Source organism: Engraulis encrasicolus, chromosome 7, assembly GCF_034702125.1.
Source record: "Engraulis encrasicolus isolate BLACKSEA-1 chromosome 7, IST_EnEncr_1.0, whole genome shotgun sequence".
In the NCBI taxonomy this organism is placed as follows: domain Eukaryota; kingdom Metazoa; phylum Chordata; class Actinopteri; order Clupeiformes; family Engraulidae; genus Engraulis; species Engraulis encrasicolus.
Window position 1 is genome coordinate 39,172,290 of NC_085863.1, and position 71,809 is coordinate 39,244,098.

The following is a 71,809-nucleotide window of genomic DNA, read 5'->3' on the forward strand; positions in this document are numbered from 1 at the left end:
GCACTAGGGCTGCAATGCTCTGCAGACCATGTGCATTTGTATGGCAGTCTGGCTTACAGAAGACCTCTCCTGCAGATAGACAACAAAGCAAGACATGGTTATTTGACACACGCCGTCATAAGACGCTGGAAGTCAATGAGGGGCACACGCACACGCAAATACACGCAAGCACCCTAATACTACTACTGCTGCTACTACTACTACTATTACTATTACTACCAGAAAAGGGCAGAACCTAGAAAATATTTGCTAGTATTACTACTACTATAGGCCCTACACACATGTAGTAGTACATGTACAGGAACAAAAAATAAAACACACAAGGCAGAAAAGACACACAAAGGTAATGTGACCATAAAGACCAGTTATTGTTATACTTTGCCTCTCCATTGTTCCATGTCTTTTCAGAAAGGACACAGAGTACTGACATGGGTGTCCCGGGAGAATCTGGAGTTGAGGTAACCAGGTCAAAAACATGCTGACCAGCTCTGGAATGAGTCCTTTTTCAGAAAGGAGCTCTCAACTCCTGTTTTTACAAGGTCTTCAGGGGCAAGTGAACAGATTTGTACATTTTTTGTGGAAAAGCCGCCTTATCGAGTGTAGTTCTTGTATTTTATTTTAGTGGATTAGCATGACAGACAGATGTTTCGGCCTTAGACTTCAGCATCTGAAGAAGGCTTAGGTTGAAAAATCGATCTGTCATGCTGACCTACATATATACAGTAAGAACTACACAGGAGAGTGCTTTTTTTCTACAAAAAATAGCTCTGGAATGAAACACATCTGGATCGAGACAGAGGCGTACCCCCTCTGCTCCACTATGTACCCCTCTGTCTGCTCCAGTATTGCATAACTGGCAACATGCTGCGCCTGCTTTGAGAGACACCCAAACTGCCACAATACCAGGAGCACAGAACACTTCATTTATATAATTTACTGTATTTACAGTATAAACACTTTCGTTTTGACTGCTCTGAATAGCACTGCAGCCAGGAACATAGCAGCTGATACAATGTTTCACTGCTGGCCACAGCCTCAACATGTTTTTTTAGCAGCACATGTGGAGCATGAGATTGAACTGACTCTGCAGCCTTCAGTAGATAGTGCACCCCCACAGGCACCCACAGTACTGAAAGACATGGGAAGGAACTGACAGCCAGGCTCGATTACACAGTGTGCATAGGCAGAGTACATAATGTGCCAAGAGAGAGACGTGTAGAATGGGACTTACCTGTCTGGGTCGTTATGCAGGACATGGTGCAGTAGAAAAACAGACTGGTTCTCTTTTTGGAGTGAGCAGCTGTCGTGTTGCCTCTTTGTGCTGGTGAAGCCCCTTGTATTCCTTTTTATCCCTGCGTCACTAATTCCCCGGATCGTGCTGCTCTGTGGCCCTTTAAGAGGAGGGGCCAGAGAGGAGGTGTGTGCCATGACACTGCCGTGGAAACCTTAAAGACACAGCGTCCCTGAAACCAAAGTAGGTTTTGTGTTAATCCTGTGTGTTGTTGTATGCGTCCAAAGGATGTTAAAAACTTGCTTGATACCATCTTTGTGTCTCCAGACAGCAATGGACCATCAACAGTCCAGCCGTCTCTCGGTTTAATCCATCCAGTCATGGGTAAGCTGATTGGGTGTCAGGCTTGTACTGGTTCCATTTTCAATTCCTGATGGGGGGACTAATTAATCAGTGTTCTCCCCCATCCTAATTGTAGAGTAGAGAACCTTTTATTAATCCAGAAGGAAATCAAGGTGTCCCCCACACACACACAAACACACACACACACACACACACACACACACACACACACACACACACACACACACACACACACACACACACACACACACACACACACACACACACACACACACACACATATGATGTAAGGCTTTTTGCTATACTCAAGCTATATGTTTACTGCAATGTGCAATGTGCAGGAATGTGTATTAGGTCTTTGTCTAGGTCTTGTATCTATGTAAGCTGTCGGACACCTTAATTTCTCTCTGGATTAATAAAAGTACTCTACTCTACTCTACTCTACTCTACACACACACACACACACACACACACACACACAGACACACACACGATACAATACAATACGCTACGATATGATTAGACTTTGTCAGTATCCACTGAAATAAAATAAAAAACTCGCTTGGCTTAACCCATTTTAGCCTGGAGACACATATACGCTGCATTCAGGCTCTTGAGATTTGAGGGCTTTTTATTAAACATGTGGGTATGTTAGGGCTGAATGAACACATTCTAATGCAAACTGAGGGTCCTAGATTTTAAATGCAACTTATATCATGTTTTAATATGTTTCGAAGGCTGAGATATTTACGATTTATGGGCAGAGGGCGCACCCTTTCCCAAAAAGGGCTTAGGCTAAAATGGGTTAAGACAGGACATACACATAACATCACATCACAAGATTATTGCACAACTGGCAAAAAAACAGAGGACACAGGTCTATATAGGCTACAGACATACATGCATACAAACATTACATACAACCCACATAACTTGAAGACCAACATGGAGTGATAACTCTAATGCAGTCTTATGACTGAAAACACACACGCACACGCGCACAAGCACACGCACGCACGCACGCGCACACGCGCACACACACACACACACACAGGAGCCCCCGATATTAATGAAAGACATGAGAAGGAACTGACAGCCGGGTTAGATTACAGTATGCATAGGCGGAGTACGGAATGTGCCAAAAGAGAGAAATGTGCAGAATGGGCCTCAGCCGAACTCTGGGTCTTTACTGTATGTAGGTCATGGTACAGTAGGAAAACAAACTGGTTGTGGTTTTGGAGTGAGCAGCCTGGGTGTTGTCTTTACTGTATGTAGGTCATGGTATAGTAGGAAAACTAACTGGTTGTGGTTTTGGAGTGAGCAGCCTGGTTGTGGTTTTGGAGTGAGTAGCCTGGGTGTTGTTTGGAGTGAGCAGCCTGGGTGTGGTCTTAGGGGTTTTCAGGTCTGGGCCAACTCCGGCGTCTCACAGGCCAAAAACACAGGGGTTGGGTAAGGTAATGGTATCCAGGTAATGGCCTAGGGCAATGCACAATGTATATGGGCACACGCACACATTTACATTACATTACACCGACTTGAAGTACAAGGTTAGGCTCCTCGCTCAAGGGCAACTCAGCCATGGAGTGGGTTAGAGAGTGGAAGGGTGGGCTTCAAAACTGCAACCATTTGATCTAAAGCCCATCTCCTTAACCCTTAGGCCACGGCTGCCCAAGCAGACACACACATGCCCCATCTGGGCCATCTCAGTCATTTCACAGTCTTTAAATGACCTTAAATAAGGAGAGGGATCAGGGACGCATAGATTTCAGTAGTCTGATAACAGTGGGGTAGAAACTGTTCTTGTAGTGTGGAAAACGCATAAACAGTAAAGGGTCTATGTATTATTTGGCCCATTCTACTAAATCAGTGCCGTTTATGTCCCAGTGTTTAACCATGATGAAAAATAGCTTTAAAATAGGTGTAAATTTTATGTCCTAATAAATCAACATTTCTTGGATAAATGTTGTAGAAAAAACCCTGAATACTGATAAACATGCATTTCATACCTGTCCCAATGCTAAAACACTAAACTTATCAATTAAATATAATTCTGCCAGAACCACTCTCGTAAAAAATGAGACGGGAAACAGAGATACATTTCGGAAGCTTAATATCCGAATGCAGACATTTGTGTTTGGCGGTATGGCTCTGTTCGGAGGAAGTTCCCCAGCATCTCCATGAGCTCCATGGAAGCCAAGACAGGGAACGGCACCATCCTCAGGTGGAGTGCCTTCCACAAGCAGTGCAAAACAAGCAACAAAAGCAATGACAGGAAAACAAATTTGGTAGTTTAAGTAGGCCTAAAGCGCGCCAAAGCTCAGCATCCAATTGCGAGCAGCAGCTGATTAACCAAAGCGCAGCTGATTCATGGAGAGCTATATGGGTTAGGTCGGCATCAGCCAATAGGTAATATTGCACGTTGACTACAAGGTTTGCCAGAACTATCGCAGGTTGCTCGATGGACTAAAATCCTTAGTTTTACACTTTTTGTGTAATTCCATATCCCATATTTACTTCACATGCAGTGCATTCAAACATAAAGAATTATATGGTATTTCAACATAAGCATTTTAGTCATGTCATGATCTGGTCAATATTTTAATTTCTATATTTTATTTTATACGAGGGGTCACTCTTGATGCTAGTAAGTCCTGATTTACGTAAATTATGTCTCCGATTTTTTGTTGAAGGGGACAACGCCCCCTTAAGAGACCGAACTTGAGCACACTCCGTTGGATTGCGAAGGCGATGGGCACTGGGCACTGTCTCTCACACACACAAATAAATAGTAATAATAAAAAATCAGGGATGGGTAACAAGGAAAAAGGAGGGTCAGCATTTTTCATCACCACCATCAAAGTGTCACAAGACCACACACTTGAGAGAAGCTACAAAATGATCATTAACATTTTTTTCTATATTTATACCTGAATGATTATTGGTTCAGTGAGTTTTTTTAACGTCTTTTTTTCCTCAAATATATGTTAATCTATAGGACACAGTGAGTGAGGAGGTTGGCTGCAGTGGTCCACAGGGCTTCATTCCATGATCCTAACTCCTGTGCTCCAGTGTTAATTTTGTCAGCTTTTTTTATTTAGTCGTAGTCTTAGTCACAATGACGAAAATCAATTTTAGTCTTAGTCATATTTTAGTCATTGCCTTCCCAATTTAGTCTTAGTCTTAGTCACAATGACGAAAATCAATTTTAATCTTAGTAAATGTTTAGTCATTTTAGTCAACACAACATAATAGAACTTGTCCACACACTGCCTCTCTTTTTCACATATATCATTGACTGTACAGAATAAAACTTCTCCGCACACTGCTTCTCTTTTTAACATATATCACACTGTGCTGAATGAAACTTCTTCACACACTGGTTCTCTTTTTCTCTATTTTATTTAATGTTAATTTAGTCAGCTTTTTAAAATTTAGTCTTAGTTTTAGTCACAATGACGAAAATCAATTTTAGTCATATTTTAGTCATTGCCTTTCCAATTTAATCTTAGTCTTAGTCTAAATGATGAAAATCAAAAAAATATTTTAGTCATAGTCATGGTTGACGAAATTAACACGGCTGTGCTCGACCCCTGCTTGTGGACTCACACGTTGCTGACGCCCCACCTCCGTAGAGAAAACAGTAACGTTTCCCTGCTGACAGCATAGCCACCAGGCTTGTACGAAATTCCTAATTTAATGAATTTCAATTCAAAGTAATGCCATAATACGAACACTAGGTGGTGTCATTACCTTGAATTTCTTTGAATTTAATCTACACCACCCATTGAAAGTACATAGAACACCACCACCTAGTGTTCGTATTATGGCATTACTTTGAATTTAAATTATTTCAATTCGGAATTTCGTACAAGCCTGATAGCCACAATAACTTTTAGGGGACTTTTCCCCATTCAACATCCAAACAAAATTGCAAATGAGAAGATGACCTTTGAATTGCACTTATGCGAGATATTGAATTAAACTTCTGTTGCCAATGATGTCATGTGACGTCATCACAAGGCCACAAGCACAAGAGAGGACGGGAGTAAGGATAATGGAAAGAAGCCCTGGTCTCCCAACTTCCATGTCATTACCTGGATAGCATTACCTTAGTTGACCCCTGTTTTGCTAGCCTGGTAGTGAGACGCCTGAGTTGGCCCAGACTAGAAAACCTGTAAGGCGATGTGTGTGTGTGTGTGTCAACTTCAACTTTTCAACTTCATTGTCCCCAGAAGGGGCGATTAGAAAAGCCCAGACTAGAAAACCTGTAAGGCGATGTGTGTCTGTGTGTCTGTGTGTGTCAACTTCAACTTTTCAACTTTATTGTCCCCAAAAGGGGCGATTAGGTGTGCAGCAAGTCATAAGCACATAAAGTGCAGTGGTCAATAAAAGGTTACAATTACCATAAATAGGGTTATAGAAAGATAAAACACATCATAAATAAATAAAATAAATAAAATAAGAACATCATCATACAATAAAATACCATAAACAACGCCAGGGATCAGGTCAAGAAATCAATCAGTGGGGATATGAATTTAAAAGGGAGATGGCACAAGGGACAAATGAAAGCCTAAATCTGTTGGTCTTGACTGGTGGGACCCTAAAGCGTGAACCAGATGGAAGTAGCTGAAATTCAGAGTGGAGGGGGTGGCAGTAAAATAATAAAATGGACTCAGCCTTCCTCAAAGTGGCTTTTTTATACAGGTCAGTGAGGCTACTTTGCTGGGCACCTATAATTTTGCCACTGACCTTCACGATTTTGGCAAGGGAGTTTTTCGCTTTCACCCTGAGGTTATTGAACCAACAACATATAGGGAAAAAAAAAGACTCAATGTAGGACCTATAAAAGAGTGTCATCATGGTCTTGTCCACATTGAATTTGGCCAGCTTGCGTAAACAAAACAGACGTTGTTGGCTCTTTTTGCAAATATTTTCAGTGTTGATGTTAAAATTTAATTTATTATCCAACTACCCAGGTACTTATAGGAATCTACCACATCCACAGCCTGCCCTTTGATGGTAGTAGTCAGAGCAGGGAGGGGAGTAGTCAGAGCAGTTACGTCTGAAGTCAATTATCATAACTTTGGTTTTTGAGACATTCAGGTGCAGGTGAGAGCTGTCACACCAGGCAATAAAATTATCTAAGATGGGACCATGATCTGTTTCGTTCCCATGGAGAAGGCTGAGGATGATGGAGCATGTTGGCTACGACAGTCATTAGTATACAGAATCTACACGTAGAGCAGAGGAGACAAAACGCATTCCTGGGCCAATCCTGTGGAGGATGTAATTTTGTCAGAAAGTACGCCATTTACCCTCACCTGCTGGGTTCTGTTACTTAAAAGGTCCAGGATCCACCCCACTAAACTATTATCCAACTTAAAATTGCTCACTAACTTATCAACTAAAATATGTGGAAGTATAGTATTAAAAGCTGATGAGAAGTCTACAAATAAAATCTTTGCATGTGTGTTGCTGCCCTCAAAATGTGGAAATAACATACGTAGTAAAGTGGCAGTGGCATGTTCTACATCACGTTGAGCCCTATCAGCAAACTGTAGAGGGTCCAGTAATCTCTCTGTGGCAAGTAAAATACATCATTTCATAAGTCTTTCATAACATTTCATAACCAAGGAGGTCAGGGCGGCCTTAGGACCTTAGGACGGTTGTGTTTAGCCACAGGGACGATGGTAGCTTGTTTCCAGATTTGGGGGACTTTCTGTTGACTGAGAGAGAGATGAAAAATATGGTGCAAGCTGCTCAGCACAGGACATGAGCAATCTTCCCCCTATGTTATCTGACCCAGGACTCCTCTTAGGGTTAGTGTGCTTAAGGCCTTCATCAAAGAATGTATACTGAAAGGCGGGAGGACACTGTCAGTAAGATGATGTTTCACTTCTAGGATGGTGTTGTTAAACATTGGTGGGTCAAACCTCAAGTAAAATGAATTTAGTTCCTGTGCAAGCAGTTTATCACAGTTAAAACCATCCAACAACACTTTAGAGTCTCTTGTTTCTTTAGTCCCAGTTATGGTCTTCATATTTCATGCAGACCCTAAATTATTTTCCCCAAACTCCCCTTCAAGATTATCTTTATAATCCCGTTTTGCCCTCCATATTTCGAATTTCACCTCTGTATTCAGTTGTCTCACAGGCCAAAAACACAGGGGTCGGGTAAGGTAATGGTATCCAGGTAATGACCTAGGGCAGTGGTTCCCAACCTATGGGTCGGGACCCAAACGGTGGGTCGCCAAAGATCCACAAAGGGTCACGAAGCCTTGTTGATTTTTTTTTTTTNTATTATTGTTTATTTATTAAGATGTTCTAATTAATACAACAGAAACTGGAGACAAAGAGACAAAAACAGAAACAAAAGACAAAAAAAAAAAAAAAAAAGTAGGCTATAAGTGCATTCATTGTACATACATAGGACAGGAAAGATTGTTATTTCAAATGTCCAGACCGGACAAAGAGTCCACGTATCTTATGAAAGGGTCCCATGTTTTCTGAAATGACTGGAGGGAGCAATTTAGTGTACCTCTTATTTTTTCCAGTTTAAGGCTCTGCATCATGTCCCTTATCCAGTGGTTGTGTATTGGAGGAGTTGTGTCCTTCCACTTGAAAAGAATGAGCCTTCTAGCCAGCAAAGAGGAGAAGGCAAACGCCCTCTGCAGGTAGGCTGGGAAACTACCCTGGTCAGATTCTGGTATTATGCCAAGGATTGCAATTAAAGGAGAAGGCTGAATATCAACACCATATATTTGAGACATGGTATCAAAAAAGGATGACCAAAAATTAGCAAGTTTTGAACAAGACCAGAACATATGGTACAATGATGCTGTTGTTTGTTTACATTTATCACATATGGGGCTTTTATTAGGGAATATTCTTGCTAGCTTAGCTTTAGAGAAATGCTATCGATGTAAAAACTTTAAACTGTATCAGGGCATGTCTGGAACATATAGATGAAGAATGAACCCTCGTGAGGGCCATTTCCCATTCCTCATCAGAAAGTGAGACCCCCATATCGTTTTCCCATTGTTCTCGAATATGTGACACAGAGAAGCCTTGTTGATTTTAAGGGGTTTAATTTTAAATACCATATATAGCCCATGTTGAATAAATGACAAAGCATTTATTTAACTAATACCTGTATATGCATAGAAGCAGCAAAATGTAAGTGATACATTAAACATGTATTCTATATTTGACCAAAGACGAATTGAGAAATAAAATAACTAAAATGAGTTTTCACAGGAAACAAAGGGTATCATGTGACTCCCTCTCGTGCAGACGCTTGCGCAGTTGGGTCACCAAAGCTTACAATAGTAAAAATATGGGTCCCGAAAAAAAAGGTTGGGGACCACTGACCTAGGGCAATACACAATGAATATGGGCACACACACACATTTACATTACATTACACCGACTTGAAGTAGCCTGGGTGTTGTCTTAGGGGTTTTCAGGTCTGGGCCAACTCCGGCGTCTCACAGGCCAAAAACACAGGGGTCGGGTAAGGTAATGGTATCCAGGTAATGACCTAGGGCAATGCACAACGTATATGGGCACACGCACACATTTACATTACATTACACCGACTTGAAGTACAAGGTTAGGTTCCTCGCTCAAGGGCAACTCAGCCATGGAGTGGGTTAGAGAGTGGAAGGGTGGGCTTCAAAACTGCAACCATTTGATCTAAAGCCCATTGCCTTAACCCTTAGGCCACGGCTGCCCAAGCAGACACACACATGCCCCATCTGGGCCACCTCAGTCATCTCACAGTCTTTAAATGACCTTAAATAAGGAGAGGGATCAGGGACGCATAGATTTCAGTAGTCTGATAACAGTGGGGTAGAAACTGTTCTTGTAGTGTGGAAAACGCATAAACAGTAAAGGGTCTATGTATTATTTGGCCCATTCTACGAAATCGGTGCCTGTTATGTCCCAGCATTTAACGATGATGAAAAATAGCTTTAAGATAGCTATAAATTGTATGTCCTAATAAATCAACATTTCTTAGATAAATCTTGTTGTAAAAAGCTACCCTGAATACTGATAAACATGCATTTCATACCTGTCCCAGTGCTAAAATGCCAAACTTATCAATTAAATATAATTCTGTCAGAACCACTCTCGTAAAAAATGAGACGGGAAACAGAGATATATTTCGGAAGCTTAATATCTGAATGCAGACATTTGTGTTTGGCGGTATGGCTCTGTTCGGAGGAAGTTCCCCGGCTTCTCCATGAGCTCCATGGAAGCCAAGACAGAGAACGGCACCATCCTCAGGTGGAGTGCCTTCCACAAGCAGTGCAAAACAAGCAGCTAAAGCAATGACAGGAAAACAAATTTGGTAGTTTAAGTAGGCCTAAAGCGCGCCAAAGCTCAGCATCCAATTGCAAGCAGCAGCTGATTAACCAAAGCGCAGCTGATTCATGGAGAGCTGTATGGGTTAGGTCGGCATCAGCCAATATGTAATAGGGCGCGTTGACTACAAGGTTTGCCAGAACTATCGCAGGTTGCTCGATGGACTAAAATCCTTAGTTTTACACTTTTTGTGTAATTCCATATCCCATATTTACTTCACATGCAGTGCATTCAAACATAAGGAATTATATGGTATTTCAACATAAGCATTTTATTCATGTCATGATCTGGTCAATATTTTAATTTCTATATTTTATACGAGGGGTCACTCTTGATGGTAGTAAGTCCTGTTTTACGTAAATTATGTCTCCGATTTTTTGTTGAAGGGGACAATACCCCCTTAAGAGACCGCACTTGAGCACCCCCCGTTGCTTTGCAAAGGCGATGGGCACTGGGCACTGTCTCTCACACACACAAATAAATAGTAATAATAAAAAATCAGGGATGGGTAACAAGGAAAAAGGAGGGTCAGCATTTTTCATCACCACCATCAAAGTGTCACAAGACCACACACTTGAGAGAAGCTACAAAATGATAATCAACATTTTTTTTTCTATATTTATACCTGAATGATTATTGGTTCAGTGAGTTTTCTAACTTCTTTTTTCTCAAATATATGTTAATCTATAGGACACAGTGAGTGAGGAGGTTGGCTGCAGTGGTCCACAGGGCTTCATTCCATGATCCTAACTCCTGTGCTCCAGTGTTAATTTTGTCAGCTTTTTTTATTTAGTCGTAGTCTTAGTCACAATGACAAAAAACAATTTTAGTCTTAGTCATATTTTAGTCATTGCCTTCCCAATTTAGTCTAAGTCTTTGTCTAAATGACGAAAATCAATTTTAATCTTAGTAAATTTTTCGTCATTTTTGTCATTTTAGTCAACACAACATAGGCTAATAGAACTTGTCCACACACTGCTTCTCTTTTTAACATATATCATTGACTGTACAGAATAAACCTTCTCCGCACACTGCTTCTCTTTTTAACATATATCACACTGTGCAGAATGAAACTTCTTCACACACTGGTTCTCTTTTTCTCTATTTTATTTAACACCAGTGTTAATTTAGTCAGCTTTTTAAAATTTAGTCTTAGTTTTAGTCACAATGACGAAAATCAATTTTAGTCATATTTTAGTCATTGCCTTCCCAATTTAGTCTTAGTCTTAGTCTAAATGACGAAAATCAAAAAAGGGCTTTGACTAAATATTTTAGTGATAGTCATGGTTGACGAAATTAACACAGCTGTGCTCGACCCCTGCTTGTGGACTCACACGTTGCTGACGCCCCACCTCCGTGGAGAAAACAAAACGCTTCCCTGCTGACAGCATAGCCACAATAACTTTTAGGGGACTTTTCCCCATTCAACATCCCAATTGCAAATGAGAAAATGACCTTTGAATTGCACTTATGCGAGATATTGAATTAAACTTCTGTTGCCGGTGACGTCATCACAAGGCCATAAGCACAAGAGAGGACGGGAGTAAGGATAATGGAAAGAAGCCCTGGTCTCCCAACTTCCATGTCATTACCTGGATAGCATTACCTTAGTTGACCCCTGTTTTGCTAGCCTGGTAGTGAGACGCCTGAGTTGGCCCAGACTAGAAAACCTGTAAGGCGATGTGTGTGTGTGTGTGTCAACTTCAACTTTTCAACTTCATTGTCCCCAGAAGGGGCGATTACAGTAGGTGTGCAGCAAGACATAAGCACCTATAGACAGCAACAACATAAACCACAGGACAACATATGTAGTAAAGTGACAGTGGCATCCTCTAAAACAAGTTGGGCCCTATAAGCAAACTGTAGAGGGTCCAGGAATCTCTCTGTGGCAAGTAAAATACATAATTTCATAAGTCTTTCATAACATTTCATAACCAAGGAGGTCAGGGCGCCTTAGGACCTTAGGATGGTTGTGTTTAGCCACAGGGACGATGGTAGCTTGTTTCCAGATTTGGGGGACTTTCTGTTAACTGAGAGAGAGATGAAAAATATGATAAAATAGTGATGCAAGCTGCTCAGCACATGACATGAGCAATCTTCCCCCTATGTTATCTGACCCAGGACTCTTCTTAGGGTTAGTGTGCTTAAGGCCTTCATCAAAGAATGTATACTGAAAGGCGGGAGGACACTGTCAGTAAGATGATGTTTCAGTTCTAGGATGGTGTTGTTAAACATTGGTGAGTCAAACCTCAAGTAAAATGAATTTAGTTCCTGTGCAAGCAGTTTATCACAGTTAAAACCATCCAACAACACTTTACTGTAGAGTCTCTTGTTTCTTTAGTCCCAGTTATGGTCTTCATACTATTCCATGCAGACCCTAAATTATTTTCCCCAAACTCCTCTTCAAGCTTATCTTTATAATCCCGTTTTGCCCTCCATATTTCGGATTTCACCTCTTTATTCAGTTATCTCACAGGCCAAAAACACAGGGGTCGGGTAAGGTAATGGTATCCAGGTAATGACCTAGGGCAGTGGTTCCCAACCTATGGGTCGGGACCCAAACGGTGGGTCGCCAAAGATCCACAAAGGGTCACGAAGCCTTGTTGATTTTAAGGGGTTTAATTTTAAATACCATATATAGCCCATGTTGAATAAATGACAAAGCATTTATTTAACTAATACCTGTATATGCATAGAAGCAGCAAAATGTAAGTGATACATTAAACATGTATTCTATATTTGACCAAAGACGAATTGAGAAATAAAATAACTAAAATGAGTTTTCACAGGAAACAAAGGGTATCATGTGACTCCCTCTCGTGCAGACGCTTGCGCAGTTGGGTCACCAAAGCTTACAATGGTAAAAATATGGGTCCCTGAAAAAAAAGGTTGGGAACCACTGACCTAGGGCAATACAAAACGTATATGGGCACACACACACATTTACATTACATTACACCGACTTGAAGTACAAGGTTAGGTTCCTTGCTCAAGGGCAACTCAGCCATGGAGTGTGTTAGAGAGTGGAAGGGTAGGCTTCAAAACTGCAACCATTTGATCTAAAGCCCATTGCCTTAACCCTTAGGCCCAAGCAGACACACACATGTCCCATCTGGGCCACCTCAGTCATCTCACAGTCTTTAAATGACCTTAAATAAGGAGAGGGATCAGGGACGCATAGATTTCAGTAGTCTGATAACAGTGGGGTAGAAACTGTTCTTGTAGTGTGGAAAATGCATAAACAGTAAAGGGGTCTATGTATTATTTGGCCCATTCTACGAAATCGGTTCCTGTTATGTCCCAGCATTAAAACGATGATGAAAAATAGCTTTAAGATAGCTATAAATTGTATGTCCTAATAAATCTTGTAGTAAAAAGCTACCCTGAATACTGATAAACATGCATTTCATACCTGTCCCACTGCTAAAACGCCAAACTTATCAATTAAATATAATTCTGTCAGAACCACTCTCATAAAAAATGAGACGGGAAACAGAGATACATTTCGGAAGCTTAATATCTGAATGCAGACATTTGTGTTTGGCGGTATGGCTCTGTTCGGAGGAAGTTCCCCGGCTTCTCTATGAGCTCCATGGAAGTCAAGACAGGGAACAGCACCATCCTCAGGTGGAGTGCCTTCCACAAGCAGTGCAAAACAAGCAGCAAAAGCAATGACAGGAAAACAAATTTGGTAGTCTAAGTAGGCCTAAAGCGCGCCAAAGCTCAGCATCCAATTGCAAGCAGCAGCTGATTAACCAAAGCGCAGCTGATTCATGGAGAGCAGTATGGGTTAGGTCGGCGTCAGCCAATATGTAATAGGGCGCGTTGACTACAAGGTTTGCCAGAACTATCGCAGGTTGCTCGATTGAATGAAATCCTTAAAATGTAACACGTTTTACACTTTTTGTGTAATTCCATATCCCATATTTACTTCACATACAGTGCATTCAAACATACAGAATTATATGGAATTTCAACATAAGCATTTTAGTCATGTCATGATCTGGTCAATATCTTAATTTCTATATTTTATCTTATACGAGGGGTCACTCTTGATGGTAGTAAGTCCTGTTTTACGTAAATTATGTCTCCGATTTTTTGTTGAACGGGACAACGCCTAGCCTCGCGAGCCATCCTATGTACTTCCGGCAAAGGATTGGCTCCACTACTGTAGTCTGGCCGTGCTTCTCTGTGGAGTGCCTGCTCGTGACAATGACGTACACATCTGCGCCAGAGCCATTGGTCTGCGCTATGTTGTTGTTGAGTAACTGCCAGCGATTGGGTGAGAGGTGTCCAATAATTTCAAACCATAACTGAGTGAAAACTTCCTGCTTCCTACAATCGCTTCAGAGCAAAAAAATGCCAGACCATGAATACGAAATGAAATGGTAGTATTATAGGATGGTCAGGACCAGGCTAGACAACGCCCCCTTAAGAGACCGAACTTGAGCACACTCCGTTGCATTGCAAAGGCGATGGGCACTGGGCACTGTCTCTCACACACACAAATAAATAGTAATAATAAATAATAAACATAAAATCCGGGATGGGTAACAAGGAAAAAGGAGGGTCAGCATTTGTCATCACCACCATCAAAGGGTCACAAGACCACACACTTGAGAGAAGCTACAAAATGATAATTAACATTTTTTTTCTATATTTATACCTGAATGATTATTGGTTCAGTGAGTGTTTTAACGTCTTTTTTCTCAAATATATGTTAATCTATAGGACACAGTGAGTGAGGAGGTTGGCTGCAGTGGTCCACAGGGCTTCATTCCATGATCCTAACTCCTGTGCTCCAGTGTTAATTTTGTCAGCTTTTTTTATTTAGTCGTAGTCTTAGTCACAATGACGAAAACCAATTTTAGTCTTAGTCATATTTTAGTCATTGCCTTCCCAATTTAGTCTTAGTCTTTGTCTAAATGACAAAAATCAATTTTAATCTTAGTACATTTTTTGTCATTTTTGTCATTTTAGTCAACACAACATAATAGAACTTGTCCACACACTGCTTCTCTTTTTAACATATATCATTGACCATACAGAATACATCTCTGCACACTGCTTCTCTTTTTAACATATATCACACTGTGCAGAATGAAACTTCTTCACACACTGGTTCTCTTTTTCTCTATTTTATTTAACACCAGTGTTAATTTAGTCAGCTTTTTAAAATTTAGTCTTAGTTTTAGTCACAATGACGAAAATCAATTTTAGTCATATTTTAGTCATTGCCTTCCCAATTTAGTCTTAGTCTTAGTCTAAATGACGAAAATCAAAAAAGGGCTTTGACTAAATATTTTAGTGATAGTCATGGTTGACGAAATTAACACAGCTGTGCTCGACCCCTGCTTGTGGACTCACACGTTGCTGACGCCCCACCTCCGTGGAGAAAACAAAACGCTTCCCTGCTGACAGCATAGCCACAATAACTTTTAGGGGACTTTTCCCCATTCAACATCCCAATTGCACATGAAACAATGACCTTTGAATTTCAGCTTTTGCAAGATATTGAATTAAACTTCTGTCGTCAGTGACGTCATCACAAGGCCACAAGCACAAGAGAGGACGGGAGTAAGGATAATGGAAAGAAGCCCTGGTCTCCCAACTTCCATGTCATTACCTGGATAGCATTACCTTAGTTGACCCCTGTTTTGCTGGCCTGGTAGTGAGACGCCTGAGTGGACCCAGACTAGAAAACCTGTAAGGCGATGTGTGTGTGTGTGTGTCAACTTCAACTTTTCAACTTTATTGTCCCCAGAAGGGGCGATTAGGTGTGCAGCAAGACATAAGCACCTATAGACAGCAACAACACAAACCACAGGACAACATATGTAGTAAAGTGGCAGTGGCATCCTCTACAACAAGTTGGGCCCTATAAGCAAACTGTAGAGGGTCCAGGAATCTCTCTGTTGCAAGTAAAATACATCATTTCATAAGTCTTTCAAAACATTTCATAACCAAGGAGGTCAGGGCGGCCTTAGGACCTTAGGATGGTTGTGTTTAGCCACAGGGACGATGGTAGCTTGTTTCCAGATTTGGGGGACTTTCTGTTGACTGAGAGAGAGATGAAAAATATGATAAAATAGTGGTGCAAGCTGCTCAGCACATGACATGAGCAATCTTCCCCCTATGTTATCTGACCCAGGACTCTTCTTAGGGTTAGTGCGCTTAAGGCCTTCATCAAAGAATGTATACTGAAAGGCGGGAGGACACTGTCAGTAAGATGATGTTTCAGTTCTAGGATGGTGTTGTTAAACATTGGTGAGTCAAACCTCAAGTAAAATTAATTTAGTTCCTGTGCAAGCAGTTTATCACAGTTAAAACCATCCAACAACACGTTAGAGTCTCTTGTTTCTTTAGTCCCAGTTATGGTATTCATACTATTCCATACAGACCCTAAATTATTTCCCCCAAACTCCCCTTCAAGCTTATCTTTATAATCCCGTTTTGCCCTTCAGAATTCGGATTTCACCTCTTTATTCAGTTTTTTAAGTTTGACATTATTTCCTTCTCTAAATGCACACCTTTGTGTGTGTGTGTGTGTGTGTGTGTGTGTGTGTGTGTGTGTGTGTGTGTGTGTGTGTGTGTGTGTGTGTGTGTGTGTGTGTGTGTGTGTGTGTGTGTGTGTGTGTGTGTGTGTGTGTGTGTGTGTGTGTGAGTGCGGTGGCAATAAATAACAATTAGGTCACAATTTACAGTCTCTAACTACAGCCATATCTGTTTTGGCTGACTGGGTTTCAGCACTAAGGAAAAAGAAGAAATATCCGCACAGCACAGAAGCTCCCTTGTCATGATTTAATGCGTTAAAAGATGGCACAATGTTTCGACCGGCAAGGTCTATGTCAGGTATATTCCTTCTTTTTTTCCAATTGTGTTTTTTTACATCCTGCACCAGAGGCAATTGCTTTTTGGGATGTGCATGGGCCTCACACTTTTTGACTGGGTTTCAGCACACCCTTGGCCTGCAGCATCCGCACCAGCACCAGCCCCTACAGAAACAATTGATGACACTACAGGTCCCCCTGACCGACTGAAACTACAGAATATGCTTTGTTGCCAGTACAGCAGAGTACCCTAAACATACAATGACATTACAAAGAACATCATCATTGGGGACTGGACTGCCTAAGACCCCCTCCCTCCCCTCCAGTCGTTTCAGGATGTTGCATTTTTCCACACTACAAGACTCAAGAACAGTTTCTACAACGGTGCCAGGATATTACTGAACTCTATGCATTTCTGCCCTCTCTCTACTTAAGGTCACGTAAGGACAGAGACGGCTGAGGTGGCCCAGACAGGGAATGCGTGTGTCTGTGCCCATATAGTGTCCTCTGTCCTAGGTCATTACCTGGATACCATTACCTTACCTGACCCCTGTTTTTCTAGCCTGTGAGACACCGGAGTTGGCCCTGACCTGAAGACCTCTCAGGCATGTGCATGTATGTGTGCATGTAAGTGTGTGTATTGAATGTTTTCACTCCTAAAATTACATAGCACGCTTACAAATTCTTCTTGGTAGGGATGCTCGATTATAAGAAAAATCAATATCATGATTATTTCAGTCAATATTGATATCACGTTTTTTAGACAATATTTATTTTAAAGACAAACAATACATGGGTTCACAGTGTTTGTAAACACGATGTTATGAAGAGGGGCTAGACACTAGCAGCCAACCACGTGAGCTTATTTTTTGACCGACAGCGGTTTCCAACAATCAGAGGTTGAGTTGTGCGCAGTTAGTTTTGCGCAGTCAGGGGGGAACTAAAATTAAGAATCTATTGTGCTAAACAATTCATAATCTTCCCTCCCTTCAGCAGTGTGAGTGGAGGGCCACAGAGACACACTGTGGTGTTCTGCATGAGTGTTTGGTAGCAATTCTGCTCTGTGCTCACAATGGCTCAAGTGGAGGGGAATGTATTGTGCTAAGCGTAACCTACATTTTGGCAGTACAGATAATGACAATTTATTTATTTGGGTTTTTTTATGATAAATCGAGCAACCTGCGATAGTTCTGGCAGACCACGTAGTCAACGCGCCCTATTGCCTATTGGCTGATGCCGACTCAACCCATACAGCTCTCCACGAATCAGCTGCACTTTGGTTAGTCAGCTGCTGCTCGCAACTGGAGGCTGAGCTTTGGTGCGCTTTACTTAAACTACCAAATTTGTTTTCCTGTCTTTGCTTTTTGCTGCTTGTTTTGAACTCCTCATCTCCCCTGCTCCACCAGACTAATCATTGCCAAACAATGTCATACTGTTGTCGTTGTTGCTTGCTCTGTTCTAGGGGGTATGTTATGTTGCCTTTCCAGCTAAATGGAAGGCACTCCACCTGAGGATGCTGCTGTTCCCTGTCTTGGCTTCCATGGAGCTCATGGAGAAGCCAGGGAACTTCCTCCAAACAGAGCCATACCGCCAAACACAAATGACTGCATTCAGAAATAAAGCTTCCGAAATGTACAGTGAGTCCAAAATGTATTTGAGCCCTTCCTGATTTTCCCAGTTTGCACAGTAATAAAGACATGATCAGTCTTAAAATGTAATGATAATATGTAGTCTAACATGGAGAGACAGAATATCAAAAAGAAATTCCAGAAAATAACTTTAAAGAATATATTTTAATTGATTTGTATTTAATGTAGGCAAATAAGTATTTGACCCCTATAGCCAAAGAAGACAAAGTACTTTGTGGTAATGTCCTAGTTCTCTGGCACAGAAGTCAGATGCTTCTTTTAGATCATGACAATGTTTGGGCATATATTAGACATTATTTTTGCCAACTTTCCGTTGCACATTATCTTTAAAACATTAACAGTTTGTGGCTGTAGCTTGGCAGTTGGGAGGTTCAGATCCCTCCATAGAATTACTATAGGGTTAATGTTTGGAGACATTTTAGGTCACTTCATGACTTTAATATTCTTCTTCTTGAGCCACTCCTTTGTCACTTTGACTGTATGTTGCATATTATTATTGTCATGTTGGGAGATCCAAAATGGCCCACCTTCAGTCTAGAGGTGGAGGGAAGGACGTTTGTACTCAGGATTGCACGTTACATGTCTACTTCCATACATTCATTGACGATGTAAAGTTGTCCTGTGCCTTGGCCAGACAAACACCCTCAAACCATAATGGTACCACTTTCATGCAAGACGGTGAGGAGGGTGTTCTTGGGATCATAGGCAGCTGTTCTCTTTCTCAAAACACATTGAATTGTGTTAATACCAAACATCTTGATTTTGGTTTCATACACTAAACCAGTCTGATGTTCATTGGCAAATCTCAGGTGGGACTGAACAGGTTCCTTCTGAAGCAGGGGTACCATGTGTGTACTACAGGATTTTAATCCTCTGTGGCATTAAGTGCTACAAATTGTTTTCTCAGTGATATTTTTCCCAGATGATGATATCATTGCCTAGTTCATCCCATACAGGTTCTCATGATTATTGAATCCCTACAAAAGGTCAAATTGTGTATAGAACCCCAGACAGGCTGATGGATGGTCATTTTGTATTCCTTAGATTTCGGAAGAAATGCATCATGAGTTGAGTCCTTAATATTCAGTCTCTCTCTTGTGACTTTGTTGCCCATTTCCTCTTTATTCAGGTCTAAAATCTTGTCCCTGATATCCTTTGACCACTTTTTGGTCTTTCCCATGTTGGTGAGGTTGCAGTCTGAAGGATTCACTGGACTGATGGTGGACTGATTCTGCTTCTGCTGATTCAATGTGTCTTTTATGCATGTTAGTATGTGCATGAGTCTTTAATTCAGATGACAAGTTGATAGGAAGTGCCTATCTGGTGTGTGAGACCGGAACTGTTACCAGTTGGCAGGGGATCAAATACTTATTTTTCTCAGTGAAATATAAATAAATTAATATATATTCTCTGGAGTTAATTTCTATATTTTCTTTTTTATATTCTACCTCTACATATTAAACTACATATTATCATTTCATGTATTGACTGATTATGTCTTTTTTAGTAGGCAAACCAACAAAATCAGCAAGGGATCAAATACTTATTGGACTCACTGTATCTCTGTTTCCCGTCTCATTTTTGACTAGAGTGATTCTGACAGAATGTGAAAAATATTGGTTTCAACTCGATATCATGACATTGTTTGATAGCAATATTGATATCACAAAATACATTTGATATATTGCACAGCCTTACTTCCTGGTCACTTTAATATTGCTGAATGTATTCATGCACCGGAGCTTTGTTCGTTTTGTACCATGTGAGCTTTTCAAACAATTGCTATTTAATTGTTATTATTTTTACTTCTAATATTAAGCTTACATCACATACTTAATTGACCATACTTTCTGGTCACATTAGTCTTTAATCTTTTGCCTACCTTAACTCCCAGGATATATTTGCAATGTTTTTTTCTTCTAACTTTTCTTTTTGTTTTCATCCCCCTAACTTCAACTTGTCTTAATGTCTATTGTGTGTATGTGTTTTGCAAAGTTCATTATAAAAGCTACTTGACACCTTAATAAATTGTGCACTGTGTAAGATGGTGGCCAAAGTAGGTATTGCACCCATGTTGTTCACTGAAACTGTGCTGTCTACTGAATTTGATCTTTTCAAGAATATTTACTAATTAATTAACTAATCTTTACTAGTATGACAAAAGTACAGTAAGTATATCAGCTAAAAATGCCTATTTCTGGAAATTCAAAATGGTAAAGGAGAAGATAGGAGAAAATGCTCCCAGTCATAATGAATGCTTAGAATTTGATGGTGGTGGAAAGTATTCATGAAAAAGGTAACAGTAGTGAAAGGGCAGCATGAATTCTAGAAATAAACTACTAAAATATTACACAGTGCACCTTTAACTTCCCCACAGGGATCAGTAACTGTCCTCTCCTTTAGAAAATAAAGAGAAGTATAGGTACGGCCAAATTCTTTGATCATGCTTTGTCGTCTCAAAATAAAAACACGTTGATTATCCGTCTGCATGTTAGGAGAATTTAAATCAATGCTTTTGCCAAATGACAATGATCTTGTCATTTCCATTTAACAAACCATGGTGACAAAACTATACGTCATTGATGGAACCTAACCATGCAAAATAAACTGAAAGCCATTTGTACGAGTGAATATTATTTTGCTTTATTAGGAAAGCAATTAAATGCCTTTACAGTATAAGTGAATCAGCATAATCTCTCGTTCCTTTGTATATTGGTCGCCTACCCATCTGTATAAACGACATTACTTGACCACAAACTGAAACACACATTCCAGCATCTTTTTGTGCATCAATTGTGAAAGTAGACAAAGACAGATATGCAATATACATTTGAAGCTGTGTTGGAATGGTTTGAGGCTCATAAATACAGTACAAGACCCAAGTAAACAGTAAGCAGATAGTAGAAAGTTATAGTTTTTGGCTGCAATAACATATATATATTGATAACAACAAAGGCAACAGTTTGTGAGAAAAATAACTGTGGAGCAAAATCAGAAGTGAATTTAGGAGCCTGTGTGGAGGAAGGAGAGTGCTGTAGCACCCCCTGCTGATGATATAATTAAGTGTACCGATATAATTGTATGTCAGTGCACTGTATTAAAAAGTCCTATTATTTTTAGTGGTGTGCACACAGACTGAACATGTACACGGAACGCCATTATGTTTGTCAATGGGAGACCAGTTTGCTTTTTGGAGGACTTGTCCGTGACATGGGTGTGTTGACCCCTGTTCATCATATATATGAGTTTCTGTGGCAACTGCTATGCGGCACTGGGAAAGGTCCATTTTCGTCACTCGCACTTCCAATGTTTGTTAAATTTAGATTTAATTATTTTTTTGTTTGTTAATACATATTTGGGAAATGTTCACCTTTATAAGGATAGCAGAGTGAAGAGTAGGACAGGACATGGGTGGGGAAGAGAGACAGGGGCAGATCAGGACATGACCTTGGGTCAGAATCGAACCCGGGTCCCCGACGTAATAAACCAGTGCCTTAGGCTTTTGAGCCACAAGCAAAGTGAATTGTTAGATAGACAATAATATAGGGGGCTAAAGCCAATGACTACATCAGTCATGATTTGTCCCTGTGGTACATTTATACTGTATGTGATGACATGCAAATTCATGATTGCTCCATTTGTGGACCACATTGCAATCTTTGACAATGAAAAAGAATGTTGGCATTAGCCAAAGGTCTAATCTAATTGCAATAAACATTACAGGATATTGGTGTTCCTAAAACACCATGTTTACACTACTTTTTAAAATATGAGGTCATCTCACATGACATTGTGCACATTCAAACAAAAATATTGTGCGCTTAGCAATAAATTAGAACTTTCCTAGTGCACAGTCAGGATATATGACAATGGACAAAGTACAGTTGAAAAAACACGACTTCAAGTACAGGCAAAACTCTCAGTGACTAGAGACAAAGACAGAGGATACAATTAGATCTCACGTTCCACATTTTTGTCCCTTCAGACGCTCCACAGCATGGCGATGGCTTTGCAGATGCCAACATCTTTGTAGTTGAAGTAGCAGAGTCCGGCGAAAGTCACCATGGACAAAGTGTATAGCCCAGCATTGGCAAGCTTGATTTTCGTCTCCCCATGAACGTAGTCTGTTAGCACTTGGCCAATCCCCCTGCAGGCAACACAGGGAGTCAAATTGAGATAAGGTCAGTCCCATGCATTTCAATTCAATATTTTGTCCTTTACATGGTAAATGTCACATGACAGCCATAGTACCAAAAGGTATTGAAGTCGCATTGTCTAGATCAAGGCTATAAAAGGTGTTAAAAACGGTAATTTTAATCAGCATGTTAACAAAAAGAAAAGAGTGCCACTGAATCTCACACAACTGCGTTGAGCTTGTCAGTACAAGTAGACATCACCTGTGAATTGTACACAGTTTCCATAAACCATTGTACAGTTTATGGACACTGTGTGCAGTTCACAAATTGTAAACGTAACATTGTCTGTACTGTCTCACCAGTGTCCATGAAGCGTGAGTGCTGCAGCCACAGCGAAGTCCACCGCTGGGCCAGGGGAAAGGTAGGCAGCAGGGGCCATGCCCAACAAGACCACGCTCAACACCCGCTCACCCGTCCAGTGCATGGACGCTGCCTTGGAGCCTTGGGCCGCTAATGTCCAGAAGTAGGGGAAGACATGTCATTAAATTAATTCGAAATAAATTATGGCTATGTTATGACTTGTGGTTATGCTGAGCAGTAAATGGACACATGGTCATAATGGGCATTGCCAGTGCTGAGCACATTCCATGTTTACAAGCTTTGCTCCTTGTCCTTGCACTTCAAAGGGCTCCCAGACACAGCCCACACACACACACACACACCCTAGAGAAGATAGCCAGGCTATTACATAACAAACACTGCCACTTTACAATTGAAAACATAGACGTCCACCAAAATGCATCATCATGAAATCCCACGTCCCTCTGATATAAACTTATAACAGTTACAGTTCAAAAGTTAAAATACAATAATATCTCACCTGAATGTGATGCTGCATGACTATGAGCCACACACTGTAAAGAATCTCTTTCACGCCAGGTTCGACAAGCTAACAACTCACGTGGCAAGACAGCGTTCTTTGATAAGAGAGCTTCAAACAAAAAGGAAAAGATACAAATGTTTCAATGTAAGTACATCAAAAGACAGTTGCTTCCTATAGACACACAGCAGGATATTCAAGAACAACAGTTGCACAATCACTGGCGGTGGCGTAGGACACAGGTTTGGCGACAAAAACAGTGACGTTCTTTTAAATCGAACAGCTACACTCTGCAACATCAATGAAAATGGTAAAGAGAAATTTGATAAGTTCTTACGTTTTACACCTCGATGACACAAAGTACTTAATCGGACAAAACTCGCCATCTCCGCTGGGCAAGGTCAGTTGACAACAAACGCAGCGCCGAGTTTTTGGCTGCCTCTATGAAAACCACAGCAAATGGTAAATATTGAAATACAGTGCCATCTAGTGATACGGAAGTCTCTTACATCAAACGTTACATAAAACGCAAACAAATGTATGGTATAATAACAACGGAAAAGCTCTTTATTGTTATTGTACATGATGTGCGATGTCCTTCTTAAACAAAACATTAACATTAATTGTTCAATATTGTGCTTTCGTCCCCACGTGCAGATTCTAAGAATTAGCTGGCTAAAATTATGCCGGAGAATTTTTTTCTTAAGCAGTGCTTCTATGGACGCAATCAATGGATACGGCATACTTAAATATAAGTGTATCTAATCATGTTCATGTCCCTTTAAGTTGAGCATAATTTGGTGGATAAATGGATTTGAGTCGAAATCGACCCATGGCAGCTAAAGACAGCTAAATCCATCATTTCAAGAATGTTTGCTGTGAATTTCACCGATGACTTCCTAGTCCAATCGCGTACGCCGTGATGCTTGTGTCACAACCAAGGAGGTTGGTCACAATCCCTGAAGGACCCAGGAAAACGAGTCCTTCGCAAAGCAGTGCACTGCGTTGCTTGTCATTTTTTGCAATAGAAACCGGCTTTATTGGAGTTAAAATAATGGCAGATTACAGCTCTGATTTTGGCTTATCATCGGCTGGTGGCTCAGACAAAGCAGAGGCTGCAGAGCTTCAGAGATTGATAGCTATTGAACAACAGAAAGCACAGTTTCAAGCCCAGGTAAGCTAACTGAATCGTTAGCTTGATACGTAGGCTTCTTGACCTTTACATAATTCTGCTGTTTGTGTGTGTGTGTTAATAGTTTATTTTGTATTTCACAGGTGCACAATTTCACTGACGTCTGCTGGGATAAGTGCGTGGATAAACCTAGTTCAAAGTTAGATTCACGAACTGAGACGTGCCTTGAGAGCTGCGTGGAACGTTTCATCGACACTACACTCTCCATAACGAATCGATTCTCTCAAATGGTTCAGAAGGGTGCACATTAAATCATGCAACATTGCGCGAACAAAGGACACTGATATTTTCTGTTCATCGTTGATCAAAGCCGTCTACGACGCTACTACAATGCCACCTCACCCACCTGTCAAAACATTTGAGGAGCGAGAGACTGACAGGACGTCAGTCACTTGCAACATGGAATTGGGTTCTATCCCATGCCGACTCCAAGAGATGACAGCTGACAAGCATGATATTCTAACATGTTGCTGTTGACTGCATCTCCACTGTCTCAACCTCTGCCATTTTGCAAGTGGGGCTATTTCAAAGGGATTCAGTTTTTCTTTGTAGTTCTATCTGTGGGTGTCTGTGGACCAGTATCCCATGGTCTGCGTAGAATCGGGAAGCTACTTTTACTTCTGAGGTCCCATGCAATTGTCAGACTGTCCCTTCACAATGTTTATGTAGCCGGCCAGGAAAGGAAGAACTCTTTTACTGGATGTAATGTTGCCAAATATGTAATGCCATAATTAAATCTATTCAGTTTCTCACATTTTAAAGTGGTCGATTTATCTCTTCTACCATGTGTAAAGAAATTTTGTAGTGTGAAATGTTGCCATTTCTGGTTCTGGTTGAAGAGAGTATCCTGGGTGAAAGGATTTGAATTCATTATTAATTAATACCAGGATAAATAGTATTAGTAATATATAAGTAATTAGTAATCAATGTGATTAATACATTTTACTCTACTCCCAAGTAGCAGTCGTAATAATAAAATGGACAGTGAAGTTAAATAATCCGGCCATTATGTAATATGTATGGTCAGAAATCTAAATAACCAGCTAGATATAATAAGCTACAACATGACACAAGCAAAATAGTTTGTCATAGTTTCTATTAGCAATCAAATTAAATTCATAAGTGCTAATATAGGATATGTAATAGAGGCCTATTTACCAATGGACCTGTATGAGGGCTTTGTGGTTCAAGTCAAATTCAGGTGGGTATTTAATGGGTGGCAAAATGTAAAAACACACACACGTAATATACTAAATCCATGACAAATGTCTTGGATTGTTTTTACATGTCTGAGGTTTCCTCTACATAGCAGGCCAAAGGGCAAGGTGATGTGAAGGTCATCCTCACTAGGATACTCCTATATGAGGAGACTCATCGTTACCTTTTGGAAAACAAACCATAGCCACATGGAGGTGCCCTTTCTCTTTGCATTAGCATGGAAATGTGATTTGCCCTCCACTCATAGGCTACACACACCCAGGAGAAAAAAGAAATCCTATTGCCAGGAAAGCTGAAGTGTTTTTGCCATAGGTCTGTGTGTGCAACGACAGTATTCATGCACACATGATTACCATCATGCTGCATGTGCAAAAAAAAGCACACATGTAAGTTACAACACCTTGCTTTACCAAGAAAGACAATAAAAAGTAAAGATATGAAAATGCTGAATAATCAGCTGATGAATCACTGCAAACACTGATATACAATGAGACAAAAATGGCACATTTGATCACAATTAGTACAGACAGACACACACACACACCTCTGCATGTTGGTGTCTGCATTCAGCTAGCCCTCTTTGATCTCAGGTGGCCAAGAGAGGGAGTGAGTGCTCTCCACAGCGGGCTCTTGGCAGCTTATGCTCCTCTTCAGGGAAGCAGACAGGGGAGACAAAGGGGCCAGCTGTACTGGGCCGGGGGGTGTTACAATTGGGTTGTCATTTGCCTAGTTACCACCAGACCTAATCGCAAGTGACATAAGGTCTGGCGACCTGCCTACTGTAAATCCCGTATATGGGTGTGTAGTTTTCAATTGATGGCGGCTGTTTATTGGGCATTACGAATGCGTAACATTTGGCATACATAGCCCATAGCCAATCGTGTCAGTTTCTATTCAAACAAACTGCAGTCATCACCTCTCTATGCCTCCCTTCCCTCTGATTGGAGAGACCATGATTGGGAACCGTCACGAGGGATAGATTCCATGCTGTGTTTCAGATTAGGAACGATTGTGCATAGCAGCATGGGATTTCCCAAGCTAGGTTGTCATTGCATTGTATGGTGGTGATGAAGGGGGGGGACCTCTTGGATGACTTTGTCCTGGATCCAGCCAAAGCTGTCAGCGGCCCTGCTCCCCTTTGTCACGGTGGGGGGCCATTTCAGATGCCTTCGTCCTGGACCCGGCCAAAGCTGTAAGTGGCCCCGCTTCCCTTTTTCGGGGGTGGGGGGTGTAGGACGGACACAAGGCACACAACAAGGTGTCTTTTCATGGCCGGGGCCTTTGTGGCCTGGCTCCTGGTGATGAGGGCCTGTCAGCACTCCTAATTAAATACAGGAAGCAGATTTGCTGCTTAGTAGCTGGCCTCTGACGATCATTATCAGTGCACACACACACAGGAAACAAGTAGCCCAACGGCAGCCGCCTCTGCCTTTGAGCTCTGACAGGCCCTGGCACCAGAACAGTCGAGACATCTTACACTCCTTCCAGACCTTTTGTATTAAGGCATCAGCTGAAAGGCTTTTGGATGAAGGGAGACATCATTGAATTAGGCTAGTTAACACAAGTGTGTTGGTGTGCGTCCTCTATACCACAGAAGATGTGGACTGGGGTATGCTGTGTTGACTGCCTTCAGACGGTGGAACTGGAAAGAGAGAGTCATTGCTCTTTGATCCCGTTAATCTCTTTTATGCTGGGTGAGGATTTCCTATAGAAATATGTGTCTGAAGTAGGAGGCAAAAGAACCTGAGACAGATTTCCTCCCCGACATCTTTGTCTTTGTCTGTCAATTCAAGCTCTCTTCATACAAAGACTTTGTGATAAAAAAGAAAATCATGGGATTGAAGGTGGCACAAGGAGATCAAGGCATATTACACCGAAAATTTCGAAGCCAAAGATGACACCCAATTGCAATTATTTATTTAGGACTTGCACAATACATAAATACAAATACATACTTTCTGATGTGTTATACTACAACAGCACTTTTGAAAACAAAGGTACCTCTTTTTAGTCCCTCTGCAGGATTATGTGTACATTTCATATAATTGCACATAAAGGGGGTAAAATGAGATTTGATCCCTTCACGTCCTGATACCTTTTTAATGAGCAAACGGAGCAAAATTAATCAAAGTTCACAAAGAGAGCTGTGTGGAGGCATGTGATGGTCCCTCATCAATAAAAGATTAAACAGATGATGTGAAACAAGCATGCTCTTGATGTCAGAGCCATCACGTCTCCTTCACTCGACTGAACGGCTTCCAGGCATTAAGGCTGACACCTAAAGGACACAGTGTCCTATGCAATGCCGGGAAATCACTTCAAAGCATCCCCTTGAGGGAAACAGTACCCTACCTGGCGACGTGCCAACGTCTGCATTTTGCTGGTCCACATTGTCCATGTACGTATTTTCTTCACAGATCAAAAAAATTGGGGGAAAAATAAAGGTCTGACCTGTCATCAAATAGGCATCCAAGAGGATTAGCATGGAATCAATCAGTTCCTCTGCCAGGGTTGTAGATGAAGTTAATAACTGTAAATACACAAAATTGTGTTGCAATGACGGTTAAATTAGATTAGGAAATACATTTTGTTGCCAATTTGCGTCACAACACACAGCTTCACACTCTTGTGTTGTGGGCGCCAAATATCTGGTGGAATCCTTGAGGAGAATCCAAAGTGTAAGTGTAATTGCGTAAGTGTTTTGTAGCGAATTTTTCAGTCTCACAACAGAGCAATATTTTATTTAATAAGGGATCAGAATGTCACTACTTCAGCCTGTGCCAGTTTTGATCCACAGATTCAGATTAGAGGTCAACTACAGTATGCTGTTGATGGTGTATTGCACCTTTATGTCCAGAGATCTCAGAGAGGAAAGTCTAAAAAGGAAATTTGTTGAGGCTTTTGTCATGACAAGTTGACATTGTTTGGCTCCTTAAAAAGGCTCTGCACAAACACACACACACACACACTGCCCAAATAATGTCATGTTGTTGTGACAATAGCCAAACGGCACTTAATTATCGGATCCATGACATTGACATAATGTTTATGACAATTTCATGACTGTGTCATGTCATGCTTATGTCACTGTCTGTGACAAGGTTATCACAGTGTTATGTCATGCGTATGATGGTACTGTCAAAGTAACGTGTTACCGGAAAGTCTGACAGGCGCTCTGTGTCTATTTGAGTCCTCTCAGTTATATCAGCCCTCTTGCGAGCTCCATGTTTGTTTATCTAAAGGCTGAGATTGCCATCTGAGGCTGCAGTGCACGCAGGTACCCTCGCTCCTCTTCAGCGAGAGCCTGCATAGGCATTACGTGATGCAGTCAAGGAGAGGACAGAGTGATGTCAGGTGCTTTTGATTGCTTCGGGCAACAGGTTAGTCATCGCCACGCCCAGGCAGGTGCAATTCCAAGCGATGAAGGTGCATGTGTTTGCAAATGTTTTGTTTGGCCCATCTGTGTATTATGTTGCTAAGACATTTCGGGCCTTTGAGATCATTCCGGTGACGTGTCGTTTTATTAAAACAGTGAGCAATGTCTTTTTATATCAAGGCATGAGGATCCACTTGAGGTCAGAGTGCTTTCCAATATCTTAGAACCTCAACTTCCATTATGTCAGCAAGGTACACAAGGATTACTTCATGTTAGGCCAGTGAAGTCTTCTTCAAGTGAGGAGGTGTTGTCGCTTGTTTCACCAGGGGTCAGTGTTTCTACACATTCTTTAAGACTTGGCCCAAGCAAGCCAGGTCCTGGTCCATGGATCTGCTTTCAACTATTATGTTGACAACATAGTCTAAGCCTAAGTCATGGATATTTAGTCTGCAAACACATTTCAAGCAGGAACAACAGAGTCATGTAATAACAATATTGAATAAAAGGAACCCTGAACTATTACAAAACAATCCCTTTCTCTGAAGTAATTGTGAGAAAATGTTCCCCCTGGACTGCATTGTTGGACTCACTACTTGAAATAATCAGCACATCATAAACATAAGTGCTAATGCAATTTATTTCTGTCCCTTGAGACAGCTTTAAGAATCAGAGACGGTAAAGGCAAAGATGGTGCCTCCCTGGTTCCCTATCCAGACTTTAAAATCCAGTAGTCATGGAAACCCATCTTCTGCTCCACAGTTACAGTACACTCACTAGCAGTCATGACTGTATCGACCGCCTATGACTGTACAGGAATATATCTTATTCCATGTATGACATCTGGGAGAGAATGACTCATCACCCCTTTCGATCGTCTCATGAAAGACTTAGACAGTCCGTCAGATTAACCATGTCAGGTTGTGTATGTGTGGGTTTTTTTTAAATCTCATCAGCACCACCATCCCATTGCTCAACAATCTCATTTTTGGAGAATGATTTTCTAACCACCCTCTCTTGCCTCTCTTTCATTCAATAAACAAACTCTTTGCATCTCTCTCTTTCTTTCTCTCTCTCTCTCTCTCTCTCTCTCTCTCTCTCTCTCTCTCTCTCTCTCTCTCTCTATCTCTCTCTCTCTCCTTCTGTTCATTTCACTGTCCTCTTTCTACCTTCACTCACTTTATTGATGACCTCTGTTTCTCTCCATCTCCATCTCTCTCTCTCTCTCTCTCTCTCTCTCTCTCTCTCTCTCTCTCTCTCTCTCTCTCTCTCTCTCTCTCTCTCTCTCTCTCTCTCTCTCTCTCTCTCTCTCTCCTGCGTTCGTTTGTTCATTTTGTCTCTGAACTCTGTGTTCTCTCTCCATATGCCTCCTCACCCCACTCCAGCAGCAGTCCCTGGCAGAGCGGAGCAGAGCAGAGTGGGGTGCAGATTGGCGTCCAGATGTGCAAACGGCAGTCAGGAGTCCGGGCGGGAATTAGTCAGACTGCACTGTGTAGTACAGCCTTAAACTTCTTAGTTGCTTCACAGTGCTGCTTTCCACAGTGCTGCTTGTGTGTGTGTGTGTGTGTGTGTGTGTGTGTGTGTGTGTGTGCAGGCCCGACGACAGGGGGGGACAAAGGGGTATGTTGTCCCGGGCCCAGGGAGATAGAGAGCCTAGAATTGGGACCCCATTACATTGTATGTATTGAGTAGGGGGCCCTTTCAAATTACTTTGTCCCGGGCCCAGCAAAAGCTGTCAGCGGCCCTGTGTGTGTGTGTGTGTGTGTGTGTGTGTGTGTGTGTGTGTGTGTGTGTGTGTGTGTGTGTGTGTGTGTGTGTGTGTGTGTGTGTGTGTGTGTGTGTGTGACAAGAAAGACAGACAGACAAAACATGAAAATCTTGTTCTAGGAGTTATAGGACTATCGGACTATCTTGATGTATACACAGCTAGAATAAGTTGGTGTGAGTGGTACACCAATGCCTTTGCTGAACTGTGTTTTTATTGTGCAGACAAAACATTCCCTTATGGGGACACTCACATAGAGACAGCAGCCAACAACAAAACGTGCTAGGCTAGTTCATTTTGGAAACATCCACCACCCCCACCCCATTATGTCCGCCCATGCCCCAATCCATTCATACAGGGCCGCTGACAGCTTTGGTCGGGCCCAAGACAAAGCCCCCCCCCATCCAATACATACAATGCAATGGAAACCCAATTCTGGGCCCCTTTCTCCCTGGGTAGCTGACACCTTTGTCCCCCCAGTTGGCTTCCCTGCATCCCTACCTTGGTGTACCATCATGGCCTCCAAAAAAGGAGATGCGGATTTCAGCTCAAAAATGGAAAGAGTCTTTTTTTGGCACATACTGTGTCTCTCCCAGTGTTTCACTGTGGTCTCCATATTCTCCACAGTAAAGTGGCTCAAGTCATACTGCATTAGGCAAAGTGCTTAAATACCGTGATATATTTTGCGGAGGATGCTCCAGCCCACTCAGCTGTAGATCTCATTTACGAGATCCTCTTTTATAAACTTTTATAAATTGGTGTCGTTTGAAGTCGGAAGAAGAGAAGGCAAGCACGGGACCTGAATGTAAACATTGAGAATAGGGCACATGAGGATTGCTGATAAAAAAATAGATTAGCAGTCATCAGACAAAAAGGCCTGGTTGTGCTGAGCATACTGAATAGCGCTGAAAATGTTTTAAAAACTGAGTGACACTGCAAGTGTGTAACTTTTTTTTCATTGGAACTCAGGTACAACCAGAGGGTTGACTGCGAGTGAGAGTGGGCATCTGTGAAAGCTATCTCAGTAACTTTAGGAGGCAGGAGAGGAGGTACACACATGGTAGTGTCATCAGTTTTCTTAGGTAAGGTTTTTTTCTGGCCTTTTTTTTCCAAATGATTTTTTTTTCTTATTTATGATAGGGGGACCGGTCCTGGCAACTAAATTTGGCCAGTCTCCTCTCTTTTCGTCCTCTCCTCTCCTCTCCTCTCCTCTCTTTTCGTGCTCTCCTCTCCTCTCCTCTCCTCTCCTCTCCTCTCCTCTCCTCTCCTCCTCCCTCCTCATCTTTCCTCTCTCCCCTCTCTTTTCATCCTCTCTTCTCTCTTTTTCTCCTCTCCTCTCCTCTCCTCTCCTCTCACCTTTCCTCTCATTTCTTTTTATAATCTCCTCTGTTCTCCTCGCCTCTGGTCCTCTGCACTCTCTCCTCACCTCTCTGGTGAGTGCAGAAGGCAACACTTGACCCTTGAGTCGCCTGAGGCAAGAGATGCTGTTTGGCTTTGCACCAGCAACCACACCAGCCATTATTATCACAGATTGCCTAAAGCGGAAACAGAATCAAGCCCGTTCAGCAATCCGACCACAAAAATGTCCTCAAATTAACCATTCTGTGTTCAAAATCACTACAAGGAATTAATTAATAACAAATATCATCGCTGTGACAAAAACGAAATTGTTTTTGGAGGTCACTTATTGATAAGTAGCCCAGGTAATTCAGCAAGGCTTTTATGAGCGCCGTGACTAGGCCCATTTTTTAATGTTTTTATGATAAGATGCGGGGATGATGGAGCACTCTGGGCTTCTCCGTATTTCCAGAGACATTTTTTAAGAGGGACAAGTCAGGAATGCACTTCCGTCCATCCAGCTGTGCGGGACTCTGGGATGCTCTCCACGGGCTGTCCCAGAGCAGCGTTTGGCTACCATGGCAACAAACATTTCCTTGGAAGGAGGCGGAGGAATGCTGGGGTGTTTTACGTCAAAGCAGTTGGATCCCGATACTCTGTGACATTCCTTTTTTCAATAAAGGATACCCGGCCTGCTGCAGCTCTCCGAGCTGGGGCTCTCCCACGCAGAGGGGGTGATTCTAATGGATGCCCTGGATGCCGTGTCAGTTTCAAAGTCTGCTTCTACTTCTTCTCAGTTTTTTTTTGCTTTGGTCAGATTTGTGTCTCCCACACCACAAATATGCCAAGAAGCAACAGGTCAAGTATGGAGTATGGTGTCATCACAGTTACTCCTAGACGTCAGCAATTTTTTATTGGGTGAGACTTAACTCACGTCTTGAGTTTCTTGGGTCGTGTCTACTGGAGGGGATCTCCCCCGTCAGTTTCATCCCACAGTATACCACCTGCTCCTACTCCCCTCCACGGATTTCTCAGCTTTCTCCTGACATTTGATGATACACGATAATAAGGAGGGATCCACAGTTCCAAGAACACACTTTTTTCAAAGTGACAGGTGGTAGGACACAAAAAGGTAAACAAATCATCAATCCAGACATTTTATGCCACACGACGCGTACAAAACAACAAGCACCGTCAAAACACAGTCCAGCTGTTGGATTATTCAGAAGAAATCTAGGGGGGTTAGGGATCGGCAGGGTGCCAAACACGTGAAAACCTGGCACTGTCTCCTTTGGAACTATACAGTACTGCTGTATATGTCCATAGAAGCTGAAAGTAGGGGCACAAAAGGGTCAGTTGTGGCCAAGGCGAGGTGGCCCCAGAATTGAGTCCCCCTCACATTGTATAAGTATTGACTGGGGGCCCTTTTGGATGACGTGGTCCCGGGCTGAGCCACACGTGTCATCAGCTCTGCATGGGTTAACCAAGGTTACGGTCTATATGACAGTTCCAGAGCTGTATTTATGCGATGGGAGACGACAGGGTGTTTATTCCATGCTGAAGACCCGCCAGGCTAGGGCTGCACTTCGTCTCGAAGCACCCTGACACAGATGGATGGGCTCCCATAATATTGTCACTCCTTCATCAGTCAGCGCTATAGCAGTCAAGGCAGCCAATAGGGTGGGGCAAGCGGGTCAGTCTTCCCAGGCCCTGAGAGAAAGGGGCCCCTGAATTGGGTGCATGCTCATTACATTGCATGTGTTTCGAATGTAGGCCTTTCAGATGTCTTTGGCCCAGGCCCGGCCAAAGCTTTCAGCTGCACTGCTAGCAATACTTTAGAATCAAACTGAAGTAAACAAGTTGTCTGTGCAGTGTGTGCAGCACTACCAAATAAACTAGGCCAACTAAACTTTATCCAAAGTCTCATCTTAAAACACCCTCGACATTTTCGACAGGGTAATTTAACACTACCATAAGAAGGAGTATGCAGACAGACACTTTCTTTGGCACGTCTGCGAGACGCACGATTTTCTGAATGCATGAGATGTTTTTGGGTCCGGCTTAAATGGAATTAAGTTGTTTCAAGTGCTCCTCTCATAAAATGCATTTGCAATGAGCCGGGGCAATTAGAAATGACATCTATCTCTTGAAGTGTTTAGTTTAAGGAGGTTGGTTGGATGATGAGGCCTTCACTTAAGGCCTATGAGCTCTCTAATCAGCTGACATTCCATTTGGCTGGAAAGAAACTCTCTCTCTCTCTCTCTCTCTCTCTCTCTCTCTCTCTCTCTCTCTCTCTCCCTTATCGTGTTATGGGTCTGTTGTTAACTCTGTTACGTTCCTAATGTTAACTTTCTGTCATTTACGTCAGATAGAGTTTTCCACCAGCTCTCCCAGTGTGAAATGGAAAGTTGCAATGGAACAAAAAAAAGAAAAAGAAAAAAAGAACCTACTCTACTCTAAGCAGTGAAAGAATGGAACATTGCAGCCTATCGGTTATTTTCACTGCACCTGGCATTGGGGTCTGGACTGGAGCACTAGGGGAAGCACAGTTGTTATGAGATTCTTAATATTTAATGAGACCAGAGAAAAGAGCAATTAAGGAGGGCGAAAATAGGCCTCCCTGGAGAACTAGCAAATGGAGTGCCGCTCTCCAACTTGGAACTCTGACGGGCAATAAATCTTTACAGACACTTGAAATATCACAACTTCTTGCATTAATTAGCAAAAGGAGGAATCTCATTTAATGATGTGACGTGGTTTCGGCTCTTTATTATTCCGAAGCTTGTGAAAGGCCCAAGAAGTAAAACATGCTCTTCCTCTCGCTTGCTTGCGTACCACCTTTTCATTCAGACACTTGTGCATCATTGTGCAACCCTCTTTCTCTCTTTTTCTGGCTGTGTCCTCTTCCTGATGCACATCTATGGAAGGCCCAAGTAAAACATGCTCTTTCTTTTCGATATATGTCCAAGCCAATATGCTGGTTAGAAAATGCCATCACTGCACTACAGATGTTAACGTGAACCTGTTTAGAACGTACTGCTCCCCTCTTAATACAGCTCCACTCTGGGTTAGATACAAGAAGGAGAGTCTGCTGAAACTGAAGATAGCTTACAATGACTGTCTCAGGATTCTCCTGAAGAAAGCAATGAGTAATAGAGCAAGTGGTTTATTCTGCAAGCTGGGTCTAACTACTTTCATGGCGCTGTTGAGAAAGCTTATCTTTAATGTGCATGAGCAGGCTTGATTGTGCATCAAATTAACTTTTTGCACAATTAGTTGATCCTAGTCATAAGGTGTATGTCTGGGAACACTGGTATGAGTGGCTTTATTAGATTCCCTTCTTTATTATATGTATATAATGTGTAATGTATTGTATAAATGATGTATGTGGGTAGATGACGTGACGTGTACATTTTGCTGTCGCAGGCTCTTGAAATTAAGTAAATTCATGCTTTCAAAATTGCCAATGCTTTAAATGATTAAACTAATGTTGTTGTTGTGAAAAAGTAATGTGTAATAAATCCAGAGCTTAAATAAGTATACTTAATTTTGAGTCAAATGTCACATTTGTCCTATGGTGTGACTGTCGCAAGCCTGGCTCTTCATATTAAAACATTTCTAAATAAATAATCAAAGCTCAGTCATTTGTCTAAACAACTCTGGCATGTTTTTCAAGGTGTCTATTTTAGCAATCGGCAATGCTTAATTTTGTCCCTGTTTTTCTAAGACCGTATGGACTTATGAAACTTTGTCACAGAAAACAATGTCCTGTGGTGTGACATCATATTTTTGGTTAATTCTGTGGATAATTATCTATTGTTGAAGCTCCAGCGGTACATAAATTGTGACTTTAGACCCTTAAGAAGCCAATTGCAAGGGTGGATTGTAGGTTTTTCTCAGAGTTCTTCAATCAATCAATTATGTTTTGCTACCACACAATGTATCAGTTTTGTAGTCCTTTGGTGTGACAGCCATAAAATACATTTTGACAATAGTGTATATTTTTCATATTTTTTTCTTATGTAGATGTATGAACATGCATCTTACTAAAGGTGAAATTGTATTTCAGTTGGCAACGACATGGCTTTAAATTAACTCAAAAGCTCAAAAGTCCTATGGTGTGATGGTAAAAGTCCTATGGTGTGACACTTTAAAGTATCACACCAAAGGACAAACAGGTCACACCAAAGGACTAGATATCTGAGAAATAGGTTTTAAAACAACTGGTTGTACATTTTTTGTTTATTTTGTTTGACTAGATAAATTGTGTATTCAAATTACTTATTCTGTTATTTGCCATTGGAATTTATACTTTGATGCATTGTTGATGAATATTTGCTGTTGATTCTAGATACTGTCAAAGGATATAAAATGTCATTAATGGTGCTTTGAAACCATAAAATACAACGGTAACAGTGAAGGAAAGATGAGTGAGAGGGTATAGAGAAATATAGATGAATAAAGTATGCTGTGGAGAGCTCAATGTAGCATAAATGTGCTGTCCAGCTTGAGATACCAAACAGGCACTGGCCACTACACACTACAGGTTCAATGGTGTGACAGTCATAGCATACCTACAAAGAGGGTGAGGTGTGATGGTCATGCCAACGTCACACTTCAGTATGACTCTTATGAGCTCTGCAGGTTAAATTTAATGACCGCATGGCTGTCATTAAGTGTTACGATAGGGCTGAGAATCTATGACTTAAAGACTTATAAGCATAAAGTGTAGGTCAATATTGACTACAACACTACATTATGATCAAAAGACAAAATAATCATGTTGATACATTTGTTTCTGGCTCAGTTTTGCATTTCTGTCCTTTAGTGTGACATGAATGTCCTACGGTGTGACATTTTTAAAACGCTCAAATATTTGTTTGAGCTTAACAATAAATTTGATAAACACTGAATATTGCATTAGGGAAGAACAAATTGTCATCCCTGAAATGTTAGTATAAATTCTGACAATTTTGAACATTTAAAAAGAAAGATATCCCTATATTTCCTCAAAGGTTTCTAATAAGCTCACCTCTAATGGGGAAAAAAAATCCTTAAATGGTTATTTCTCATTAAATTAAGACTTTTAGAAAAAATCAATAAATATGAATATGAAATATGAATATGAAAAATCAATAAATGTTCATAAAACTCCATCAAGCCATTTCTACATTACTTAATATATTTATTTTTTAATGTCACACCCAAGGACATATTTTCAGCAAATTGCTTTATCAACGTAAATAAATAATCAATTAATAGACCAACATTGTGACCACTTGGATTTTTTGAAAGATTAATTGCTGCACTATGTAGACATATACTTTTCCCTTCATAAACAATGTTTTGTAAAAAAAAAAAAAAATCATTTCTTTCTGCCTAACTGTCATCTACCCATGTACTGTAATGTTTCCTCTGTGGGTCTTGAGGCTATAATACATGTATACAGTATACCTCCTTTTAATTCAGACACTTGTCCATGATTGTGAAAGTATTCTCTTTCCCTTCCCTAAGATATCTGGCTGTCTCCTCTTTCTGATGCCCATCTATGGTTGTGGTTTGTAGTCTGTAGCAAGATGCCTGTTATTGGCCTCTATTGGCAGACAGACATAAAGAGACAGTTATCTCCTTCAAGCTTTTTTTTTTGAAGTCCCATCGAGGAGACAGAGCAGCCTCCTGGCTTGCCGTATCTTCCTGGTGAAGGATGAGGAGGATGGTTTCCTGGGAGACAGGCAGCCAAACATGACATGACAATAGGGATTGAGTGAGTACACGTTACAGTCGAACACACTGCCAGAAAACATTCCACTGTTGTGGTAAGAATTAGGACATCACTGGACAGGAGACAGGAGAATGAGTCATGCCATATACCTTATCATCAGCCAGCTTTCGGAGAGGTTACGAGTTCTGATAGGGAAGAAGAGCACATAAAAGGACAGGCATGTTTGATGTCACCCTTAATATTTTAAGTTTATAAGAGGGGGTTACTTGACTTTTTGTTTACACAAAGCAGGTAGAGACCCATTCATCCTCAAGGGAGAAAACTAGTCACCGTATAGGCCTATAGCCCCCCGACGGACAGGGCCAGGCATCTGTGAGGACGCAGCAAAGTAAAACAAATACATCACCATTACGTCTTCTGTTATCTTTCCGTGCATTCTCCATTGTAAGATCTGTTGGCTAAACACAAAGTATCAGTTCAGGAGCTGAGCTCTGCTCCTTGCTGGGATATAGGGAGTCGATACCCAGGGCCGCTGACAGCTGGCAGCTTTGGCTGGGGCCCAGGACCAAGTCATCTGAAAGGGCCTCCCACTTCCACGTATACAATGTAATAAGGTCCCAACTCTGGGCCCCTACTCTCCCTGGGTCCGGCACCACAGACCCGGTTTGTCCCCCACCCTTGACTTCCCTGCTGATACCTCATCCTCCACAGACTCAAAGGCAGTGTGTGACAGATGCTTTATGTTCTCAAAGGGTTTCATCAGTAAGCTTTTTCTCTTTCTCTCTCTCTCTCTCTCTCTCTCTCGGTGACATTACCCATCCTTCGTCGTCTGATTTATGTCTCTGTGTAGTCACATTGTCTGCGCTTGGCTATTCTCTTCCCTGGAGCCTGTTGGAGTATGGAAATAAACACATGCGGCTCATTTCTTCAGCACTTCATTAGACCAGCCACAAAAGGCATTTGGTGTCCGCTGAAAAGCAGGCCAAGGGCCTTTCAATAATCAGTTTGAACGTACGTAAGTACATTTTTGCCTTTTTACGCACACAAAATAAAGGCCTGGGTCTGAGCTTATACGCCTGACTTCTCTTGTTTGACAACCACTAGGTACAAAAGACGAACTGGAAGTGGTCTTAAAGCGTAAATGAGGAAAAAGCAACCCCATCCATACATTTTCAGTGTGCGTAGCCTACACAGCTGTAGCTTTCTTTCTAGCAGTGGCTGGCAGTACCTTTTTCCATTAACCTCAGCCTGATTTTGGAGTCACGGTATCTTTGGCATTACATAAGGGCTGTATTGCCTTTGCGTAATCCACTGCAGGTGGATATGGGCACGTTTGCCTCCGAAAGTTAAGATATGATCAGAAACTTAACATCGACAGCTGGACAGCATCAAGAGGGCCCTGGAAACTTGGGCCAGCAGATGCACCTTTACCTTGACTCGTGGGCCGTGCTTTTTTCCAGCGGTGGAAATGTGGCCTAATTGCCTTGAAACCCCTGAATCCATACACAGGAACTGAGATCCTATATTTTCCAACCGTCATCAATGCAGACTCAGGGCCACTGACAGCTTTGGCCAGGGCCTGGGGCAAACTCATCTGAATGGCCCCCTCCCCACCAAATAAATACAATGTAATGGGAACCCCAATTCTTGACCTCCCTCTCCCTGGGCCCAGGACAACTGACCCCTTTGTCCCACACGGTCAGTTTCCCTGGTAAACTAAATGAAAAGGTAAGGAACTCATCAGATTTCCACAATACTTTTTTTGCACTCTTATATAAATACCTTTAGCTCCACATAAAAAAACAAAGAAAAACAGATAATTTGTTCTCACACATCAACACAGCCAACCCCTGCTACGCTGAACTGCCTTATAGATGTATTCTCTGCCTCAAATATCATCACTTTATTCAACACCAGATCTAATATATTGTACGAATGAGCCTTTTACCGTGTGACATAACACCCATTTATTTAACAACCATATGTATCGCCCTGTGCGTATGTATGTACAAGGGTTTTCTTGGCCCTCGTTTGAAAATGTTAGAAAGGGATGGTTCTAGCAGACTAATCTTGACAACAACAGCTTTGGCAGACGAGACTGTATGCCTGCCTAGGAAGCCTTGTTGAAGCTGGAGGCGTCTCTGGTGGCAGTCTGTGGAAGCGCTTAAGCCTGGCGTTCAGGCCTTAGTGTCTCGTCTCCGGTGCCATTACATAACACAGGTACGCACTGCAGCCATGCGGCCATGTGGTCAGTCTCCATCAGTGTGGGGTACTGGTACAGAGTGTGCAGAGGGCGGTAGGCAGGTGTGTGTGTGTGTGTGTGCGTGAGAGAGAGCGAGAGAAGGTGTGTCTGTGTGTGTGTGTCTGTGTGTGTGAGAGAGAGAGAGATAGAGAGAGAGACAGACAGACAGACAGATAGTCAGACAAACAGACAGAGAAAGGGAGAGAGAGGGAGGGAGAGGGAGGGAGAGAGAGAGTGTGTGTTGAACGTAAAAATATGTGTGATGTGTGAAGATATCTGAGTGTGTGTGTGTGTGTGTGTGTGTGTGTGTGTGTGTGTGTGTCTGCGTGCGTGCAACCGGGAGCGGAATGCGCCGTCTGGGCTGTCGCGGCGGGGATGATGGAAACCCGTTACAACAGGCAGGTGAACTCGCCCGCTCTCGGGCCATAAATCAGACTCCCAGCGCCTTCAGCAGCTGGACACCTTTCATGCTCGCCGAGCAACGCTGTCAGGCTTGCTGAGCTGGACTTCCCACATAGGAGATTATACGCTACGCTATGTGGCGTCCAGACAGTGTGACTAGTAAATGTATGCTGTACTCAGCTGACGAGGAAGACAAATGGGTCAATCATCCCGGGCCCAGGGAGAGAGGGCAATCAGAATTGGCTCCTAATTACATTATATGTATTGTGGGGGGGACTTTCTGAGTATTTTGTCCTGGGCCCAGTCAAAGCTGTCGACGGGCCTGTGTACATACATGCATACTCTGATGACACAGTACCAAAGGGTTGCCAAAAGACCCTGTTAACACTGGACGAAAAAAAAGAATGCACCTATTTCCACTATTCTTGTACTGAGCGAAGTGTCGGTAGCTGCATAAGGTATTAGGGCCTTCTGTGCATGTGTGTGTGTGTGCACAGTAGTCACATGATGGAAACCTGGGATTCGGCGCACAATTCATCATGACAAAAGCAATCACTCCCTGAAAAGTCTTGGCTCCCCGTCTGCCTTCTTATTTGAAGGGATGGTGGTCCTTTCTCCATTATGTAACACCACTTTTAGTGAGTTCTGCAGGTGTTTGGGAGCCACATGCGTTTGTGTAGGCTGTAGGGTGTACGGCTGGTCTTGTATGCGCCTCCTGATAGACGTCCAATTGGTTGGCCTTTTCAGAGGTTTTGAAGTGTGCTTGACCTAATTCAGAGCTCGTGCCCACATAATAGCTGCAGTGATGATGAATAATTTCTCCGTGAGGAAAATCTGCCAGAGCTTCTCTCACGCACACGTCCTCTCTGGTGCAGATGACTGGCAAAGCCACTTAATTGTGTCTATTAACAGACTTGATGGTGATGAGGATGTAGATGCATGGTGACCCATTTTGCCGCCCTGACCTAATTTCCACCATCCCCTCCCCTCGTCTCGTCGTGACCTGGAGGCCGTGCAACATGGCTGACGTGTGGGTCATGAGGTAAGAGCACACCAAATCATAAACAGGTGTTTGGAGTTTTGGAGTTCGCAAAAAAAGAAAGGGAAAAGAAGAGAGATCCATCCATGTATGCATCACAGCAGTAGAAGCACCCTGAACGCTCGCTAACACGCACCCTCTTGGAGTGCTTGTCTGTTTGTGCAGCTGGGTGATTTACTCCATGTTTTTAATCGAGGACTCCTTACAGCGTTTTTTTTCCGCGCCAGTGTCAGTCCCCATAGTAAATATTCGTTCAATGTGCGCGCACACACATACACAAAAATACGATTTACTGTACACAGTGTCCGTTCACATATTAAACATCACTTGTTTCTACATTCCTATCTAGGTCAAATTTTAACCTCAGTCCCCTTTCAACCTACAAACAATACCACTAATTACAACTAACAGTGTGGAAATGTGATAATTTATCACTTGAAATGGGGGGTGTTCACGTCAGGGTTACTGTATATCAGTGGCTTTCAATCTAGTATTAGTATTAAAAATAGATTAATGTCATTGGCAGCTAAGCACCGCTCCCTGGGGCTCCCCAACACCCCCTGGGGGGCGGTACAGCCTCCGTTGAGAAACACTGCTGTATATCGATGAGTTAGTAAAAAATGACACTCCGAGGTCAACAGGTAAGATTATGTCATGACTTTACTTTCAATCAAAACATCATCTATACAAAACATTGTTCAGTTTCACACACTGGCACAGTTAAACTCAAAATGAAAACCATTGAAAAGTTACAAAAAAAACAAAAACAAAACAGTCACCACATCTTGTAGATATTAAAATAAAAATGCACAACAACAAAATATAGTTTAGCACTTCAAAAATACTTTTAGGTTACAAGCTACATCAGAGCACTACCAGCATTTCATAGTTGTGATATGAATCCTTGCAATGGATGTTCATGAAGATTAAAATGCACTACCGATTCAATATCCAAAGGCACAAGGTACAAATTAAAACAGGTTTTAGAAAATAAAACTATACAGGAAACACTTTAAAGACATTGTCACAAAAGCGAATAAGTATGATGTAAGGCTCAAAATCCACTGACTATTGAAACTCACATTGAGAATAGAAATATACAAAGTCTTATACTCGAAAGATGACAATACAAAAACAGACCAAAATGTGTCATGACATCGAAATACCATTTCAACTTGCTTTGAAGCATTTAACAGAGATGCACTGTATACAAAAAAACATACTTGCTCACGTCTGACAAAACAGCCAAAAAAGTAAATCATGCTATACTGATTTTCATCTGTATTCGTCTGGGTTTTTTTCATACTGTAAGTTTGTGTGGGAAAGCATGCCAGTACCACAGTGAGGTCTGGGAACAGCACTATTTTCAATATTTGAAATGTTTCTAGACAGTGTGTCACCAGAAGCTAGAAAAAAGGACAGACATAACGGCACTGACCACGGAATTCACATTACTAAAATAGGGCGTTCATAACGATCTCACAGGCAAAAAAGTTCAGGCATGGAGCTTAGTGTACCATACAGTATACGGTACAGTACAGTTGCTGATATTAAACAGTCTGACATCAGAGTGGTGGAGGGGGCCGGGGGACTTCCGTTGCACCCCGTCCCTCCCCACCCTCCCGTCACTCTCCAGGAAAACCTTCTGCACCTGTAGTCTCGGATCAAAGTGAAGCTGAAAGCGCAGAACACAAAAAACAAACCCCCACATATATCACATTTTAGTCCGTTGACCGCCTTTTCAAAACCATAAACAACTTTTTTTTAAAGAAAGGAAGTAGCAACTACCTCCAATATTCACAACTTTCTGCTTTCAATATTGCTCTTTTTTCCCCCTCGAACAACCCACAATACATTCCTTTTAAAACATGATGTTCCAAAACATGTTCACTGTATTATAACTGTATTGCACAATAAGGGAGAAATAGGTTTTTTTTCTTAAAATATTGGAAAACATCACATTAAAAAATATCACATTATAACTAAGCAGCATTTAACAATGATTGCCCTGTGCAAATGGTAGACACACAGATATGTATATTAAATATCTAAGTCAAGTAAATGCTAAAGGATTTACACATATATAAAAGCTCTCTCACGTCACCAAAAAACACAGCATCCTCGCATTCCTACACTGAGTAAACAGGACTTGATGGAAATAGTTATAGGCACAAATGAAAGAATGGCACATTATATTGAGATAGTCTTTTTTTCTGTTAATGAAACTTGCAAACTGGAAAGAGGCTATTTGATATACTTCACATCTGCTGCATCTTCAACATGTAACATTCAGGACCGATCACACACATACAGTATATCACGAAAGTGAATACACCCCTCACAGTTTTGCAGATTTTTGAGTATATCTTTTCATAGGAAAGCATTACAGAAATGTAACTTTGACACAATGATTAGTGACCTTTTAACAACATATTTAACCGCTTAAATTTCTTGTTCACTTAGAAAAAAACAAAATACAGCCATTAATGTTTGAACATGTACTCACAAAAGTGAGTACACCCCAGATTAAAATCCGGTAGAGAAGGGGCTATGTTGGCTCGAATCGTCTCGAAATGAAAAGGGATGACAAGGGAGGTCATCAGTGTGCGTTTTAACCTTTCTTTGCATTGAACTTTGAAATTTTGAGTCTGCATCTGGCTTAAATAGATTGGTGTGAGATTTGAATGCAATCCTATGGAGAATATCATGATCTGCTTCAGTAGTCACAGTGCATGTTGACATGCATGTTTCTTTTAGGTGTATTTCAGATTGCCAATGTTGACAGCATTCATGCATCCCCAAACCATGTCAGTCCCACTACCATGCTTGGCTTATGAGAGGATACACCTTTTTTGTAAAACTCACTTGTTTACCACCACACATGCTTGACACCATCTAAAGCAAATTTGTTTATCTTGGTCTCTTCAGATCACACGACATGGTTCCAGTGATCCATATCCTTGGTCTGTTCATCTCTCTTGAGACCAAGATAAACAAATTTGCTTTAGATGAAGCAAATCTGCAAAACTGTGAGGGGTGTATTCACTTTCGTGATATACTGTACATGCACGCACGCACACACAGACACACACGCATCCACACACACAAGCATGCGCACACACACACGCATGCGCACACACACAGACACACACACACACACACAGGCAAACACACACACACACAGACACACACACACACACGCACACACACGCACACACACACACAGTAAGCGACCCATGTGAGGGATGAAGGTACACAGTGTTCTGTGCTGGTGAAGCCAGTGCCACACAGGACAAAACACAAAATCTCAGTCAACGAAAGCTGCAACTACTGCCAAGATACAGCTCTTTTGTCTCGAGCCAAAAAAAAGAGACAGGAAGAAAAAAAAGACCACTAAGGGACAAGCAGGAGGAGGGAGGATTAAAACAATGCTGAATTAGCATTGGGCTTGGGAGTGACTCGGCTGCTCTAAAATGCTTTGGCGTGCACGTCAGAAGAAGCAGGTATCACAAAGTCAGTCATGCGATGCTACTCAGCTGGATTGCGGTATCATTTTTTTCTTCACTTCAAAAGTAAGACACCAGCGACTACCGACTACAAACTTAAGACCACAAATCACCATAATGAAATGGTTTATGCACTGTAAATGGAATATACTGTACCGAATAGTTATCTCAAAAGACCTAAAACCGCAAGAGTAGTGCGTCACAGTTCTGTGTATTACAAACACACGCAAAAAACCAAGATGGTTCTCTAAGCATAACAATTTTCATCTTTGAACTGACGCAGTTGTTTGGCAACGATTGTTTCAAATCAGCAAAATGGAGATTGGATAACACTATTTTATGGCATCTTTTTAAGTGTATCGACGTGTATGAACACGTAATATTGTGGTCTTACACTGTACATACCTTACCCTACCCCTAAGATACAGTGCAATTACATAAGGTAGTTTGTTAATTAATGTAACATTGGGACAGTAAAATAAAGTGTCACCGGAGATTGTCTCTAGATAAGCCCTCGCACACCAGGGAGTAAAATAGCCCTGGCTAATAAAGGAAGGTGGGTAGCACTTTATTTGACATGCTCTACGCAAGAGTGTCATGTAACCGTCCTAAGGATGACATGACACATCAGGAACATTAATGACACAATATTGATGGTTTTTGGAATGTCAAGCAGCCATCGTTTGGGTGTCATGGCATTCCAAAAAACTAATGACACATTATACCGACAGGCATACACATGAACGTGTCATTAATGTTGCTGACATGCGTCAAGTCATTCTTATGACAATTACACGGCACCCTTATGTAGACCACATAAAGTGAAAGGTGACTTAAGGGGTGTTGGGGGTAGGGGTCAGGGGGGTTTGGCATGGCCTTTGGTCAGTGGTTCTCTACAGTTTAATATGCTGGCCATGTCACATGATTTACACAGGCAATGGCTTCTGGGAAACCAGGAAAACATGCCTGCGTGCTGTGGGTGTGCATACAGGGACGGGCAACCTGGACCCATTAGTTACAATCCAGTGCCACATATTACAAATGACCTGGTTTTACTCAACCAGGTGATCAATCAACCGGGCAATGACCTGATTGAATCGGACAGGTAAAACCAGGTCATTTGGAAACTGTGGCACTGGATTGTGATGAATACAGGTTGCCCAACATTGTACAGTATGTGTTTATAACACGGGAATTCAGTATCGTTTACCTGTACGGAACTGGGTAAGGCGCTTAACACATCCAAATGCAAGATAAAAACATCTGACAAACAAACAAGACCATACAATTTTCACACAATAATCATTTGTGTTTAAAGTCCCAAACTCAAATGAAAAAAAAAAAATCACAACACAATCCGCATACTGTCAAATGTTGACAAGAACTGCAAAAGGGGGCTATACGTATATGTGAGGGTACGTCATTCACAGTCCATCCGCTCACAAAAGCGACACAAAGACAAGAGCTTTTTTTGGTGCACGGGATTATGCCTAAGGTTGCCATCTCCCATCACAATGACAATCCAGTGCTCGCGTGGAATAACAAGTATTATTATTATTATTATTCAGAAGGGCTCCTATGTAAAAGTTCATTGTTTTTTTCCTCTTCTTATTTTCAGTCATTAACTGTGGGTTCACAATACGAATGACGTTTAAACACTGAGCCAAAAACAAAAAAAGTGGGGAAAGAAAATCTAAAAGAGAAGTCACATGACTGTTGGCTACACAATCACTATCCAGTGTGCACTTTTGTACGGTCACGTACTGGGGTGGGAGGAGGGGAGAGGGGGGTTCTTTTGTGTCAACAGAACTGTGTGCAGGGGCTTGGGGGGGATTTCACATCTTTAATCGTTATTATTCTATAGTAATGGACACAAGTGCTTTTTTCTTTGTGCGTTCCTCCCTCTCCCCATCCTCCTCGTCTTCCTCATCTTCCTCCTCCAGGGCGTCGGGAGAGTTGCCGATGATGCCCACGGCGCTGCTCTTTGGCTCGTCCGACACCACCACCACCTCCCCGGCCATCCCGCCCGCCACCAAAGATGCCACCCCTGCTGCCGTCGCTGCAGCTCCAGCCGCCATGCCCCGTCCCTGGCCCTGTGCCCCGCGGGGGGGCGCCGGGGCCTCGGGCGGAGCCATGGACGACGGGTGGGGCTCGCAGTTCTGGGTGGAGGACACCTGAGATATGACGGGCGTCTGGACGGAGGAAGAGGAGGAGCCGCCATTGCCACCTGTGCCGCCACCGCCGCCGCCATCGAAAGCCTGGTCCGCCATCTCAAAGTGTCCCAGCGACTCCTCCTGCATTTGGCTCAGGTACTCGGGGAGGAGGAACTCACTTTGGGGAGGCGCGTGGTCGGGGGAGGGAGAAGGGAGAAGTGGGGAAAGTAGAGAGAGAGAGAGAGCACATCAGCAGTCATTTTAACTGTGCCACATCTATTCAACCTAACATGGCAAAACAACACAACTCAACTCCTCCACCCATCCCCTTCTCCCTTTCCAACCCCCTCCCCTTGCCCTCGTTACGTCTGGCTAAAATCCTGAGCGACAACAAAACGCCTGTAAAAAAAGCCGGCTCGGGCCCTGTTAACCGTATGGAAAACAACCCACTTGTGTGGAGGCGCACGTACACACACACACACACACACACACAAGCACAGCCAGCCACAAACATCTGCACACGTTGAGGTTTCCCCCTCCAGGTATTTTTTTCAATCTTTCCCTCCTTTTCTTTCTCTTTGTTTTTTCACTCGCAAAACAAATGGATGGCGCTTGAGAGGAGCACTGTGCCCATGCCATGCCTTGCTATGCCCTGCTACCTTTCTCCCCCCCCCCCCACTCCCAGACTGTTGTCGAGAGAGTTTGGATCCAGACAGACAGCAGAGCCCACCTGGCTTAGGTAGCCAGCGGGGGTCCAGGGGAGGCAGCGTCAGCATGGACGTCAGCCATGGCAGCGGCTGTTCCTCGTTATCTGAGCGGAGGCAGAGAGACGAGGTGCACGTATCAGGACACATCATGCAGCGGCGCGACTGGCTGCCAGGGTGCTGTATACGTGTGCGGACGCACGGCGCGTGTGCAGTCCACCGCCTGCACGAGGCTTGTGGCCCCTATTTTTTCTCCCTTTTCTATTTTTTTGATCCAGATGGGGAAAGAAGAGGGGGCCAACACATTGCCTCATCCCCCCAACTCCCCATACGTTTAGGGAACCCCAGCCCTGCCGATGTTTGTTTTTGCGGGCAGTTGAGGCCAGGCTAAGTGTGAGTGGTGATGGTGGTGAGGGGGAGTTCTCTATCCATCCAGGTGGCTGAATAGTGAGGTTAGACAAGTTACGTGGGCCTACAGTACTGCACGGCTGAGCTATATCACACCATAACAGCATGCTATTTCAGGGTGCTCCGCATCATTGGTGGGGTGGGAGTGGAGATGGAGATCATTGAAGATCAGGACACCCACAGGGATAGCAGCAGCGTGCCATCCGAACACCTACAGTAGTGTCGTACTGTACAAGCTCAGACAGTGGATGGCAGCCATTTTAATGTTTTCCCTCCAAAATAGTATGAATATGAAATAAAGCAGAATGGGATGCCGACTAGATATGGATTCCATAATATAAGCAAAGCAAGAATTGATTTCCCTGTCAAGACATTTCTTCAAAAGTTGTTACCTTTTCTGCTCTGACAGCGTTGACTGATTAATGTGTGTCTGTAATGTATGCCGATAAAAACGTGCAGCTATTCGCAAGTAAGACCAATTCAGGTATTGTTATGCTTGAAATCAACTGCATTTGGCAACCACACATATCCTTTTAACATGTTTACAATGGAGTTCCTGGCACATGTGTTACAGACCTTTTTAAATGTCATTTTCCATCCAATGAACTATTCTTCGAGCATAGTTACTGAACGTCATTATAGAATGTCTTTTCTAAAGTAAAAGGGTGTGTGTGCATAGGTGGTGGTTGTCGATGTGTGATATGTCTTTGTTGTGTGTTATATAAAGCACCTTTCCATGAAGAGGATTTCATTTCCTTAGTGCAAGTCTATTCTGAAACAAATGGGTGTGAATACCGTAGGTGCTGTGTGTCAATGTGTAATATGTGTTCTTGTGAATTACATGAAGCATCTTTTCATTAAGATGATTTCAGTTATTTAAATAATTGTATTTTTTTATGATTATTAAACTCCTGCTGGCCAAAAACCTCACCTGGTCTGGAAGTAGTTTGCTAGTTCTGACGCCTCATGGTTCAGACTCCTCAGGTGTACGATTAAATTGCCGGAGTTGGTAAACATGGCGCCGCATGTTTTGCACTCGTATATCCGAGGCTTGCGGATGATGTGGCGGGACACCCTCATGTGGTGCTTATATTCCCCGAAGGAAGTGAATGTGGCGCTACAGATCTGGCACCGGAAACAGCGTTTACCTTCGTGCTTCAGCCGGTGCATCTTTAGGGAGTAGGCCCGCGTGAACTTTTTCCCGCAGCGGTCGCACTGGAAGGGCTTAATGCCTGCCGAAGACAGAGAGAAAGAAGGGTACACACACGGACGGGGCGTCAGGAACATCATTTGGATTGCCATGAACACATAGTGAGAGACAGGATTAGGGAGAGAGGGATCAGAACAGTCAGAGACAAACAAACAGAAAGAAACCAAAAAAAAAAGATCTGGAAAAAGAAGTCAGGAAAGTCAGGAGGGCTAGCCTGGCGAGTAAGGAAGCATTTGTCTGGAATCGCTTGGTTCAGATAGGCTGTGGGCTTCTGGAAAACCTTGGCCACTGCTATGACCGATTAAATGAGCGCTTTTCCTTAGCCGTACCCATTCCGCTGTCTCTACCATCCCAACCAATACCTGCCACAAAGATTTCAACTTAAGAGTGGGAAAAACATCTCGCATTATGACTGGTGGACTTGGGCTGGTGCCAGTTGGGCCTTACCTTACAAAGACCAGGGCTAACCCAACTTTGCAAGTAAAAATAGTTTTCATCTAGTTTGTCTAGTTAGTAGGCTCCAGGAGGGCACCATCATGCAACGACAACATTAGCAGAAAGAAGAGCGCTTGCAGATCGCAAACCTCCACCAAACCAGGACATCACTTGAATAAGATTGAGGCCTGTTGCATAATACTGCCAAACTTCAGAATGATACATGCATGCGTTCGTTGGCAAGCTACTTTGTAAAGCAAATAACAAACAAATAAAACACTCGCAAACAAATAAACACCCTAATGAGAACATCATCTCCTTAGCCAAAGTAATAAAAGTGATGGGCATCTGCACCTTCCATATAAACAGTTATTTTGCTTGGTTCGTACATCTAAGGTAAGCAATCGCAAAAAAAGAGGGACACTTAGAGGATGAGTCTTATGTAATCTGTACTAAAAGAAAATCCAAAAATAACACACCGTCTTCAGACAGAGCTGGACAACACACTTAATATCAAGATTTAGTGTCTCCAGTTTTCCCTATCTAACCCCCGCATTAGGGGAACAGAGGGGTGGATTGTAAAGGAAAACTAAGCAGAAAATTGAAGAATAATTGGAGACAATAACATGGTCTTTAGTATATCAGATGATGAGCTCCGTTCATCTTTGACCATCCAAGACACATGAAGACAGGGTGAAGTGCTGTGGCAAAGGAAGGGACAATGACACACACACACACACACACACACACACACACACACACACACACACACACACACACACACACACACACACACACACACACACACACACACACACACACACACACACACAGGCAGAGAGAGAGGGTGTGTGTGTGAGTGAGTGTGCAAGTGAGTGAGTGTGCAAGTGAGTGAGTGTGCAAGTGTGCGAGTGAGTGAGTGAGTGAGTGAGTGAGTGAGTGAGTGAGTGAGTGAGTGAGTGAGAGACAGACAGACAGACAAGCAGAACGAGAGCGACAGACAGTGCAAGACAGAAAGACCCAAGTGATGAAACTAATAATGTCTGCATCAGCATCTGGCCCGGCCCGCTGCTCACCAGAGTGGATGAGCATGTGCTGCTTGAGGTTCTGGATGCGAGTGAATCGGACGCCGCACGTGGGGCACTGGAAGGGCCGCGCTGGGCCCTTGATGCCGGGCCGCGTAGACGGGCTGATGTAGAGGTGGTACGGGTACTGGACGTTCTCCAACCTGGGTAATAAAGAAAACATGACCAAGAAAAATACAAAATAAGAAAATCACTTCATGTAGGCGGATAAGGGTACAATTTTCCAACCTGGGTTAAAAAAAGTTACACTTAACTTGACGCCCACGTCATATCTATGACATGACAGCGTCATAACAGTGTTGTAACAGTATGGGCGTGTTATAAACATTATTTAAGACTGTTGCCATTAAGTGACACTCGGTTTTTGGTAAAGACTGCCCAAACAATTTTACGTTTTCATGACCATACAACTTCTATGAGCGTGTTATAAACATTATTTAAGACTGTTGCCATTAAGTGACACTCGGTTTTGGTAGACAGCCCAAACAATTTTATGTTTTCATGACCATACAACTTCTATGATATTGGCATAATATTTATGACTCATTCATGAATGCGTCATGACACTGTTACACTCATGTCATGCGTATGTAAAGTGCAACCCAAAACTCCCCAAAAAACACAACTAAGTAAAGGGTAACACCTTATTTTGAGGTTCACATGTTAGCCTCTAATACATGTCTTACTGTTTCACTGACTTATAAGACACATTAAGCAAAATCAATAATGTTAGACCTGCATTCACAAATGTCTTATCTGCAATCAATAAGGCCTTTATTATTGATAGAATGGTAATAAGGACCTCAGGCCCTCAAATGTCTTAGAAGTCACTTATACAGACAGGCATGTGTGAGTGGTTAGCATGTGAACCCTACTCTAAAGGGTTAAAAAAAAAAAAGTCTAAGATGACCTGAAGAAAAATCACCTAATATGGTCATGGAGGCAAAATGGAAGCCATTGACGGCCAGACTTAATGGGATTCCTCTAAGGAACGGTAAAACAATTAATCGGACGAGAGGAGAGCGCGAAGCCTGAAGTCTCGCTGGGTCCTTAAGCTTTTATAGTTTCTGGAAGAGCCAACTGAATCCTCCTTATCCCCAAATTGGTATTGTTCTGCGTCCGTCTGGTCTGGTTTAAAGAAGAAAAAAAAGCAATGGACTGCTTAATAATTTAACTGTGCCTTCTCGTAAGGCCTTACGGAGATCAGTGAGCTTAGAATCATGCGGCGTAGAGAGGTTAGAGGAGAAGGCCACTGCTACACTGGGCTTACACAACCGGGCCCTCTCTTTTCTTCTCTTTCCCCCCCTTTTACTTTTTGTTTTGCATCATGACAATTCATTTTTTTGCCATTTATTCCAACACGAAACTCCAAGCTCCAAGAAGTTTTCCAGCGCGAGGGCCAAAAAGCTTCTGGCTTGTTGGCAGCCGGTCTTGGGCCCCTCTAAAAAAGCCACGACAATATCACATTAGCTTCTACTCCTTTATGGACATTGTATAAGTGAGGACAGAATGGAAACAGGAACAATGAAACCAAAACAAAAAAAGAGAGGGAAAAAAAGAAAAAGAACAAAAAGAGAAAGAGAAATCGTGCCTCGTCCCAAAGGGGTCTTTTTCATGAAACTATAAAAGCGAGACGTTGTAAAAGGACACTCTGTTAAACCAAAAAATAAAAAGACAAGAGTTAAAAAGTTGACCAAGAAGGCTTCTTGCCTCTCGTCTTCCTCCATGGGGCCAGTGGTGTTAGGCGTCCCCTGGATGGACTGCAGGCCCTCTGTGACTCCCTCGTCTATGGACCCTGCGGACACAAGAAAGCTTTCCACTGAGCATCTGCAACTCACCGGGGAGAGAGAGAGAGAGAGAGAGAGAGACAGAGAGAGAGAGAGAGAGAGAGAGAGAGCGAGAGAGAGAGAGTGAGGGACGGAGACAGAGAGAGGGACGGAGACAGAGAGAGGGAGAGGGAGAGGGAGAGAGAGAGAGCTTCGAGTAACACTGTTCCAGTAAGTTTAAAATACATCGGCCAAGTTTACATTCCAGGGATGAACAAACACTGAATTCATATGGTTGTCCTAAAACCTGCTTGCCCAGCCGTTTGTGGACGCTTCTATCGCACATGTAGCTTTTGTGGTGTGCTTTCTAATATGAATTTGAAAATACCTGTGATGCTTGGATTGCCTGGCGGTATATCATTTTATATGGGGCTCAATCCTCAAGGAGGATAACCTCATTACGCCATAAATCTCCTCAATTCAAAACATATAAAAAAGAAAAAAACACATACAACTCATGATTTAAACAGATGATGATTCCTAATTAAACAGTTCTTTCCACTTCACAACAACAAACAGTTTTGCCGCTGAGTAGGCCTACTAAGTCATTTTTCTTTACCAGGAATTATTAGCGCCAATATTTCCTATCAAAACACTGCAAGTGTTGCTAAAAAGAGGAGACAGCGCCTCTGAGCATCTGAGGGGAAAGCTGGAGAAAATGAACGCGTCTCATTTTCCTAGTTGTCCAACATGCAACTTTTTTTGCATATGATGAGTTGAGGCGACTGGAAATATTTTGTCCTCGGCGCCCAGGCAACGGATGTCTGAAGCGACCCCCCCCCCCCCCCCCCCCCCCCAAATCCCCAGTGCCCCTAAACATCCCGAACCCCCACTGAGTGTGCAACTTCCAAAAAAATGCAAATCCAATTTCATCCAATTTTACACTGTAACACTGTGAGTAAAGGCGGAAAGCATGCTATCATACACTCTGAGTGTTTACATGGGCAAGCACTCACTATAAGCTTGGAGGGTGGGAGGTGGATCTTGTTGTTTTGGTCCAGCCACAGTACACGCGTGACTCTGAATTTAGAGCAAAATAGGACTGAGGTCATAATTCCACTGTACTGTACTCCACTGACTGGGGACTAAGCGACTGACTGGCTGCCCACCCGTAAGTCTTTCTGCTGGAAGCACATCTGCACTCGTGGAGGACTAGCGGCCGTATTTTTCTTTCCTGGAGGGGTCACTACCTGCATACTGATAGACGGGGTGGACGTGGACAGTATGGGTGACCTTCAGCAGTGTTTGTGTGTCTATTGAGGAGAACTGTGCTGAAGAGAATGTGTGTGTGTGTGTGTGTGTGTGTGTGTGTGTGTGTGTGTGTGAGTTCCTCATCCATACCCATAGAACCATAGAAGAAGAAGATAACTGTGGGCTAAAGAGCAGGTCCTCCTGGTGTGTGTGTGTGTGTGTGTGTGTGTGTGTGTGTGTGTGTGTGTGTGTGTGTGTGTGTGTGTGTGTGTGTGAAAGCCCATTGGGAAACTCCAACTCCCATTGTCATTGTGACACAGCACTCCACAGCACACAAGTGAACACTGCACACTGCACACAACGAAATTGCATTTATGCCTCACCCGTGCAAGGAGGCAGCCCTCAGTGGCGCCCCATGGGGAGCAGTGCAGTGGGACGGTACCATGCTCAGGGTACCTCAGTCATGGAGGAGGATGGGGGAGAGCACTGGTTGATTACTCCCCCCACCAACCTGGCGGGTCGGGAGTCGAACCGCCAACCTCTGGGATGCAAGTCTGACGCCCTAACCGCTCACCCATGACTGCCCTCAGGCAGTGTGTGTGTGTGTGTGTGTGTGTGTGTGTGTGTGTGTGTGTGTGTGTGTGTGTGTGTGTGTGCTCATCCTCCATACCTATGGAAGATGACTGTGGGCTGATGAGCAGGTCCTCCTGGTGTGTGTGTGTGTGTGTGTGTGTGTGTGTGTGTGTGTGTGTGTGTGTGTGTGTGTGTGTGTGTGTGTGTGTGTGTGTGTGTGTGTTCCTCCTCCATACCTATGGAAGATGACTGTGGGCAGATGAGCAGGTCCTCCTGTGTGTGTGTGTGTGTGTGTGTGTGTGTGTGTGTGTGTGTGTGTGTGTGTGTGTGTGTGTGTGTGTGTGTGTGTGTGTGTGTGTGTGTGGTGTTCCTCCTCCATACCTATGGAAGATGACTGTGGGCTGATGAGCAGGTCCTCCTGCGTGTGCTCGCTGCCTGGTACAGTCTGCTGGTCGCTGAGTGAGCTGCTGTGGGAGGCGCTGACCGGGTGCTGACCGGCCTCCTCGTGCGCCTCCTCATCACTCAGCCTCTCCACCTTCACCCGCACGCCCTCCTCCTCTTCCTCCTCCTCCTCCACGCCTCCTCCCCCGCCTGTACCCACCCCGACGCCGACGCCAGCGATGCCCATGGCGCGCGCCCCCTCGATGGCCAGGTACTCGGCCAGTGCCCTGCTGCTGGCGTCTCCCACCACGCCAGCCACGCCGCCCGCCTGCTCCAGGAGCCCCTCGGACAGCTTGGCCTTCTCTGCCGTGGTGGTGACGAAGCGCCGGTCGATGCCGAAGGGGTAGGTCCAGGCGAAGGCCAGCGTGGGGTCCACCACGGCCTGGGCCGAGCTCTCCGGGAAGGAGGAGGAGGAGGGCGAGGGGTTGGGCACCTGGGGCGAGGACGAGGAGGCCTGCTGCAGCGGGCTGGCAAAGCCCTTGCGCTGCTTGCGGCGCGACTCACGGCACACCGGGATCAGGCTGCGCTGCTCCACCATGCTGCAGTCGGAGGAGACGGGCGAGGGGGAGAGGGCGTCCAGAGGGGCCAAGCCGCAGCCCACGGGGCCTCCTCCGTCGGAGCCGTCCTGGTGGTGGTGGTGGTGGTGGTGCCCAGACCGGTCCTGGGCTGAACCCAAAGCGCCGATCGACCCGCCGCCGCCAGTGCCGGCGCCGTGGCTCCCCGAGGGGTTCCAGAGGATGCTGGACTTCATGAACTCGGAGCAGGTGTTGGCCACGGCGAACATCTGCATGTAGCTGGCGGCGGCCAGCACGTCGATGATGTTCTCGGTGCTGATGGAGAGCGTGGAGGTGTAGGCGTAGTCCAGGAGCGGCGCGAAGCCTGCCACCGTCACGTGGTGCAGGTCCAGCACCGGCCGATCCTCCTCCACCAGACGACGGTCATCCTCCTCCTCCTGGCCACCCCCTATTAATAATACATTTCATTTCCCTTTTATTTATTTCATTTTATTTTACTTTACCTTTTTAAAGATTCCTAATTATGGAAAAAATCTTGATGAATCTTTAGTTAAGTTTACATGCATTTATTCAGCATTTCCCTTCATCAAAACAATAACCCTTTTTATTGAAAATGTATCATAATAAATTAAACTAGGCCACACACTGATATCATATTATGATGTTGAATGGATCTTTGATTAACCACTGGGAAAATTGCAATACGAGTATGGGGAAAATAGGAGTAAGACGATGGATTTCCATGAATATCGTAATGACCGTAATAATTAGATGAACTGCACAGCCTTACCTCCCCCACCCTTCCCTGTCAGCTTGGCCCGGAGGAAGTCACTACAGCAGGCCAGGACCACCTACAGTAATCAGGAAATGAAAGATATTTTACTGGTCATACGCATACAAATACCATGAAAATAAATTCAAACAGAACAATAAAAATAGTACATAGATGGCTTTGGTGTGTGTGTGTGTGTGTGTGTGTGTGTGTGTGTGTGTGTGTGTGTGTGTGTGTGTGTGTGTGTGTGTGTGTGTGTGTGTGTGTGTGTGTGGTGGTTGGTTGAGGAGGAGACAGACAAAGTTAGTACATCACAGTAGTCAGTAGTGACTGACCAAACAAATTAAACTGAAAAGAAACTACAGCAATAATAATATAACAATATAACAAGAAATAATAGTATACAATAACTGCTCCCAAAATGTCTTGGTGGACTTTTCATTAATTTAATGCTTTAATGGCTTTTATCTTTTTTTCCCCTTCATTACACGGAATAGCACCTTGTGGGCCAAGAAGAGCTGGCCTTGGACCCGGATGGTGACATCACAGAAGTGGCCCTCGCTCCGCAAGATGTTCAACTTGTCCAGCAGCTCCTGACTGTGACTGGGGGAATTGTGGGTAAAGGTCTTGATGCCCATGTTTTCAGGTCAGTGACAGCTGGTAGGGATCCTATAGGAAAACAAGGAGACAAAAAAGGATCTTTAAAAAAAGGTGCTACTGTAAGAGGAAAACTTAAATCGTTTACATATATGAAATAAATTGATAATTGATAGTGCAGCACTTGTTGTTAGGAGAGACACATATGGTGGAGGATAATACACAGCAGCCTTGAACTGTTGATGTGTACTGCACATTACGTGACTGCAGTTACACAATGGCAGCTGTGGTGGGGCAAACACAGAACAGAAAATGAAAATGGTCCATATACCGATGGTTACTGTAACTCAAAGCATTTCCCCAGAATGCAATACAACAACAGGCTGAAAGTATGACTAATTTGTGAAGCACTCTGAGCATTTGACTCTTTGATTCTCCCGAGTCCAAACAGAATCCCTCACACATCTGCTGAGAATTTACATAGCGCTGCCTGGATTCCCATGATGGGGCTGCGAGAAATCGCCAGCCCCTACTTTTGTCTAAATTCAGACATTCAGTGGTGGGGGGGCTTTAGGGCCCCACCGCAACACAAAAGGATAGCACTACCTGACCCGTGCCCGTCAGCGTTTACCATGGCCTGACCTCTCTCACTGCAGGGGATACCACCTACGCTGGGCTGGGGGCGATTTTTCAAATACTTTCGGAGGGAAAATAATGTTTTGGACATGTGCGGACTCAAAAGGGGTGACAGTCTAGCCTATTGCTCAATGGCAATAAATACAAAGAAACAGATGGAGGAATATTCAGTCTGATGCTGTTTTTTAAATATAAATAAATTAGTGGCCGCGGCTTATTTATGCATTTATGTATTCGTTGCATTGTTAAAAATGTTGATACGCTTCCTATTCGGCAGAGGACCATCGCGGTGTTCTGAGCATCTGTACAGCTGTGGTCTAGCTGCAGTTACATAAGACTGCTATTTGTGTATGGCTCACACATCTACATCAATTGGATGATTTTTTGCCATTTCCCTTTAGGCAGCATATACAAAAGAGAGAAACAGTTACATTTTTTAGATTTTAATTTTGTGTTTATTTCAAAGGCACCCAACATCAAACCTAGTCCACAAGTACTGTTACATAAGTGTAAAAAAAGTGTTTAGAACTTCTTTTGTTCTTTTTCCATCATCAATGGAACAATAGACTTCAACTTCTACAAATCTTACATAATCCCCTTTAATGACCTTGATTTAGTGAGTTTGGACTGGGAAAGACAAGCAGTTGTATTCTAACAACCGTCATCAACAACAGATTTCTCCGAGTGATTTCTGGAGTGCGAGACAGTTTCACAAATCTTGCTAATCCCTGAGGTTCTGCAACATCATTTTCGATCTCCCTTGACGATTTGTGGAAATAAATCATCTTTTTTTGGTAGGGTAGCCACCTGTGGCTTTTATTTAAAGGCTATATTTTTAGTTGAATTTACTTTTTAAAAAGGACGTTTGGGACATAGAGCAACAGAGACATTTCTCCAGACGTCAGACGCCTCAGTGCCATTGTCATTTGCAAAAATTGCTTCAAGGCAGTAAAATAGACACAGGCATTTGCTCAGGTCAACTGGAATTTTAAGATTGCGACAATCACAAGTTTGATCCATGTATCACTAAGGCAAATGGGTCATTTCACGTGAAATCAGACACTTTGGGACCCGACCTACCCGGATTTCAATCATACTTGGTGTGCCTTTTTAGTAGCAAGGTAGCACCCCAGAACTGCATTGGTTTGAATCTGACACTAATATTAAGGGAGAAACAGACTAGGAAAGGTTCACATGTGAGGGTAGGACACAGCCTTGAATATATCAGTCAGTGTTAGTCACAAAAAGATGCCTGTGGTGTTCTTTGAAAGCTCTTTTCTGGCTCTACATATTACACAATCAGCTTGGAATACAACAACTCTCAGAATATGAATTATGATAAATTGATACACTCTCATTTTGTACTCTACCAGTGCATTTGAAGCAGCAGCTGTGTCTTTTGTAGATAATGTATAAGTGGGTGGTTGACGTTTAAGGGCGTAACGCAAAAAAAAAAAAAAGTTTTTCAAATTCCTGAAAAAAATGATGGATAAAAATTGGAAAAAATAGAAAAAAATAAAGCACTTAGTGGTCTGTGGAATTTCACCTTATTTTTTGCCATTTTTGGGAAAATGTGTCCTGCATCAACACATAGCATAGGCATGTCACACCGCAGGAAAATGGAGTCACACCACAGGGAATTCACTGCATTATGGCCATTTTAATCCTTTTGTATAGCCTACATGACTGACATCTGAGCTCATGCTAACTTGATAATGATATTGCATTTAATCTTAATAGGCCTATGTGTTTTCATTTATAAAAAAAACTTTTTTCCTTCTATAAGAGCGGTCACACCACAGGACACCATAAAATGAACCTAAGCATTGTGTGACAGAAACATTGCAATATGAAGACATATTAAGAGGTTAAGAGTCACCTTAAACTTCCACAGCACTCTCCGATAACTGAGGTACTGACTGGTTAGGAGCCAGTCTTTAAGACCCTTGTAGTTGGCCTTGCAGCTGCCCATTCACAAACATTGACATACATGTCACCCCACAGGACGCAATTTGTGTTACGAAATTGAACTTGTAGTTAATATTACTGTCTTGAGTTTTTTCCACATTCACATATCTTAATCTAAAGTTAAGATTTATGCAATCATGCCAAATGCTTCATACATTATTCAAAATGTTGTTGGTTAATTTATATATATATTATTATATATTGTTTCATTAATGTTACAGTCACACCGCAGGAAATTTGACATATAAACCTTTACATAAATCTTAACAAAAATGTTTCTTCTCATCTAAGAGTAATATGAAACATAATGTACCACATCTTCTTTCATTGACATTTGTTTTTTAAAGGAAAATAACAGTTTTGTAGGTTTTTAACCAATGTTACGAAAAAACAAGGCGTCACGTCTCCCACCCACGTATGTCCCGTTGCAGGTACAGGTTCCACTACCAGAAGCACAAACACAGCTGCTGCTTCAAATGCACTGGTAGAGTACAAAATGAGAGTGTAGCCATTGATTATCTCTTTAAAGTACGGTAAAGGGAGGATGGCACAGGTACACAGAGAAGGAATGTTCAACATTCACATATCATCATTTGGTGTTTATAAATGGACATCTGCCTTAGTTTCTGAAACCTGGGACCATGGACACTGACCATTTTTGTTTTGTCATGTGATGCTACTATGGTATTACCATATTATTAGTAAGTGGTCTGTATGATGCTATATTTGCGAGTCAAATTCTCTCTGAAATGAATAACGAACCAAACACCAGCACTTGAGGTGTTGCTCATGACATTGCTGGCTACGTTTGGACAAGGAACTGGCCATTTTAAAATATAGCTTTTTTAGATATTCAATTTTTAATTTTTCAATTTATCATAATTCATATTCTGAGAGTTGTTGTATTCCAAGCTGATTGTGTAATATGTAGAGCCAGAAAAGAGCTTTCAAAGAACACCACAGGCATCTTTTTGTGACTAACACTGACTGATATATTCAAGGCTGAATGTATAGTGTCCTACCCTTACATGTGAACCTTTCCTAGTCTGTTTCTCCCTTAATATTAATGTCAGATTCAAACCAATGCAGTTCTGGGGTGCTACCTTGCTACTAAAAAGGCACACCAAGTATGATTGAAATCCGGGTCGGTCAGGTCCCAAAGTGTCTGATTTCACGTGAAATGACCCAAATGTAGATAGGCCTTACAATCAATTTTCAACCTTCAATTGAGCCTAGGGCAACCTTGAGTAGGGAATCCCATGCCTTGATGAAGGCATCCCACTGTAGCTCCAGGTTAGACTGCTGACCAGGCACTTAAACCCACATAGCTCCATGGGGGGCACCACTGAGCAAGGCATCTAAGCTGCCTGACAAAAGCATCTATAGGCCACATCCCTCCAGGTGGACTGCCCTTGACCATGCCATCTAACCATGTACGGTACTTCCTGGTGGACTGGCTTTGACCAAGTTCCAGGTAGACTGCTGACCAGGCAGCCAAGAGCCAACACACATAGGGGTCATTTCACGTGAAATCAGACGCTTTGGGACCCGACCGATCCGGATTTCAATCATACTTGGTGTGCCTTTTTAGTAGCAAGGTAGCACCCCAGAACTGCATTGGTTTGAATCTGACACTAATATTAAGGGAGAAACAGACTAGGAAAGGTTCACATTTTAGGGTAGGACACTATACATTCAGCCTTGAATATATCAGTCAGTGTTAGTCACAAAAAGATGCCTGTGGTGTTATTTGAAAGCTCTTTTCTGGCTCTACATATTACACAATCAGCTTGGAATACAACAACTCTCAGAATATGAATTATGATAAATTGAAAAATTAAAAATTGAATATCTAAAAAAACTATATTTTAAAATGGCCAGTTCCTTGTCCAAACGTAGCCGGCAATGTCATTAGCAACACCTCAAATGCTGGTGTTCGGTTCTTTATTCATTTCAGAGAGAATTTGACTCACAAATATGGCATCATACAGACCACTTACTAATAATATGGTAATACCATAGTAGCATCACATGACAAAACAAAAACGGTCAGTTTCCATGGTCCCAGGTTTCAGAAACTAAGGCAGATGTCCATTTATACACACCAAATGATGATATGTGAATGTTTGAACATTCCTTCTCTGTGTGCCTGTGTCATCTTCCCTTTACCGTACTTTAAAGAGATAATCAATGGCTACACTCATTTTGTACTCTACCAGTGCATTTGAAGCAGCAGCTATGTCTTTTGTAGATAATGTATAAGTATGTCCCATTGCAGTTAGGTTCCACTACCAGAAGCACATCCTGATGATCCATGACAAGTCTATCTGGTCTGAAGGGAAAAGTGAAGGATGGAGATGGTCCATGAGGATGCAGGAAGTTCAGTTTCACCTCTCCAGTGCTCAGCATACATTCCTCAACACATGCTAGCCACCAGTTGCCATCATATACAGCTACAACATACCCTTTGATGCTTGAAAATGTAACACATTCTTTTACTGAGCTCACTCTTTCAACTCCTTCTCTGAATGCGGAAAATGGCCTAATGTCCATTGACAATGGGCAGAAGCTGTGTCGTTTTTGAGTACCTGGAATAGTTCTTGCAGATTCAAACCTCTTCAACAGGTTCTCAGCTTCATGATGGTGCATCTCTCTCAAGAACATCCATTGCCACAACAGAGATGTACCATCATGAAGCTGAGAACCTGTTGAAAAGGTTGGAATCTGCAAGAGTCTCACAAGTGAATGGATGACAATAGTTTTTCATATAACAATCACATCAAACATTTGGGTCAAAGACGAGACGTGATTTTTTGTTTTGTTCCGCACTCATTTAACTATCAAAAAAGTAAATATATGAATTTTGAATATTATGCTGATAAACAGCATAGTCTGGTTTCTCATTTCAGTAACATTCAAAGAAAAATAATTGTCAATGTATGTGTGAAATTCTCTCATAAATGTCATTCAGTGTAATGGTCCGAACTTAAAAATCACCAATACATCCTTGAATAATTATGTAAAATGACAAGCAAAATTATTTTTTCACTAATAATTATTCTAGAAGTGTTGTTGTTATTGTATTAAAAGTACGATCATCTGGGGACTTCTGTCCGGATTTTCAATTCCTTAGATGTCATTCAGTGTAATAAGATCAACATGGTGCTTTTAAATCATAATAAAAAGTGATAGTCACACAACAATATGTGACATCATCAAAAGGACCCTTGGGGACCCCTTGAGTAATGATGCAAAGGTAAAGTCTTCTTCTTCAATAGTTGAAAATTCTGTATTTTTATCTTGTGGTAACAGCGTCCACAAAAACAGATGTCATTCAGTGAAATGTCAAAAAATACTTTTATACTCAGATATTCATCCAAACAAGCATATTTTCTAAATAGTCATAGTACATTGTGGGTCAAAGTCATTGTTTTATGTAGGTGGCTAACTGTGTGCATGTAAAAAGGTGAAAATAGGGTGAAAAGTATTTGGTCGTCCTTCAGTGTAAGATATGTCATTCAGTGACATGCAGTGTAAGGGCCATTTCATTCAGTGTAATCATTTCACAATTGTATATTAAGAATCAAAACGGCAATATAAGTAGCAATATTATTATAAGATACAATAATATGATGATACTTCTTGAAATAATGACTTTTCTTGTTATTACCATTATAACCTTGTTATTACCATGTAGCAACCATATTACTGGTTCGATTCTGGGATTTTGGAAGTTGTACATGAATTATCAGAACACCCTAAGTCGAAATCCCAGAAATATGCAGGTTAACAGACTTTTTCTTTTTTATTGTTTTAGGCCTAAGTAGTAGCCCACCTCTAAGCTTGTGATCTTGGAAGTTCTTCAAAACACGTTTTAGTGCCTCACTATTAAGTAAAATACCAATTATTTGACAACATTTATTTCTGTTGTCACTCATTCAGGACGTTGAGTACTGTAGTATGATGGTAACAATATGATAGCAATGAAAAGTAGCTGTTTTGCCAAGGCGTCATTCAGTGTTTTAGTTGTGGTCATTCAGTGAACTGCACATTTTTATGTGCAAATACAGTAAAATTCTTATGAAACTTATTTGTTTAGCACAACACGTGTGTGTGTGTGTGTGTGTGGGGGGGGGGCAGCATACAACAAATTAATAATTGTGTATTTTAAACTGATTTTCTCTTCGGTGGAAAAACTTCTTAAAGGGACACTGTGCAGGAAATGGTCAAAAAAGGTACTGCAACTATGCTGCTTATTGAAATTGGGCTGACTATTGCCAAATTTGATCTTTACATGAAAGTTTACTACTAAGTTTTATTTTTTTGAGTCCTGAAAACCCTGTTTCGTCTTTGACCAATTTGTTTTATGTTTTCTTGTAGGTGTGTATAAGGTAACAACTTAAAGAAACTCCCGCACACTGACCATTTCGCTGTTCTGCCTGATGAAGGTCTAGTACCGAAACGTTGTTTATTAAAGAAAGAACAGCGAAATGGTCAGTGTGCGGGAGTTTCTTTAAGTTGTTGCTGAGTGACCCATGGTGCCATCTCCGACGCACCTGCCAGCTGAGGTGTGCGAAAAAAGTCGAAGTTTATGGTGTGTATAAGGTCTCATGTTCATGTCATCCCAGAGGCTCCACAAACCATTCTCATTCTCACGTAAAGTGAAGAAATGGCTTTCATGGAACCAGTCTTGTGACCACTAATAGTTTTGTTTTGCACATGCCTGTTTTGACACTTGTAGTCTTTTGCATATGACATCTTTTTATTGTGTGTGTGTGTGTGTGTGTGTGTGTGTGTGTGTGTGTGTGTGTGTGTGTGTGTGTGTGTGTGTGTGTGTGTGTGTGTGTGGCATGGGTTGTATGCCTGAGTGGCTACTCCCATTTTACTGGATTGTATGTTTTCTTACCTGCCCAGGGACTGCAGATGGAAATTAGCTATTAGCTATAATCTGGTGCAGGTCATCTTTTTACTATGTAACTAATGTACTTTGCACATGGTCCCTGATGAAATAAACCAATAAACTAAACTAAACTAATTAACAAAGTAAAGGTAATACAGTATGAAAGGGAACAGGTTTGTGTGTCAAGTTCCGTGTATGAAAAGGCCTCAGGACCTAATAGATTCAAAGGGTTAAGCTGTAACATGATACAATTTTGGCTGGACAACTGTCCAACTGGACTGAGATTCAAGCCTAACTTCTTTTATGATGGTGGATGCTGGCCATGACAAAAAAGCTGTCAGAAACAAACGAAAAATGCCTGTCTGAGAATTTAGGGGGGAGTTTAGTCTAGGCAACATATCATAGGTCAGTGGTGGGGATTCTCCCTGGGCGTTGGACACTAAAGGGCAGTCAGTGTTACAACATTTGTGAATTGTGACGCACTTGGGAGAATGATTTGTTACGAAATATACAACAGAACAGAATACAGAATGCATCTGTGCTGTTTCAGACCGGGTTTTTTTTTACTGTCTGTGAGACTTACTAGACAAGGTCTGAAAATGGTCAGCCACGTAAAGTCAATTAAAACATGTTTATGTTATTTTCATGTTTATGTAATATGTAATGTATACAGTATGCCGTCTTGTACTGAATTGTTCACTGGCCTTGATTTGGTGCTTCTGTCCAACTAAACTTTGCACACAAAATAATGAAGAGGTAGGTGATATTGCGCTTCTGTTATGTGTTATGTGTATTTTTATGTAGTCTCTGTAGTTCTCTTTTCCGTTCTTTTGCAATAGTGAAAAATGACACTGGGTACACATTTCGACAAACCAAACGCCAGAAACTAAACATTTTCATTTACCGGTACGTAATATATAATGGCCTGGCATATACACTGGCAGAATTATTTTATATTGGCAAAAAGCTGTAGTGTTGGCTAGAGCAAAGCAGCTGAGCTGAGCTGAGCTACAAGTGTCATGCTGCTGACTAGCAGTAGAACTGGGCCTCCAATCGACCAGCAAGGTTCGTGGTTTGGTTTGACATAAGATTATGCCAAATGACCGTCGGATGCAAAATCTGTCAGTCTGTTGTGAGCGAAGCTCTACATCCTAAGTAGTTTGCTTGCCAATACGTATTGTACAAAGCAATTGACTGTAGAAGACTCGGCTTATGATCACTTGCAGACATTCACCGTTGGACGAAGTGACTTCAAGGTGGGGCCGTCTTGTCATGTTTTGACTTTTACATGATTTAATTGTCCTCGTTTCGAGGTCAACGACAAATTGAAACACACGAGTCTCTATTGAAACTAAAGCCTTTCCGGAACATTTTAAAAGATTGTTTTCAATGGAAGATTGCAAGGGGGCGTGACACCCACATGAGAACTGTTTTGTTTGTTGCTTCATGGATGTGTGCTATGCTAGCTAGCGTTGGTTGAAGTTGAAATCGCACAGCGATTCACAGCGAGATACGCGATGACGCAGTCGGATTGGTTCTCGCTGAATAAATGACTATATTTTCTTCTTATCTCCTTACTATGTACAACAATACATGTTAATTTATTTCGCGTGACGTGTAATCTCGCTTTAGGCGAGTGCCATCACGGTTAATTTAGCCAAGCTGTGGAAACGAGATCACTGAACCGTGAATATTTGAGCAGTATTTTCAACGATATAAAACTTCCACAAATTAGGCGTTGCTCTTAAAACACATTATGGCAACAAGGACAGGTTACAACATTTGGTTAATTTAACAGCAGTCGTCAACACCAACTGAGTTGCCTTGCTAAAACTAGACAGTGGTGTGAACGGCTAGTTAGCTCGTTACCAATACGAGCCAATAACACTCAACCGTGAATGACCATGGGTATGGAGAGAAATCGTGATAATCGCGCAGAATACAGAACAATTTAGCCTTACCAAAGAAATTGGACTGCAGGAGAGGATATCGGGAGTTGAGACGAATGACAATCCAGTTCGTTGCAAGCATGTGTGCCAACTCCTCCGATGAAAAACTATTAGATAGCTGGGTAGCTAACAACAGCTAACACGGCGGAAAGCTCATCGTGTGCTTCTAATAACATTCTGTTTCAATCAACTGAGCATATCCCACATCCACCGTAAGAGTGCTAGAGACCTCGCCCTATGAAAATCACTATAGAAAAGTAAAATTGATATCTTAGTTTCCTTTATCTCACAGCTTTTGCATCACTACAGGGGGAAGCCCGTACGCTGCCAATTCAGCGCTTTGTTTTTGTATCCCACAATGCACCGCGCTGACAACAAGCGTTCCTTCACTTTAGAAATGCTGTTTTTTCACTCTACCTGTAGGGCCTGCCATTGACATTCAGGGGCCTAGAATCTATCTGCTAAATTTCTGTCCTGGAGCTCTCTTTTCTACTTCAATTTTAGTAATAGCCTACTGAAAACATTACTTATTTGTAGACACTACTTTTGGCATTTGTGTTTATTATTGAAACGCTATTTTATATACAGTAGCTTTGGGCAGTCATGGGTGAGTGGTTAGGGCGTCAGACTTGCATCCCAGAGGTTGCCGGTTCGACTCCCGACCCTAGGTTGGTGGTGGGAGTAATCAACCAGTGCTCTCCCCCATCCTCCTCCATGACTGAGGTACCCTGAGCATGGTACCGTCCCACCGCACTGCTCCCCATGGGGCGCCACTGAGGGCTGCCCCCTTGCACGGGTGAGGCATAAATGCAATTTCGTTGTGTGCAGTGTGCAGTGTTCACTTGTGTGCTGTGGAGTGCTGTGTCACAATGACAATGGGAGTTGGAGTTTCCCAATGGGCTTTCACTTTCACTTTCACTTTCACTTGAATAGGCCTAATATTCCATCATTACTTACTGAACTGAGATCTGCCCTCGTGTTCGGACGCACACAAAGACAATCTAAAAGGTAATAAATCCATTTTTATTAACAGTGAAGAAATCCAAATGTTCTGTCTGTGACAATTTACGGCAAAGTAACTTGAAAAAAATATCTTCAGTCAAGACACATTTTTAATTTTCAAATCCATTTGAACAGTTCTAGATAGACAGCAGCATCAAGGAAAATGTAACAGATGTCGAATAGTAGAAAAAAACAAATAAATAGCTTAAAAGGAAGCTATAACAATAGCATTGTACAGACCTTCATTGAAGGGATAGAATGCTTTCGTTTCAGATCTACATATATATAACAAAAAAATCTCCCCATTTGCACATCTGGAATGCCATAACACTCACATATAAAGATATATAGGTCGGTCTTGTTGAATCCCAAACCTAAAATGCCACGTTGAAGCTCTTAATGCTCATCCTACCATTAAAGCTTATAATAATATTTCCTACACCATCATTCAACACAATGGAAGAACTCTGACTTGTTCTCTCATTTGGACTCCCTACAAGTCAAGGGTGACCATTCATACCCTTCTGGTCGCACACTAAATCCGACCAAATGCATTTAAAGTCCAAACAGAAATGTATGTCTACAGGAAAATTGAACATTGAAGTACACACTGTATCTTCAGAGTTTGATGTAGGTTATTATGTGTGGATTACAGAGCTATAGCCCTAGAACTATAAATACACTCACTCATTGTCTAATTTCTAAAATGGAGATTTCATTTGACATTTTCCTCAAAGCATGAAAAAATATATTCAAACAAAGCCTATCATTTCCCCATAACAGTCGTGATCTGTTGTGATCCATTAATTATTTTATCCCCATGTGTTTTATGATTGTGACATGATGCCAACAGGCGTGTGAGTCTCTTGCAAGTGAGTGTCTGCTGCTTAATCAGCTCAGCCCCATAGAATAGATTTGTGTTTAAGTGTGTAGTGTAATATCTCTGTCAATGGAGGAGTATTGTTGTTTTCCAAGAAAAAGAATGATCCAGTGTTCCTGTTTCAGCTAAACCAGCAAGGTGCTGTGTGTTTGGATTCATCAGCTTTCTCTGCTTTAGCTCCTGTCGGTACAGTTTTTAGCTTTATGTGATCAGACGGAGTGTGAAATCTAACTGGCAACATGTAATGTGTCCAGGGAGCATTTTACTACCATGTTTATTACAAAAACTGGCTGTATTCTTTGTCTGGACTCTTCACAATAAGTGAAAATGTTTACATGATGTCTGCAAAAAAAGACGAATAAATAGTGTTTAGTGTTTCTTTTAAGCATTTGGACCGCCACTGAGCTTCGATCCTATTCAGCATGGAGTAACTGATCTAACCCAAAATAACATATTTATGTGTCAGAGATACTCAACCAGACCACTGGAGTCTCAGCAGGATTTTTTGTTTGTTTGTGTGTTTATATGTTTATGCTCTTTTTGATGTAATGATAAATATAGACAGTATTTTCTACCAACAAGCATTCAAAAGAGTATTAAACTGTTATTATCATTTGAGGTAGATCGCCAGGGGAGGGAAAAAAACTTCAATAGTGGTTATAATAACAAGGCGACATCAAAGAAAATGGACACCAACATGAAGTTAAGTTAATCTGTGGTATAGGGAACATGTTTTAGAATCAGAATGGAGGCACTAGTTACTTCTTTTGCAAAGTAATCTCTCCATTCCTTTTCTATGCTATGCTTTCCCTGCTCATCTGTACAGCGCAGTCAGGAAGTTGGAAGGAGAGGAGAAATAGTCGCTCACTGTTATTAGCTATTTGACACACCAATCCACTCTATCTCTCCTTCTCTCCCTCTCGCACTCTAGCACACTCATAATTGCACACACACACATAGTCCCACATGCGGCCTCAGCAGTCCTGGTAGAAGCACTCTCCTGACACGGCCTGGGGCCTCTTGTCCTGGTTACACTTCTCCGGCTCCACCGGCTTGCCGGTATAGTCCAAGCAGAGGACGCTTCGGCGGCGCTCCCCGGGCCCGCACGTCCGCGAGCAGGCTGACCACGGGCCCATCTGCCACACGGGGCACGGCAAGTCACCGCAGGGCCGGATGTCCGCAGGTCGCAGGTCCATGTCGCAGAAGTAGGACGGCGATCCGGCCCCGTCCTTGCACTCCACGCTCCGTCGGGACCAGCCGGAGCCGCAGGTCTTGGAGCACTCGGACCACTCGCCCAGCACCCACTCATCGCCCCCGAATGGCAGCAGGGCATGCGGCGACACCCGATCCATGCCACCGCTGGGCTTGGCGAAGGGGACGTCCCTGGGGAGGAAGAAGGTGTACTTGATCCGGGGAGGGGACTCGTCGCCCGCCGTGGACAGGACCTGTGCCGTGACGGCCAGCTGCAGCTTCTGGAAGCTCAGGATCCTCTCCAGTGTGGTGGAGGAGCCACTGTAGCGCAGCGTGGCCCCCGGCACAGGGATGAATTGCTCCGCCGTGGACACGGAGAAGTTGCCGTTCAGGATGTACTGGCCGTCGCCGCGCTTCATGGCCAGGTAGTTGCCGTCGTGCTTGATGCCGCGGTGGCTGCGCTGCTTGATGTCGATGTTGGTGGCACCGGCGGGTATGGTGACGATGTCGTTGTAGCCGAACCTGGAGAGAAATAAAAGAGACCTTCAGCTTCAGATATTGAGTTAAGCATGGCATTATGTTTAGTATACTCACAAAGTCTGTGTGCATTAATTTATTGGAGAACTAGAAACCTTGACCTTAATATATTATGTTGTCTGTTGCCTGGCAATATGTCCATAAAACTCTGTATGCTATGCACTCATTTAATTGACAGTATGTAGACGCGATGTAATACTATGGTTAACACTTGTGTTATGTGGTTTCGCACTTAGCACTTACGTAGCTTTATTCAGCGATCCAGAGATTTTTCGGCAGGTGGAACTATCACCACCGCAGACGCCGCACTTGTCAAACCTCTGATTGGAGCCAATGAGCTGGTCACAGCCAGCCTTGATGCACTGGCCCTGGACACAGATGGATGTGGTGTCTGGACCACACGTGGTGCCATCGATGACCTAAGCCGCCAGCAAGAGAAAACAAAGAAAGAGATCATGTATCCCCAGTAGCAACTACTGTGTAGAAAATTGGACTGTAGACAAGTGTGGAGGCAGCATGGACAGGAATGGAGCCGAGACGGCATAAAAAAGTTGGAAATATTCAGATGTTGACTATAGGGAGTACCTTTGCTTCGAAGACTTTGAATTCGCTGCTCCCCTTGGTTCTGCAGAAGAGCTTACATCTGTCGCGCGGGGAGACGCCAGCATATTTTGGAATCCACTGCTTGATGTTCCCGTGCACGTCCAAATACCGGTTGGTGTTATACCTCTCGCACTGTTCCTCCCTGAAACTTTTCCCTGTGAAGTGAAACAGAGAAAGATTTTAATTCCATTTCCCCCTCCCTTTCTTTCACACACATGCCAGTAGCCCAGTGGTCAGAGCTGTTTGTCTGTGTCAGAGATGTTTAACAGTGCAGGTGGTAGATTTTAAGGAAAAAATGCAATTGCCTCCAGCTCTCCCCCCATTTCACCCTCCTGACTACCCGCTTTTTTCGTCCAAGAGTAGCAGTATTTTGTGTCAACGCTTCTGCTAAATTACAGACCTCTCTCGTGAATAAACGAGTCTTATTAAATTCCATTGTCAAAGTGGAAGGGAGGGTAGGGAAGAGGAGGGGAAGGGAAGGGGAAAGTGAGTGGAAAAAGTTACCGTTCTCCCCCTGGCAGGTCTGGATATTGCAGGATTGGTATTTGACTCTCTGGCCCATGCAGTAGGCCCCTCCGTGCTGAGGCTCTGGATCAGTGCACTCGCGCCGGGAGAACTGCACCCCACCGCCACAGCTACGGGAGCAGGGACCCCACACGCCCCACTCGCCCCAGCCTCCATCCACCGGCACCTGCACAGGCAAACCAGACAGGAGAGAGAGAGAGAAAGAGAGAGAGAGAAAGAGGGTGAGAGAGAGAGAGAGAGAGAAAGAGGGTGAGAGAGAGAGAGAGAGAGAGAGAGAGAGAGACAGACAGAAAGAGGGTGAGAGAGAGAAAGAGGGTGAGAGAGAGAAAGAGGGTGAGAGAGAGTGCACGAGAGAGAGAGAGAGAGTTGGAGAGAGAGGAAACAGAAAGAAGGCGAGAGAGAGACACAAAGACAGAGAAAGAGATAGAAAGACAGAGAGATAGAGAGAGAAAG

At 42.7% G+C, this 71,809-nt stretch overlaps 5 protein-coding genes across 6 annotated transcripts in view; 1 reads left to right on the top strand and 4 right to left on the bottom strand.

Annotated features, from left to right (window-relative positions):
* Nucleotides 1–1,344, bottom strand: part of bco2a (beta-carotene oxygenase 2a) — a 19,504-nt gene extending 18,160 nt beyond the window's left edge. The window contains exons 1-2 of the mRNA XM_063203495.1: nt 1,232–1,344; nt 1–69 (exon numbers count right to left, since the gene is read on the bottom strand). The exon at nt 1–69 is cut by the window's left edge and continues 118 nt beyond it. Coding sequence (XP_063059565.1) covers nt 1–69; nt 1,232–1,256 — 94 coding nt within the window. The 5' untranslated portion in view covers nt 1,257–1,344. The remainder of the gene's footprint in view (nt 70–1,231) is intronic.
* A 19,725-nt stretch (nt 1,345–21,069) lies between these two features.
* On the bottom strand, nt 21,070–23,917 carry sdhda (succinate dehydrogenase complex, subunit D, integral membrane protein a). The gene is made up of 4 exons (XM_063203496.1): nt 23,796–23,917; nt 23,459–23,569; nt 22,938–23,088; nt 21,070–22,589 (listed from the first exon to the last, which is right to left on the bottom strand). Exons 1-4 carry the CDS (start codon nt 23,842–23,844, stop codon nt 22,424–22,426), a joined length of 477 nt encoding a protein of 158 aa, XP_063059566.1. The 5' UTR covers nt 23,845–23,917; the 3' UTR covers nt 21,070–22,423.
* A 436-nt stretch (nt 23,918–24,353) lies between these two features.
* timm8b (translocase of inner mitochondrial membrane 8 homolog B (yeast)) lies at nt 24,354–25,404 on the top strand. The gene is given in 3 exon segments (XM_063202526.1): nt 24,354–24,634; nt 24,752–24,800; nt 24,803–25,404. Coding segments are annotated over 3 exon segments (402 nt in total). The 5' UTR covers nt 24,354–24,380; the 3' UTR covers nt 24,902–25,404.
* A 19,540-nt stretch (nt 25,405–44,944) lies between these two features.
* Nucleotides 44,945–67,002, bottom strand: zbtb44 (zinc finger and BTB domain containing 44). Of its 2 annotated transcripts, none has more exons than XM_063203497.1 (8): nt 66,631–67,002; nt 57,069–57,237; nt 56,587–56,647; nt 55,222–56,244; nt 52,961–53,045; nt 51,242–51,393; nt 49,452–49,752; nt 44,945–47,586 (listed from the first exon to the last, which is right to left on the bottom strand). In XM_063203497.1, the coding sequence occupies exons 2-8, from the start codon at nt 57,204–57,206 to the stop codon at nt 47,109–47,111; spliced, it is 2,238 nt and encodes a 745-aa protein (XP_063059567.1). In that variant the 5' UTR covers nt 57,207–57,237; nt 66,631–67,002; the 3' UTR covers nt 44,945–47,108. The 2 variants fall into 2 exon arrangements, with proteins under 2 accessions (XP_063059567.1, XP_063059568.1); XM_063203498.1 differs by having other exon boundaries at nt 47,457–47,586; nt 49,669–49,752; nt 66,631–67,001.
* A 2,297-nt stretch (nt 67,003–69,299) lies between these two features.
* adamts8a (ADAM metallopeptidase with thrombospondin type 1 motif, 8a) overlaps nt 69,300–71,809 on the bottom strand; it is a 14,014-nt gene continuing 11,504 nt past the window's right edge. Inside the window, exons 6-9 of the mRNA XM_063203499.1 lie at nt 71,336–71,522; nt 70,814–70,986; nt 70,472–70,647; nt 69,300–70,213 (exon numbers count right to left, since the gene is read on the bottom strand). Coding sequence (XP_063059569.1) covers nt 69,475–70,213; nt 70,472–70,647; nt 70,814–70,986; nt 71,336–71,522 — 1,275 coding nt within the window. The 3' untranslated portion in view covers nt 69,300–69,474. The remainder of the gene's footprint in view (nt 70,214–70,471; nt 70,648–70,813; nt 70,987–71,335; nt 71,523–71,809) is intronic.

What these genes read in the sequence shown, in the direction of transcription:
- sdhda (XM_063203496.1), bottom strand. Translation starts at nt 23,844, where the DNA reads ATGGCGAGTTTTGTCCGATTAAGTACTTTGTGTCATCGAGGTGTAAAA. An exon ending in TCATGCAGCATCACATTCAG is followed by an intron (nt 23,089 to 23,458) that starts GTGAGATATTAT and finishes TCTGGACATTAG; the next exon opens with CGGCCCAAGGCTCCAAGGCA. An exon ending in CTCACGCTTCATGGACACTG is followed by an intron (nt 22,590 to 22,937) that starts GTGAGACAGTAC and finishes TGTTGCCTGCAG; the next exon opens with GGGGATTGGCCAAGTGCTAA.
- zbtb44 (XM_063203497.1), bottom strand. Translation starts at nt 57,206, where the DNA reads ATGGGCATCAAGACCTTTACCCACAATTCCCCCAGTCACAGTCAGGAG. An exon ending in CCCATGGAGGAAGACGAGAG is followed by an intron (nt 51,394 to 52,960) that starts GCAAGAAGCCTT and finishes TTTATTACCCAG; the next exon opens with GTTGGAGAACGTCCAGTACC. An exon ending in GCAAACTACTTCCAGACCAG is followed by an intron (nt 47,587 to 49,451) that starts GTGAGGTTTTTG and finishes GCCTCCCCAAAG; the next exon opens with TGAGTTCCTCCTCCCCGAGT.